Source organism: Solanum dulcamara, chromosome 1 (assembly GCF_947179165.1).
Source record: "Solanum dulcamara chromosome 1, daSolDulc1.2, whole genome shotgun sequence".
Taxonomy (NCBI): domain Eukaryota; kingdom Viridiplantae; phylum Streptophyta; class Magnoliopsida; order Solanales; family Solanaceae; genus Solanum; species Solanum dulcamara.
The window spans coordinates 20,674,157-20,746,245 of record NC_077237.1 but is presented as its reverse complement, the minus strand read 5'-3'; the positions used below and the strand labels follow the sequence as shown (position 1 = coordinate 20,746,245).

At 36.5% G+C, this 72,089-nt stretch overlaps 2 long non-coding RNA genes and 2 pseudogenes across 3 annotated transcripts; 2 read left to right on the top strand and 2 right to left on the bottom strand.

Moving 5' to 3' along the window:
* Positions 1 to 30,146: 30,146 nt before the first annotated feature.
* On the top strand, positions 30,147 to 32,107 carry LOC129903015 (uncharacterized). Of its 2 annotated transcripts, none has more exons than XR_008770184.1 (2): positions 30,147 to 30,275; positions 30,558 to 32,107. It is a non-coding gene; the product is annotated as an uncharacterized LOC129903015 (long non-coding RNA). The 2 variants fall into 2 exon arrangements; XR_008770186.1 differs by having other exon boundaries at positions 30,521 to 32,107.
* A 2,686-nt stretch (positions 32,108 to 34,793) lies between these two features.
* Positions 34,794 to 40,845, bottom strand: LOC129892138 (uncharacterized; annotated as a pseudogene).
* A 7,934-nt stretch (positions 40,846 to 48,779) lies between these two features.
* On the top strand, positions 48,780 to 54,668 carry LOC129903028 (uncharacterized). The gene is made up of 4 exons (XR_008770187.1): positions 48,780 to 48,824; positions 49,719 to 49,780; positions 50,161 to 50,225; positions 54,370 to 54,668. It is a non-coding gene; the product is annotated as an uncharacterized LOC129903028 (long non-coding RNA).
* A 2,725-nt stretch (positions 54,669 to 57,393) lies between these two features.
* On the bottom strand, positions 57,394 to 57,513 carry LOC129904256 (5S ribosomal RNA; annotated as a pseudogene).
* Between the last annotated feature and the right edge of the window lie 14,576 nt (positions 57,514 to 72,089).

Below are 72,089 nucleotides of genomic sequence, written 5' to 3'. Positions count from 1 at the left end.
GACCCTCCATGTTATTTTTGAATTTAAGCATCTATTCTATCATTTAGAGCATTCCTGTAGCGACCCCAAGTCATTTATGACTTATTGGCACTGATTGTTCATTCGCTTGGTCACTCCTATGGGTTTTAGGCTCGTTTCCCTATTTTGGAGTTGTTATAACTTAAAAAATTAACTTTGATCATAACTTTAGGAAAACAACCTCAAAACAAAATTTTGACAGTTCTATCAGCTTTAAAATAGCCAAATTAGGCTAATAGCATGGTCGACATGAGTACTGACGCAATCAGTTCAACTTTAAAACCATTTGGCTCTTTTGCATTCAAAATTTGGCCTATAGTTGACTTTCATCAACATTCTTGGAAAATGCGCTTAGATTAAAATTCTAATAGCGCAGTTAGTTCCAAAATATTGAATTTGGGGTAGAATGACCTTTTGTTCGCTTCCCAAGGCTTCTAATCTAATCCTGAGGCCCATTGTGGAATTTATCTCATAATGGACTTTAGGTGTGGGACCCACTTTCAGGATCTCATATGGAAATTTTGACTACGCCATTGAGTTTAAAATATTGAATTTAGTGGGGTAACATATCTCGTCTACGCGCACGAGATTTCAAATGAATTCCAAGCACCACATTAGAATATTTGAAATTTGGAAATATCATCTTTTTAGTTGAAATCTGGTGTAGGTGACTTTCCTCATCGCGTTTGCGAAGGAGCCATCGCGATCTCAATAAAGAGTTGACTGGGGTTTGACATAGTTGTCTTTCGAATCGCGAGACCTTAACCTTGCGATCGTGATGGTCTATTTGGGAGCTGGTTGCGATAGTGACATGTGTCCCTACGATCGTGAAGAGCAACTATCTGGTCTTTTAAATAAGACCAAAAATACGAATTCAGCCATAACTCTCAACTTTAAACATCGATATTTCCTTCATTACAAACTTAATTTAGCAGATTGAAAGGTCCAAATTCAAGAGATTTTCGTAGGGAATCTAGTGGTGAGCTTGAAAATTCAAGGGAAAGCTTTTTGTGAGGTAAGAATTTGTAATTAGCTATTGATTTAGTTATTTTTGGAGTGTTATTTTGTTGAACTTTGAAGAATTATAACTTGGCCAATTTAACTCCATCTTGAGTGATTCTTGAGGCAACATTATAGGGTATTCTATAAGGATCGTTGTGGTATGTTTTATTTAGATAATGGGGGTGTCATTTGTGAGAAATAGTTGATCAAAGTTGCTGCTTTCTTTCACCTTCTTAGTTCAAATTATGAGAATTTTTTTGCATGCCCGTCTTGTATTATTTTCTAACCCCGGACTATTTATCAAATTGATTTGTGAGTTTGGGGAGATGGTTAGAACCTATTCATGGGGTCAATTCCAAAATTTCAAATACGGGTCCCATATTTCCCATTTTAACCTCTGAAATTGGTCTGTCTCCAAATTCTATAATTTTAGTGTCATAACAACTGTATTAACATTATGATTCCATTATTGATAGTGTAGCAGCATTCGGAGACTGTTGGGAAGGGAAAGGCTCTGATTTTATGAGTTGAAGCGCGTATAATTGGCTTACAGGTAGGCTTCGGTTTTCCCCTCATAAGACAGAGCATGTTTAGGCAATTGTTTATTTATTTTTATGAGTTTGGAGGAGTTTGGGTGTCGGCCATTTTAAATTCCAAGATTTTATGCCCTAGGTGTTATTTTGGGTATTGTTGGACTGTTTAAGCATGGCTCATATGATTTTTGGTTGTTCCTATCCTGTGATGAATATTGTGCATGTGGTTATATGTTTGGAAGCATGTTTGGCCGTAGTCTAGGCTTAGACTAGTGTTGCCTTAGACTTGCACGATTTTGGTGTCGTTGGTCCTTAGAACTTCTCTGACATTGTTTTGGATGGTAGTTCCCTGTAGACTGAAATAGTAGAGTTAAGTCTTATAGGCTGAGCCTTAGCTAGGTAGTAACTCAGCTTTGACGTTACAAAATTAATGCCTTATTTTCCTATCGGACCTGTATCACTCAGTTCTTGATTTTAGAGGTTTTCTCAGTGATTCGAGTTATACTTGGTTTGGGCTAGAGTGGTGCATTAATGACACTCAGTTTAGGGGACTCCCCATGATGCACGGTTGGTAGAAGATTCTAATTCGGTTTAATCCCTTAGCTACACTTACCAGGTTAAAGTCTGTGGTCTAGCTTACTAGTGTTCGGCTCCTTAGCTACAGATACCCGATCAAGGTCCGTGGTCCAACTTACCCGTGTACAGGCTTCCCAGCAACAGATACCCAGTTAAAGTCCGCGATCTAGCTTACTCATGCTCGACCTTTGGCTACAGTTTCCTAGTTAAAGTCCGTGGTCTAGCCTACTTATGTTGACTTATTATCTATAGTTAATCGGTTGCAGTCTTTGGTCTAGCATGCACATGGTTAAATTCCAGATTCCTTGATGAATCTTCAGTTTATTTCTTTATTTACTCTCAGCTGTGGGTTAAGGTGTTAGAGCTTGGGAATGGTTCGGTTCAAGTCTGGAAAATAGTGATATTATTGAAATCCTTTGGTTTTGTTCATTTTCTTTAAGCTATTCTTACATCTGTCGGGCTTATGGGAGTCCATGCAGGTGTTTACTCTTTATTTGGGTATGAGCGTACCCGTCAAGTTTATGGGAGCCCGACGGGGTTATTTAGAATCTTTCTCTTTGTTTACTAGCATGCTCATGTACATACCGACATTTACTTCTCGCCCTATCGTTGGTTGTAATCTTTTACTCGCATTTTAGTTTACTTTTTCTTATCTCGCTAAGTTGACCTATGATGCTTATTTGGTGCCTGTTATTTTGGTACTTATACTATACTCTGCATTTGTTTTTATGATGAAGGTCCAAGTACTACTTACCAACATTGATTCGATCTAGCTGCGGTCTTGATCAGAAGTGAGGGTGAGCACACTGCGTTCTAGTTTCACCTGTCTCCTTCTATACAAATACTTTCCCTTTCTTGGCTTTTTGAGACAACTTTGTTTCCCTGGTCCACTTTTGGGACTTGTATTATTTTATTAGTATCTCTATACATGTGACTTTTAGTTTTAGGAGGGATCCTTTTTGTTTGTATATATATTTAGTTGCTTTCTCCTGTTCATTATATGCTCCTACTATTACTTTACTATTTTGGATTAGATCTCTGGTCTTCTACCTTGACATCTCATTACTTGCAGTTTTGGGGTATGCGTCAGCTTGCCTACTGGTGGATAATAGTAGGCACCATCATCACTTGAGAAATTAGATCGTGACAAGTTGGTAATAAAGCTAGAATTACCGGTCTCACTTATATAGAGCTAATATCTAGTAGAGTCTTACGGATCGGCATGGAGACATCCGTGACTTTTCCTCGGGAGGCTACATGATGTCTTTAGGAATGTATCTCTTTTGTATCACTGTCGTACAATGTGTATCTTATTGGTTTCTATAAATCTCACTTCTTCCACTCTTTCACAAGATAGCTCGCACGCACGCTAGATATAAAGGCCGACCTTGGGGTAGTGCTAGGGCTGCAGCACTAACTCGGGACCGAGAGCAGACTCCAAAGCCGGAGGTGAAGCCACTAGTATCTCTAGTACATCACTAGTCAGTGGGCTCAGGACTAGCCCAACCACCGCCCTAGCCAGCCGCAGCTCCAGACTTACAGGCGATGTTTGCCTAGATTTTGGCTGCTATTTGGGGTATGCGTCAGGCTCCGACTCCAACCGCTCTAGTGTTGCAGGACAAGCCTACACCAAAGGCACCAGTCGATCAATAGCCTTCGGTACCTGTTGCTCAGTCAGATGATTTGGAAGGCATCATGCCATTAGGTAGGAGAAGATACTCAGGAGTTCCTTAGACTATTACCGCCGAGGTTGTCTGGGATTATGGGTGAGGATTCCCAAACGTTTCTACTTACTAATGATGAGCGGCTATTGACATTGAGTTTACTGGAGCCGAGAGAAGCTGACTTTATTACTTATATGGTAGACTATCCCACCCAGCAGTGGTGGCATACATATTTCAAGACTAGGCCAGCTAGGTCTCTATCGGTCATATGGGTTGAGTTTTCAGAGGCCTTGTTGGCCCAATTTATCCCTAGAAGCATCAAAGATTAGCTCCGAGATCAGTTCTCCTGATTGGATTAGGGCTTCATGACCGTATCAGAGTACGAGGCCCAATTCCATAAGCTCTACAAGTATGCCTCCATGATATTACCCAAAGAGGAGAAGAGAGTTTGGTGCTTCATCAGGGGATTGAGGCTCCAGCTAAGGATCGAAACTTAGTCTTTAGTCTCAGTGGGGCGCTCATTTTTGGAGGTAGTAGACCATGTCCACACGCTCAAGCAGCTCTGACTCTAGGCCTAAAGGTATAGAGGCAAGAGAGCTACATAAGAGGATAGCCATGATAGGTGTCGTTTTAGACCTCAGAAGTCCTATGATAGATCTCGCTAGAGATTTCAATCGCATCAGTCTAGTCACCTCTTCCAGGCCTTTCTTCAAACTTTGGAGGGTAATCAGTACCATTATTTTGGTTTTAGTGCCAGTCTGAGTCATGGTTGAGGTAGTTCGTAGAAGGGTTCATCAGGTCGAGCTGGCCAACCTCCAACTTTCAAGCGATATTCTTGGTGGTGCTATGAGTATGGGGAGATAGATCATTGGTCCCGTGAGTGCCCTCACACAGTCTAGCCTTGCTAGATCCACAGGTAGGTAGACCCATGCCAGTACCTGCACCTCTAGTTAGAGGCGAAGGCCAAGGTTAGGACCGCAAAAGTGGTCATCAGGGTGAATAGGTAGGTCCCCGAAGAGGAAGGTCAAGAGGTATAGTGGATACGCAGGGTAGAAGAGCTAGGCCCATTTCTATACAGCTCCTACTAGAGTAGAGGCTGAGGCCTTGGATGATGTGATCACGAGTATGGTTTTATTAAGCCATTAGCCCATATTTGCATTTTTTTATCCAGACTCCATATATTCTTATATATATATTTATTATTCCCCTCAACTGAGTATGAGACTAGAGCCATTAGTTGAGCCATTGTATGTTTCGACCCCGGTAGGTGATTCTTTAGTAGTGAATAAAATATTTAGATCCTGTGTGGTGACTATTCAGGGGCGTGACACTAGATTTGATCTCATTTTGCTATATATGGAAAAATTTGATCTAATTCTGGGCATGGAGTATTTATCCCCTCACCGTGCGGTCTTGGATTTTTATGCCAAGACCGTTACCATAGCCATGCCTGGAATCTTATCGGTGGTGTGGTAGGGCACTTGTAGTGTCACACCAGTTGGGGCAATCTCTTTTGTTCGGTCCTGAAGGTTAGTGGCTAGCGGGTGTTTGGAGTACTTGGATTATGTTAAGAATATGAGTAGGGAAGGCCCTATAGTGGATTCAGTACCTATAATTTGAGACTTTGCAGATGTGTTTCCTACCAATCTTCCTAGCCTGCCTCCTGACCATGATATTAACTTTACTATTAATGTATAACTGGGTACTCATCATATTTCCTTCCTACCATATCATATAGCCCCTACGGAGATCAAGGAGCTCAGTGTTCAGCTTCATAATCTCTTGGATAAGGGATTGATTCGGCATAGTATATCGCCTTTGCATGCCCCAGTCCTGTTCATTAAGAAGAGAATGGTACTATGCAAATGTGCATTGATTATAGGAAGCTGAACAAGGTGACATTGAAGAACCATTACCCCATGCCTAGGATTGATGACCTATTCGACCAGCTCAAGGGTGACATGGTGTTTTGTAAGATCAATTTGAGATCCGGCTACCACCAATTGAGGATTAGGGTAGCGGACTTCCCTAAGACCATATTCAAGACTCGTTATAGCCACTATGAGTTCCTGGTAATATCTTTTGGATTGACTAATGCCCCTTTTGTATTTATGGAATTGATGACTCGGGTGCTTATGCCGTATTTGGACTCATTTGTCATAGTCTTCATGAATGACATTCTGGTATACTCATATAGCTGGGAGGATCATGATCAACATTTGAGAGTAGTTCTCTAGAATTTGAGAGATTAGTGGCTTTATGCTAAGTTCTGAAAGTTCTAGTTTTGGCTTGAGTCCGTAGAATTGTTGGGGAACATGGTGTCCAAGAATGGCATTATGGTAGATTTGGTGAAGATTTAGGCTATTCGGGATTAGGCCAGGCCCACTTCTATGATTGAGATTTGTAGTTTCGTCGGGTTGGTAGGGTACTACAGGCATTTTATTATGGGGTTTTCTACTATAGAAGCGCTTTTGAATTGATTGACTCGTGAAGATGTCCTATTTGTATAGTCGGAGGAGTGTGAGAGGAGATTTTTTAGTCTCAAGGAGTTGCTTACCACCGCTCCTATATTGACTCTTCCACTTGAGGGTAAGGGTTTCACTCTTTGTTGTGATACATCCGATATTGGTTTGGATTGTTTACTAATGTAGCACAGGTGGGTTATTGCTAATGCGCTGAGTTAGCTTAAGTTGCACGAGTGCAACTACCATACTCATGATTTAGAGTTGGCAGTGGTATTTTTGCGCTTAAGATTTGGAGGCACTACTTGTATGGAGTTCGATGCGAGATTTACAATGATCATGGGAGCCTTTAGTACATTATGAGCCAGAGAGATCTTAATTTAAGGTAGGGCCACTGGATTGAGCTCCTTAAGGGCTATGACCTCCCTATTCTTTACCTTCTGGGCAAGGCAAATATAGTAGTGGTCACTTTGAGTCAAAAGGCAGCGAGTATGGGTAGTCTAGCCTTTCTCTCTACTATGGTGCGACCATTAGCTTTGGATATCCAGTCCTTAGCTAATAAGATGATTCGACTTGATATTTCTGATTCTCGGTACGTGTTAGCTTATGTGTAATCACATTTATCTTTGTTATATTGGATTTACAGCCGTCAATTTGAGGATGAGAAGTTAGTTGCACTATAAGGTCGAGTTTTGGAAGGTGACGCCAGTATGTCTACCTTCGATTCAGATGGGGTTTTGAGGTTTGGTGGCCGTCTTTGTGTTTTGAGATTTGGGGATTTGATTTAGTTGATCCTTAGCGAGGCTCATAATTTTAGATATTTTATCCATCTGGGCACCACTAAGACGTATCGCGACTTGAGGCAACACTATTAGTAGAGTGGAATGAGGAGAGATATTATGGATTATGTGTTGTGTTATTTGAGTCATCAGCAGGTTAAACAAGAACATTTGAGGCCTGGTGGCAAGCTTCAGAGATTAACCATTCCCAAATAGAAATGAGAGCGGATCACCATGGATTTTACTGTGGGGTTGCCTCACACTTCCCATGGTCTTGATAGTATTTGTTTCATCGTGGATCGATTGACTAAGTCAGCACACTTCCTTCTCATTCATACTTCCTAAAATGCTGAGAGGTTAACCTATATCTATATTCAGGATGTCGTTTGTCTTCATGGTATGCCAGTTTCTATCAAGAAGACTTTTCAGGAGGATCTGGGTACCCTTGTCGAACTTAGCAAATCTTTCCACCCGCAGACTAATGGTCATCCATAGCGCACAATACAGGTTCTTGAGGACATGCTCCAGGCTTGTGTTATGGATTTTGGGGGTGAAGGAGAATAGTTTTTGCCTTTGGCGGAGTTTACATACAACAATAGCTACCACTCCAGTATATAGATGGCCCCATTTAAAGGCTTATATGGTAGGAGTTATCTCTCTCCAGTTGGTTGGTTTGAGTCTACGGATCCTAGACCACGTGGTACAGACTTGATACAGGAGTCCTTACATCATCGGAGGGTGATTCATGATAGGCTCAGGATAGCTCAGAGTTGACGCCAGAGTTTTGCATATCGTAGGCGTCAGCCATTGAGATTTGCATGGGTGACAGAGTATTCCTCCATATATCTCCCATAAAGGGCGTGATAAGATTTGGGAGTCAGGAAAAGCTTAGCCCTAGGTATATTGGTCCATTTGAGATATTAAGGATAGTTGGCGAGGTTGGATATGAGCTAGCTTTGCCACCGGCCTTTTCAACAAATCATACAATTTTCGATGTTTTGATGATGCGCTGGTATGTTCCAGATGAGTCCCATGTGCTTTAGTATGATGAGGTTAACTTGGATGATTGTTTGAGCTATATTGAGGAGCCAGTTGCTATTTTGGCTAGAGATGTTTGACAGTTGCATTTCAGAGCCATTCTTGTGGTTAAGTTCTATTGGAGACATAGTCCAATCGAGGAGCCTACCTGGGAGACTGAGCATGAGATGTGGGCACAATTCCCCGGCTTATTTGAGCCTTCAGGTACTTCTTGACTCTTACTTTTGCGAATGAAAGTTCTTTTAATAGTGGATGCTGCAATGACCCTCTAGGTTATTTTTAAATTTAAGCATTTATTTCATCATTTAGAGCATTTCTATAGTGACCCCAAGTCATTTATGACTTGTTGGCACTGACTATTGGGTCGCTTGGTCGTTCATTTGGGTTGTACGCTCGTTTCCCTATTTTGGAGTTGTTATAACTTGAAGAGTTAACCTCATTCATAACTTTAATAAAATGACCTCAAAATGAAATTCTGATGGTTCTATCGTCTCATAAATAGACAAATTAGGCTAGTAGCATAGTCAGCACTAGTACCGAGGCAATCAATACGAGTATAGGACCATTTGGCATTTTTGCCTTTTAAATTTGACCTATAGTTGACTTCGATCAACATTCTTTGAAAATGCACTTAGATAAAAATTCTAATAGCATGATTAGTTCTGGAATGTCGATTTTGGTCTAGAACGACCCTTTGTTTGCTTTCTCATGCTTTTGGTCTAATCCTGAGGCCAGTTGTGGAATATGACTGAAAATAGCCCTTGGGGGTAGGAACCACTTACAGTCGCAATGACCTTGTATGGAAATTTTGACTGTGCCATTGAGTCCAGAACATTAAATTTGGTGGGGTCGCATATCTCGTTTGTTTGCACGAGGTTCCAAAGGAATTCCAAGCACCCCTTATAAATATTTGAACTTGAGAAATATCATCTTTTTAGCTGATATCTGGTGCAAGTGGCTTTCCTCATCACTTTCGCGAAGGAGACATTGCGATTGTGATAAAGAGTTGACTGGAGTTTGACCTAATTTGCCTTTGTAATCACGAGACCTTACCCTTGCGATTGCGATGGTCTGTTTGGGAGTTGGTCGCTATTGCAACACATGTCCCCGCGATTACGAAGATCAACTACTTGGTCTTTCGATTAAGACCAGAAATATGAACTTAGCCTTAACTCTCAACTTCAAAAATAGATATTTCCTTCATTATAAGTTCAATTTAGGCGATTCAAAGGTCCAAATTAAAGAGATTTTTGTGGAGAATCTAGTGGTGAGCTCAGAAATACGAGGGGAAAGGTAATAATTCATAATTAGCTATTGATTTAGTTATTTTAGGAGTATTATTTTGTTGAACATTGGAGAATTGAAACTTGACCAATTTAACTCTATTTTTTGTGATTCTTGAGGCTAGATTGTAGTGATTTTCATAAGGATCATCGTGGTATGTTTGGTTTGGGTCGTGTGGATGTCGTTTATGAGAAATAGCTGATCAAAGTTGCTTCTTTCTTTCATCTTCTTAGTTCAGATTATGAGAATTTTCATGCATGCCCATCTTGCGTAGTTTCCCAACCTCGTACTATTTATCAAATTGGTTTGTGAGCTTGGGGAGATATTTAGAACCTATTCTTGGGGTCAATTCCAGAATATTAAATACGGTCTCATATTTCTCATTTTAGACCTCGAAATTGGTTTGTCTCTAAATACAATGATTTTAGTGTCATAAAGACTGTATTAACATTGTGATTTCATTTTTCATAGTGTGGCAGCATTTAGAGGCCACTCGGAAGGGAAAGGCTTTGATTTTGTGAGTTAGAGTGCGCTTGATTGGCTTATAGGTAGGCTACGATTTTCCTCTCATGAGACTGAGCATGTTTAGGCAATTGTTTATTGATTTTTATGAGTTTGGAGGAGTTCGGGTGTCAAGCATGCTAAATTCCTAGATTCCATGCCTTAGGTATTATTTCGGATAATTACTGGACTATTTAAGCATGACTCCTGTGGTTGTTAGTTGTTTCTATCCTCTGATGAATACTGTGCTTGAGGTTATATGTTTGGAAGTATTTTTGGTCTAGGCTTAGAGTAGTGTTGCCTTAGACTTGCATGATTTTGGTGTCGTTGGGCCTTAGAACTTCTTTGACGTCATTTCGAACGATTAGTTCCCAATAGACTGATGTAGCAGAGTTGGGTATGATAGTTTGAGCCTTATCTAGGCAGTAACTCAGCTTGTGACCTTACCTCTATGATGCCCTATTCTCCTATCTGTCCTGTATCGCTCAATTCTTGATTTTGGAGGTTTTCTCGGTGATTTGGCTTATATATGGTGCTTGTTGGAGAAGTTCATTGATGATATTTGATTTGGGGGTACTACCCATGATGCACGGTTGGTCGTAGATTCTAATTTGGTCTGATCCCTTATCTATAATTACCAGGTTAAATTCTAAGGTCCAGCTTAGTGGTGTTCGGCTCTTTAGCTATAGATACCCGATAAAAGTTCGTGGTCCAACTTACCTGTGTTCAGGCTTCTTAGCTATAAATATCCGGTTAAAGTCCGCAGTCTAGCTTAGTCATGCTTGAGATTTGGCTATAATTACACAATTAAAGTCCTTGGTCTAGCCTACTCATGTCGACTCATTAGCTACAGCTACCCAATTGTAGTATGTGATCCAGCTTGCCCGTGGTTAAATTCGTGATTCCCTAATGAATCTTTGGTTTAAGTCTTCATTTACTATCAACTGTGGGTTGAGTTGTTAGAGCTTGGGAATGGTTCGATTCAAGTTCGAGAAATGGTGATATTATTGAAATCCTTTTGTTCTACTCATTTTATTTCAGTTATTCTTGCATCTTTCAGGCTTATATGAGTCCGTGCAGGTGGTTACTCTATATTTGTCCACAAGCGTACCCGTCTGGTTTATGGGAACCCAACAAAATTATTTAGAATCTTTCTCTTTCTTTGCTAGTACCCTCATGTACATACCCATATTTACTTCTTGCCCTATCATTTGTTGTGATCTTTTACTCGCATTTCAGTTTACTTTTGCTTGTCTTGCTTAGTCAGCCTATGATGCCTACTGGTACCTGTTATTTTTGTACTCATACTATACTCTGCATCTGTTTTCATGATGCAGGTCTGAGTACTAGCTACCGTCGTTTATTTGAGCTAGTTGCAGTCTTGATCGGAGGCGACGGTAAGAACACTGCATTCTAGATTCACCCATCTCTTTCTATACAAATACTTTGCCTGTCTTTGTTTTTTGAGACAGCTTTGTTTTCCTGGTCCACTTTTTGGACTTGTATTATTTTATTAGCAGCTCTTTACATGTGACTTTCAAGTTCTGGAGGGATCCTTTTTGTTTGTATATATATTTAGTTTCTTCCATCTGTTCATTGTATGCTCCTATTATTACTTTATTATTTTGGATTAGATCTTTAGTCTTCTATCCTGACATTCTATTACTTGCAATTCTGGGATATGGGTCATCTTGCCTACTGGTGGGTCATAGTAGGCGGTATCATGACCTAAGAAATTGGGTCGTGACACCTGAGGGAAGTGTATTGGTTGAATGACATGAAAAGGAATATTGCAGAGTTTATGGTAAAGTACCCTAATTTTCAACAAGTGAAAGTTGAGCATCAGAAATTGGGAGGTTTAGCTCAAGATGTTGAGATTCCTACTTGGAAGTAGAAAGCCTTGAATATAGGCTTCATTACATGTTCACATTGTACTCATAGGTAACATGATTCTATTTGGGTGTTTTTTGACCGGATGACTAAGTTGGATCATTTTCTTCCTTTTAAGACATCTTATTCAGCTGAGGAATATGCTAGGTTGTATATTCGAGGGTCGGTTAAGGTACATGTTGTTCCATTATCGATTATATCAAACTAAGGTACTCACTTTACATCTAAGTTTTTGAGGTCTTTCCAAAAGGGTCTTGGTACTCAAGTTAAGATTAGCAAAACTTTTCATGCTTAGACTGATGGTCAAATTGAGCGCACCATTTAGAGATTGGAGGACATGTTACGAACTTGTGTCATTGATTTCAAGGGTAATTGGGATGATCATCTTCCATTGATTGAGTTTACTTACATTCCAGTATTCAGATGGCTCTATTTGAGGCATTATATGGTAGGAGGTGTAGGTCTTCTGTTGGTTGGTTTGAAGTTGGTGATGTTTCCTTGATTGCACTCAAGTTGGTGCATCAGGCTATGGAGAAGGTTAGAGCCATTAGAGAAAGATTGAAGACACCCTAGAGTCGACAAAAGTCCTATTCAGATGTGAGGAGAAGGGAGCTTGAATTTTTGGTAAATTATTGGGTTTACTTGAAAATTTCACCCATGAAGGGTGTGATGTCTTTTGGAAAGAAAGGGAAGGTTATTCCCAACTATATGAGTCTATATCAGATTTTGAGGCAGATTGACAAGGTTGCATATGAGTTGGATTTGCCTTCTGAGTTGGCATCGGGGCATCCAATGTTCCATTTGTCTTTGTTGAGGAAGTTTGTTAGTGATTCTAGCTCTATTGTTGTCATGACCCAAGCTATGCCCTAGGTGAGACATATGGATTAGAATCTTGAAAGACCCCAATCAAGTCTCTTAGTATATCATACATGAGAATTCATAAGGTATTTAAAGCAATAAAGCTAAGACATATATCCGAAAATATAGTCTCAACAAAAATAGACTCATCAAAGAGAATAAGTCTCAAAGCTCGAAATGAAAACTTAACATAGACTTCTTGACAACCAACATGACTCTACTAATCTACATTGGGGCATAAGACAAGATCCTAGATAACCCAATATAATTGATGAAAAACTCTTAAGAACATAAGAAAAAGTAATTCATTACGTCCTTGGAACATGAGGACTCACCACAAGTGAAAATGGTAATTCCCTAGCCATGATCGGGAGGATGGCATGATCGTGCAATCCTATATTTTGATACAATCTAGGCAATGTAGGCAAAAGTATACATTGGTACATAGAAGTCACTATGTATGTGAGGATATGCATGAACAATGAAAATAGTACATAACCAATATGAAGAAGGGATGCCTTAAAACATGAGTAAAACCATGAAAACATTTAAACATCATAATCATGTGGTTAATGAATCGAAACATTATCATGAGAACTTTATACCTTTTTCATACACCTTAATGTGGGATAGGACCTTTAACTGATATAAACGACCATAAAACTTATAACATGGAATTCGATGTAACTCCCACATTGAGAAGGAAGATGCTACTTTTCCAAGGTAGACTCTATGAGAACATCATAATGATGATCTATTTGTAGATCCACTAGCTAGCCATATTGGCATCATAAACCAACATGGGTAACATCGCTAGGGACTAAAGGTTGCTACTAGAATTCTCTTGGGTAGCAACTTTAACTACTAGATCGAACCCAACTTTAAAGTCCTCTCGGTACTTAGTCATTATTCCAATGGTAGTCATAAATCATATTCATTAACAACATTAGGAAATACAATAAAAGATATCAATCCTCATCATAAAGTAATTATAAGAGTAGCTCATTAACATGCTTGATTCATAATAATCCATGAGTTGGTGAGAATATCCTTTTATGTCTTTAACATGATTGTGTAAGAATTACCTTTCACACTATAAATACTTGTTTGAAACATCATTCATAACTTTTCATTAGTCATTCATAAGCCTTGATAATCATTCATAAAACATCTATTGAAATCCCTTGAAATTCATGACCAAAATTCAATGAAAAATTAGTTGAAAATAACATATGGCATGGATTATTGAAATTCAACTTGAAATCACGCAATTTAATGAAATTTATGGAGGGTTGGATCAAATGGAGGCCACCATGGTTAATGGTGACAACCATGGGTCATGGTCCCTATTATGGTCCTCACCCTACCCAAGAGACTTGAGGGGTCAAATTCACGAAAGGGATTATGATTTGTGAACCTTTACCCAACTTCCAAATGCACCAGGCCTAGACCACGCTTCCTCTTCACAACTCGTGGTCCTCTTCATGGCTGGTGAAGGGCTCCATAAAGTCCACTTAGTGCCCAAAAAGCTGTATTTTCCATGGTTTCTCTTTTTAAACTCTATTTTCCTCTTTCCAACCTCTAGGCCTTATAATATATCCCTCTTGAGAACATTCATCCTTGAATGAGACTCAAATTAGCATGAATGGGAAAGGAAAGATACATAGTAGCCAACATAAATAAAAATATACTGAAAATGCATAAAATATGGATGATTCAATCTCAAGCTAAAACATCACTTTAAAACTCATTTTATGAACATGAACGTATATGAAAACATGAGAATGACTTAAACACCTGAATTGGATGGAGTGGCTCATGAAGAAACTCAATACCTCATCTAGGAACGGAAGGAAAGAGATGAGGATATCGTGATATCATCTCAACTTTGTCTTCCCATGTAGCACCTTCAACCTCTTGGTTCCTCCATAACACATTAATTGAATCTATTTCCATGTTCCTCAAATTTCTAGCCTATCGGTCTAGGATCTCAATCGGGGCCTCCTCATATGAAAGACTCTTTTACACCAATGATGTATAAAGGCACAATGGAGTTAGTATCACCAACAAACTTCCTCAACATAGACACATAGAACACCGAATGCATCGATACCAACTCAGAAGGCAAATCCAACTCATATGTCACCTTGTCAATCCATCTCAAAATCTAATATAGACCCACATAGCATGGACTAAGCTTCCCTTTATTTCCAAAATGCATCACACCCTTCATGGGTGAGATCTTCAAGTAAACTCAATCATTTACCTAAAATTCAAGCTCTCATCTCCTCACGTCTGAGTAGGACTTTTGTTGACTCTGGGCAGTCTTAAATCTTCCTCTATTCAATCTAACTTTTTCCATAGCCTTATGCACCAATTCGAGTCCTATCAAGGCAAATTAATCAAATATGAACCAACCAATATGAGACCTACACCTCCTACCATATAAGGCCTTAAATGGAGCCATCTGAATACTGGAATTGTAACTATTATTATAGGTGAACTCTATCAACGGCGAATGATAATCATAGTTTCCTTTGAAATATAGGACGCAAGATCTCAACATATCCTCCAAGGTATGAATGATATACTCAGCTTGACCGTCGATCTGCAGGTGAAAAGTCATACTAAGCTTAACTTGAGTACCAAAACCCTTTTGGAAAGATCTCTAAAACTGAGATGTGAACTTAGTACCTTAATTCGAAACAATAGATAGTGAAAACCATGAAGCTTAAAAAATTCTTTGATATACAATCTAGCACAGTCCTCGGACGAATAGGAGATCTTAACAGGAAGAAAATAAGCTAACTTAGACATTCGGTTAATGACCACCCAAATTAAATCATGTTGCATATGGGTATGAGGTAAACATGTAATGAAGTCCATATTCAAGGCTTCCCACTTCTAAGTAGGAATCTCACTATCTTGAGCCAAACCTTTCGATTTTTTATGCTAAACTTTCACTTGTTAACAATTAGGACATTTAGCCACAAACTCCACAATATCCCTCTTCATGTCCTTCCACCAATACACTTCCCTCAAATCACGATACATCTCTCTGGAACCCGGATGAATAAAATACTGTGAGCTATGAGCTTTGGACAATATCATTTTCCTCAAGCCATCAACATCGGGAACACACAATCAACCTTGATATCTCAAAACACCTTCTCTCTCTTAAGACAAAGCCTAAATTGCCTTTTCGGCAATTGCTTTCTTCAACTCAACCAAAGTAGGATTATTTTATTGCTTAGCCTTAAAATCTGCTACAAGAGATGATTCAGACCTAGTTTGAACAAAAACAACACCATCCACAGAATCAACCAATCGAACACCCAAATGGGATAATCTATGAACATAACAAAAATCTATGAAACCATGAACTAAATCTATCTTTTTGTCCTCAATATGGGCAACACTATTCATGGACTAATCTACAAAGAGAGTCTACAACCATATTCACTTTTCTTGGATGGTATAACACACTCATATTATAATCCTTCAACAACTAAAGACATCTCCTTTGGTGAAGATTCAAATCCCTTTGGGTGAACTCATATTGCAAACTCTTATGATCAGTGAATACATCAACGTGGACACTATAAAGGTAGTGTCCCAAATCTTCAAAGCAAAAACCATCGCCACTAACTCTAAGTCATGAGTTGGATAGTTATTTTTCGTGCACTTTGAGTTGCCAAGAAGAATAGGCTATAACCTAACCATTTTGCATCAAGACGTAACCAAGACTAACTCTTGAAACATCACAATACACAACGAACCCATCAAAACCTATTAGTGAAGTCAACACCAGAGCAGAAGTAAGCCTATCTTCCCACTCTTGGAAGCTCTTCTCACATGCCTCGAACCATTGAAATTTCATCTTATTTTGAGTAAAATTATTCAAGGGTGATGCAATGCAAGAGTAACTTTTTACAAACCATCTATAATAATCGGCTAAGCCTAAGAAACTCTAAATATAGAAAGGAGACTTCTTAACCGCTTCGATCTTCTTAGAATCAACCATAATAACTTCGTCAGAGACAATATGGCCAACAAAAAAGAGTGACTTCAATCAAGACTTACACTTTCTGAAGTTAGTGAATAATTAACGGTCCTTGAGGACTTGTAATATAATCCTCAAATGATTGGCATGTTCCTCTTCACTTCAAGAGTAAACAAAAATACCATTAACGAAAACAATAACAAACATATCTAAGTATTGCTTGAACACCTTGCTCATCAAATCCATAAAAGTTGCAAGAGTATTCGTTAGTCCAAAAGACATAACTAAGAATTCAAAGTGACCATATCGATTTCTAAATGCCATTTCAGAATTTCACATTCCCTTGCTCGAAATTGATGATAACCTAATCAAAGATCAATCTTTGAAAATTAGTTTGCTCCTTAAATTTGATCGAACAAGTCATCAATCCTTAGAGTGGGATACTTATTCTTAATTGTGATCTTGTTCAATTATCGATAGTCAATACATATAAGGATAAAACTATCTTTCTTTCTGAAAAAAAAGAATCAGAGAACCCCATGGAGAGATACTAGGTATAATGAAATCCTTATCCAACATATATTTCAACTGATCATTTAACTCTTTCAATTCCGCCGAGGCCTTTCGATATGGTAGAATATAGATAGGTTGGGTATCCGAGAGAAGATCAATACCAAAGTTTATTTTCCTTTTGGGAGGGATACTTGGGAGGTCATCGCGGAAAACATCTAAAAACACATTAATAATAAAAATTGACTCAAGAGTAAGAGCTTCAGAATTTGTATCTCTAATCTAGACTAGATGATAGATACATCCCTTAGAAATCATTTTCTGAGCTTTCGGGCATGAGATGAATTGACCTTTAATCATGGAATTACTACCTTTTGCATTCTAAAACTAGCTCATTAGAAAAATAAAACTTACCTACATGGGTTTACAACATATAGAAGCATAGCATGCATGAAAACAATCCATATGAATAATTATATCAAAATCAGTCATATCAAGATTTACAAGATTAACTAAGGTGATTTTATGGAAAACTAAAACTGAGTAATTTCAATAGACTCTTTTAGCAACAACTGAATCACCAATAAGAGTATTGACCGAAATTGTCTCTAACAAGATCTTGGGACTAACAATAAAATTCATAGCAAGGTAAGGAGTAACAAATGACAGAGTAGAACATGAATCAAACAATGCATAAACATCAAAGTCAAAGACTTTTAACATACCAGTCACTACATCGGAAGAATCCTCTAACTCTTGATGAGTTTGTATGGCATAAATTTTGTTTTCTCACTAACCACCACCTGACAACATATATCTTGAATCTGAGCATAGGGTCTAGCACCACTCCAAGAATCCTTTGCCTGAAAACCTAGATTTCCACACTTATAGCATACATTCGTTCCCACTAAACATTCTTCCTTATGGATCCTTCCACACTTTTTGCATGGAGGGATGACATGACCACTCAGAGCTCCTTGTTGAACCTTAGGGTTATGCGTCATATCCTTATCAAACTTTGGAAATAGAGTGTTTGATGAATTTTGGCTGGAATAATTTTGACAAAATTTAGGACAACAACCATTCCCGAACTTACCATATAAGAAATTAACACCATCGGTTCGAGCCCTTTTAGACTCCTTTCTAGATCTCTCATTTAGTTTCTCCTCCTCTATTTTTTTTATATATGTCACGAGCCTAGATATGTCCATCTCCTTGACAAGCATCGCAGTTCTACATTATCACCACCGAATTGGACATATTCGAAACAAACTTGCTCATGCGAGCCCTTGGATCGGCGACCATAAAAGGAGCATACTTTGATAATTTAGTGAACTCATACTACCTCACACTCATATTACATTGGCGCAAATTAATGAACTCTTGCACGTTGGCTTCTCTTAACTCCAAAGGAAATAAATAACCAAGGAAAGCACCCTTGAATTCCTCCCAATCAATGGGACCATTTTAAGACCCCGGAAGTTAGAAAGTCCCAATACGAGGAATAATGGATGAAATCTCTGAAAAATATAGGAACTGCCATAAATGCTGACCACGAAAGTCCATCAAGGGTCGTGGTGAGCACCATAGACCATGGGGAGCGACCGTAGGGGAGATTCAGAGACTCAGACTGCATGGAAGGGACCACAAGGAGGGACCACGGACCGTGGTGAGCACCATGGACTGTAGTGCCCTCTGTGGTGACCCCTCCTCTATGACCCAGGAAACTTTCCATGGCATGGATCACAAACGACGACCATGGATCGTGGAGCTCTTCATGAACTGTGGTGTGTTTTTATGGTAGTCACTCTACAGGTCTCCTACAGGACTTGCACCAAGACCACGTTTTACTGGCTGTGATTCCCTCTACAGACCATGAAGGTCTCCGTGGAGAAAGTTTAGAGACTTTAACTGCAACCCCAAGATTTCTTTCCCCAATTCATTTATCATTGGACACCATCACGGGCCGTGGTGATCACACGGACCGTGAAGTGTCCTTGTGAAGCTAGTCCGACAAGATTTTAAAGAGGGCATTTTGGTCTTTTCCTGTGTTTTAATATTGAAGTGTGGTCATTTTGGGAACTGAATTGACCCTATCTAAAGATCCTAAACCTTCTAAAGCCATATTTTCTAACACTTAGATTAAAACCCAAAATTTTCTTCCTCTCAAAGTTCTCCCAAGGGTTTCAAGAAAAGCTAGAGTTCCATTCAAGGTTCTTCAAGTCTCCATTATTTTCAGGCTCATTAGGAATTTATTTACGATGGTCTGTGGGTCTCATTCATGGGTTTTTCCACCCATGGAGTCCAAGTGAATTCTAAACTTAATATTTTAATTTCAATTGATGAATGTTTATGGGTTTTCATGTTTTGATTTCAAATGTATAGATTCTTGAATATTTGAAGTTTATTTACCTATATTAGCTCTTATTTACATGAAATTGATGGTTTTATTAAAGATCCTTATATCAAGGCATGAAATGATTTCAAGGTATTTTGGTGGGTTATTTCAAAGATATCATAAGTGATGCATTTCATTACTCTCATGCATGCTATCATCATTTTAAATGATTTGAAGGCTGAAATGAATAGAACCCACCTAGTTCTTTTATGTTCTCAATGAAGTTTAAATGAAAGCTTTGACTCCAAAATGAAAGTTTATGAAAGCAAATGTTTATGATCAAAGGGAGTCTTATGAAATGAAAGAATGATGAAATAATTATGAAATGATGTATTCCACTTTTAAAATGCCAATGCTCACTTGTGTGAATCAAATGAAAGGTTTTAATGAGCTATTCTACTGAATGATGTTTTGATGATACAAAATCTATGTAAATGACTGTGTTCTAATTATATGAACTATTCCATGGAAATGACTTAGCATTGAATAGGGCATTGAGGTGGGATTCGATTAGGGAATCCTTGTAGCAACCCCTTGCCTCATTAATTATGCGTCAACATAGGATCCTTTATAGGCTTAGGCTAGTGGATCCAAAAATATCCCTAAAGTTAAAGTTGAAGAAATGAATGAAGTTGACGAAATTCTATTCGGAAAGTAGTCTCTCTGTGCCAACGTAGGAAGTTATGTTGGATTTCATGTACTAGCTCGCATAGTATAAAATTTCGATTACGGTCATCTTCCCACAAAAAAAAAGAATGTTTCAAATGTTATTCTCATGATTGATTATGCATGCATTACATTATGCTTCATACAACATAAATGTCCAAATATTTCACTAATGTCCATGCATGCCTACATACTTAGTACATTAAAAGTACTAATGCATACTCTATTGCCTACTTGATATCACCATGTAGGGATCGACATCTCTCCACACTCACCTCCACATGGCTAGTTTGATCGTTGAAGGCTACTATCTTGGTGAGTTCCCATGTTTCGGGAATAACACCCCTTTTACCTTTTTAGTTTATTATTTGTAAAGATGTATGGATTCCTTTTGGGTAATTATTTCTATTTACTATTAGGGTAAGTTAGGGGCATGTCTTAGCCCCTATCAAGTCTAAATTAGTAGAGGAGTGATGTAGTTAATTACTCTTATGCTAGGTTGCGTTTCCCTTAGCCCATTATTCCCTTTCATTTCCGCTTATTGTTAAATTTCATTACCTATGAAAAGCTAAATGAATGCTAAGAAGCTTAGATGAAGTACCTCTGGGTGTCTCACTCGTTGTGTCACATCTAACCCTATTCTTAGGTCGTGACAACCATCATCTCTACCTCTTTCATCCTTTCATTGCTCGTACCACACTTGTGCAACTCTTTTAAGTTGATAGGATGCTAAGTCTGCCTTGTCCATCATGCTAATACTTATGACCCCAACAATCTTACAAATACCCTCATTAAATTCTTGTAGATCTCATCCACCTTAGAGACATGGAATTTGTCAGGGTTCATCCTAGTGCATTCACGAACTCGGCTAGCCGTCGTATCCATATTTTGATTCATGGGAGCTAAAACTTTCCTATTATCTTGAGTGGTTACATCTTGGGCAAGAATTTGAAATGCAGCCCAAAACACTGTATGAGAGACTTTCTCTCTCAAAGGGTCATTTGGAGATTGTTTCCCCTCCTCGGCATTTATTCGAATGAGGTTTATTCAAGGAAGCATATTTCTAAAATCGCAAAGAGAAAATATTAAAGGAAAAGGCATTAGAGTGCAACTCTATCGCACAAATGATCATGAAAAAAGTGAAGTTTTTCCTAACATGGAATTTTGACGTCTCCCCATACAATGAAAAAAAGGAGAATCTACTTGCCAAGGTAGACTCTACCCTGCTAGGGGGGGTCATGTACATATGTTATATATGGATCCACTAGCTAGGCCAAAAGGCAACCCTATGGTGGCACATAGTTATAAGACAAGAAACTTCATATAAAGACCCCGTAAGTCGATCCCCACCTCAAGTCATCATTCGGTGCTAAGTCAAATCCCACAAAATATATATCATAGTAATCATACATATCATATAATCATAAACTTGTTCATAAGTTCCATAAATTCACAGAATATCTAATTTTCATATCATACTTGCAATGTGAATAAAATTATTTCAACATTGCAATATCATACTTACATAATTCATGTCATTAGTTTTCCAGGTCACCAATTAAAGATCCTAAGTCACCTCTTATCAAAACTTGCATGAAATTCATATCTTGATCGTAATTGAAATCCGTAATCATAATTCATATATGGATTTAGGTTAAAACTTAAATACATAGTCAATTTGATTAAAAACCATGAAATACTTGACAATTATTGAACTTTGTAATCATAATTCATGTAAGTCACCATCGAAAATAGCTTCATGCATGGATATTCATAATTTAACGTGAAATCATGCAATTAATGTAAAATCATACTTATAACGATCATTAAGATTAATGAATTGATAGCAAATGCATTGAGTCGAAAGACAGTTAGCATGGGTAGTTTAGCTTGCTAGTTAGCATAGGCAGTCTGGCATACTTGGGGATGAGCCGAAAGATAGTTAGCATGGACAGTCTGTCTTGTTTAGGGGAAGTTTGGCTTTCTTGGGGGCTTGCTTGGGGTGTTTGGGGAAGAAGTCTTGCTTGCTTAGATAGAGAGATTTATTCTTTGGATTCTAAGTTCATACAGTATGGCATCCCAACAAAGAGTATGGTGTTAGCTAGTATTGAGGTTAGACCAACTTTTATTGAGGAAATTAAAGCTAAGAAGTTTGAAGATGAAAATTTGATTAAGATCTAAATTAAGGCGGTGTCTAGTAAGACTCAGGATGTCACTCTTGATGCAGGTAGTGTGCACAATTTTAGGGGAAAGATTTGTGTTTCTGAGTTGATGATTTTATCCAGTATGTGTTGGCAGAGTCTCATGGTTCTCGATATTGAATTAATCCGGGTGTAACCAAGATGTATCAGGGATTTGTAGTGCCTTTATTTGTGGTTGGGTAAGAAGAAATACATAGCATAGTACGTGTCTAAGTGGTAGAACTTTCAACAGGTAAAATATGAGCATCAAAGGATGGGCGGTTTACTTCAGAGAATTCCAATTCCTAAATGGAAGTGGAAAAGGATAGCCATGGATTTTTTGGTGGGTCTTTCCAAGACATTGGAGAAGTATGACTCAATCTATGTTAAAGTTAATAGGTTGACGAAATCATCCCACTTTATTCTAGTCAGATTCAGTTATAATGCTCAAAATTTAGCGAAGATGTATGTCAATAAAATAGTAAGGTTGCATGGGGTGCCCCTTTCTATCCTTTCAAACTGAGGGTCAGTAGGAAAGAATGGTTCAAGTATTGGAGGAAATGTTGAGAGCATGTGTGATGGAATTTGGGGCCATTGGGATTAGTTTTTACCCTTGTATGAATTCTCTTATAATAATAGTTATCACTGCAGCATTGATATGGCACTCTTTGAGGCCCTTTATGGAAAGGGATGTAGATCTCCTATAGGGTGGTTTGAGGCCAAAGATGTGAAATCTTTGGGAGTTCACTTGATAAGAGAAACTCATGATAAGGTAAGGGGTATACAGACCAAGTGTTTGGCAGCTAGAGAAGAGAAAAGGAGAATGCAAACCGCAAAGTAAGAGACATGATATTTCAAGTTGGTGAGGAAGTCTTATTGAAGGTGAAACCTTTTAAAGGATTCATGAGGTTTGGCAAAAAAGGTAAGCTTAACCCTTGTTACATCGATCCCTTTGAGATGTTTGATTGTTCCAGTGGCTTATAGATTAGTCTTGCTACCTAGTTTTTCCGGAGTCCATCCAGTGTTCCATTTATATATGTTGAAAAGGTAACATGGGGATGGAGACTACATTATAAAGTACTTGATATTCTTGGACAAGGATCTTCAATATAAAATGGAACCGATTAAAATTCTAATTCATGATGTCTGAAATTTGAGAACTAAGGAGATCAAATAAGTAAAGGTACAAGAAGCATCGTTTGATTGAGGAAGCTACATGGAAAATCGAGAAGGACATGCAGGACAAGCACCCTCACTTTTTGAAGGATTCAGGTACTACTCTATTCTTGACTTAGCCCATTTTTTTGATTGATCACTTGGCGACGAGTGGTGGCTAAATGTTATCTATTGTAATGACCCGATCTGGTCATTATGGGCAGACCAGATAGTGAAATAATAAGGCCAGAAAACTTCTTGGGTAGTAACTCAAATATTCCAACCTAGGCCAGTCTTAGATAAAATTTGATCAAGGTAAGGTCTAAGGAAATTTAGGAATAGATTGGGGTCAATGTCTAAGCTTGGTTTTAATTTTATGATAGATAAGGCATTAAGAAATCGGTAGGGCTTTTTAGAATTGAATTCGGGTGAGTAGAACTCCAGATATTCAACTTGGCGTGAAAGGGTTATTTAAGAACATCAAGGTTTGAGATTGTATTGCGAAATAGGATTTGGGGGGAGAATTTTTGAGTTTCTATCTTTGTGAAAGCCACTGAGGCGAGTTAGCATAGTAGGATGGTGACCGCTATAGTGCTCCAATCACGGAATTAACAGGAAAAAGTACCAAATCATTTTTATTTCTGCAGTTTCATTTTTGGGGAGGAAGAGACGACTTAGGGCTATTTTTCTTCAGTTTTCCACCAAATTCTTTGGTAAAGGTAAGTTGATTACTCCTTTAACTTGTAATTGAATTCTTGGACCTTAGAATCTATAAGGATTACCTTAAGGGAGAGTTTTTGACCTGAAATTAATAGTGGGAAAAAGCCCTGATTGGGTGGGATGATCATGAAATTGGCCAAGGGTTAGTATTTGCATTATAATACGGGTATTTTAAGACATTATTCATTGATTATTGTATTTTATAATTGTTTAAGACATAGAATAAGCCAATACACTTCAAAAAGAGAAAGCTCACGTTCTTTAGAGCATTCATGTTGGATTAAAGGTAGGTAATGGTTGTTGTTTTCTTGTTTATGTTATATGTACTTGTTAACTACTTCATTTGTATTACATGCATAATATATGATTAGGGAAAAGGGAAAAAACATGAATCAAAATGGTAATTGTGATCAAATTGCGTGCAATGAATGTATTACTTGTCTGTACAAGTGTGATTGGTATTCATTATAGTTGTGATTATGTGATTTCTTGTGGTTCAGGTACCCAATGGGTACAATTGGATCGGATACCACACCGATACATTTGGATCCAGTACCACGCCAGTACAATTGGATTGGATACTACACGAGTATGCTAACTATGTTTTGGATTGGGTACCACACCAATACACTAACAGTTTATGTGTGGATTTCATGAAGGAACCAGGTTGATTGTGGTAATTTTGATTAATCATGTTTATTGTGTGAAATGATTCAAGTTAAGGATTGGGAGTCTAAAAAAGGTTTTTCCTTGCTTGATTTTCAAATTTTCTTAGGATTTGGTCTATTCCACACATTAATGTGGTAGTGTTTGTGATGTAATTATGTATAGTCTATTTTATCGGTTATGGTCACCTGTTCATATTTCATATATCTAGAATTAGCTGTGTGATCTTACTAGTACATTATGTTTGTGTATTGATTCGGCACTTGCTCAACCAGAAAAACCTCAATTGTGAGATCTTTATCCATTTTTTCGAACAAAGACTTTCAGACATATAGTTTATTATTTTCTTGATGGGTTGCATCTCTTTATTTCTAGAGTTCGATATAGTTTTGATACAATAACTTTTAGTTTTTAGGGAGTTTATTTCCACAGTATTTATTTTAAATCCATATTGAGTTTATGGGAACTCAACTTTTTAATTGGTTCTTAGCTTGGTGTGGTTGGGTTAGTAAATAGTTCTCCCACCAGAAGATATGGGTGTCACTCAACGTGGGTCAAAGTCATGACACTTGTGCCGCTAGTGTGCTGGCGCACATCACATTGTGCATTCAACACACCCAATGCACAATAAGGGGATGAGGAAAATTGGTTTGCAAGTTTATTGGAAGCCTTGTGCGTACCTCATGTCGCTTTCATTTTTCTCAAAATGGGTTTGCAACGAAGCAACTACTCTTTTTAGAATTTTAAAAGAGAAGAGTCGCCACCTAACGAATTAAAGGCGCGTTAGGGCACCATTCTATTCTATATTAATTTTGAAAGGGTCAATTGCTACTAAAGTTCAGTTAAAGGTTCAAATTACTTCAAAAAGAAGGTGTTAGGCACCTTTCATGGTCCACAAAGATGGGTCCCGATCGAATCTTATAAAATATGTGGGGATTGAAAGAATATAGCAAATAATGGTCTCTTATTTTATTAAATTAAAGGACCAAGATGATAAAGAATATGTAAAGAAACAAATAAAATTAATTAACTAAATATAATAGACAAGCGAGAAGACAGAAGTTGCACAATTAATTAGAGAAGAAAGATCATTTTCATCTAATTAAACTACCCAAATAAATACAGACAAAAATAGTAAGATTTAAAGAACTAAAGATGTGACTAACTTAATTCATGTCCTACTCGAATCAGCATCAGACTTGTTAATCGAAAAACAAAATCCATAAAGTAGGCCCGAATCACCTTTCATCATTTTCGAGGGGCATATCTACCCCTACCCATCCTAAGTTAATTTATTATTAACCTAAGATGCGATCTAAACAAAATATAAAAAAACTAACATCCTAAAAAGTACCTATCATCCCACTTAATGTCCAAGAGGCATTGAACTTACTAATTTGATAGGTTCAAGACTTAAAAGAAAATTTCAAGACTCCTAAATAGACATTTCGTCAAACAAAACAAGTAGGACAGACAATTAGCATATAAAGTCTCAAATTTGCCTCTAAATTAATTAATTAGCATGCTTAAAAATACATACAAATTGTGAAGACCATGATAAATTGTGTGTGCATACACAATCAAACATATAAAGCATAATATTAAACTTAAAGGACATGGAGCTTAATTCTATTATGAGACATGCGAAGGCAATTTTTACTTAATAGATTAATTAGGATAAAAGAAGGCATTATTGTCAATTTCAATTTTATCATGCTAAAATAAAATGTAAAATTCCATGAGCATAATTTCAAAACAGAAAAAAATGGTGACATCATCTTATATATAATATAATATAATAACTTATTAAAATCCTATAAACATGATTTCTAAATAAAATAACATTCCTAAGATATTTCTTACATCTAAATAACATGCTGAAAATATTAAATATATCCTATGAACATAGTTTCTGATAATGTGACATGTTGAAAATATTTATGAAAATTTTATAGGCATAATTTCTATACGATAAACATGCTGAAAATTATGAAATTTTATGAATATGACTTTTTATTCATATGATGTACCAAAATATTGATTTAAGCCTACATACACGATTTCTATACCCAATAGCATACTTTGATCTTAGAAATTACTTAACAATTCCTATAGACATGATTTCTATATAAATAATAGATAATATCACAATTATTAGGCATGATTTAATTGGCAAGGTTAATTTTAACATATAGACATGATTATGAAAATAACATTTTGAAAATATCCAAACATCATGCTAAAAAACTTAATATGACATATGAATACTAAGTATTCAGCATGTTGAGGTTATTACATAGTTCCTATAGACATGACTTCTATGTGAAATGATACGTTGAAGGTTATATTAACAAAGGCCTACAACCAATTCAATATGCTGAAGTAATTTTATATAGCACCAAAAATATGATTTTTTATTAATATGCTTGAAATATACATTAACCCAATAGGCATGATTTCTATAAGATAAGCAACATTCTTAAAATCCTATAACAAGTCTCCTAAATTGGCAAGAAATATATATTGACATACAACTATAGGCATGATAGAAGGGGAGCCTTGAAGTAATTGGTAAAGCTATTGCAATGTGATTAGAAGGTCACAAATTCAAGCATTGAAAACAACCTCTGATAAAAATGTAAGATAAGGTTGTCTACAATAAACCCTTATGATCAGCCCTTTCCCAGACCACACACATAGCGAAAACTTTAGTGCACCGGACTGCCCTATTATACAACTATAGGCATGATAGAATAATGACAAATTATCAATTTGAACTTACGAGCATGATATCTAATATTTAAATATCAAGGAGATGATTTCCGATTCTTAGCAATGTGTATATTTTGGGAAAAGAATTTAACAAGTATGGTTGCATATTCAAATACTTTTGAACACATGGTGATGGTTAATTAACTAGTTTAACATGCTTAGGACAACATCAATAGAAAACTATTTCAACAACAAATCTAACAAGTACAAATAATGAAACATGTAGCACATAAATCCCCTAAGGAGACTAGCTCCTTAGGCAGTCCCCCAAATATTTATTATTATTATATATAACAGTGTCTTACGTATAAATTATTACAAAACCCAAGAATAATTAACTTTAAAATACATAAGCTTGTCAAAAACATTAAAAAATAATATTAAATAGCTCTATAAACATCTCATCCCAGCAATCTTCTTATCTTGAAGATGAAGTTCAAACCCTGCTAAAGACGGAGAAAATACAAACGTCGTGTATGTACGAGACATGTCTTATAGGATTTCGATTTATACACAGGGAATATTATTAGAAACAAATTAATCAGACATCAAACCAGAGAGTCACAGAAAGATAAGAGGACAAATAACAGAGCATCACATAGAAGAAAAATAAGATAGCATCATACAAGAGGGGTAATTAACTGACCTGAGAGCTTCCTTTCCAATAACATGAACTTAAAGTAAATAAACATGCAAGAAGTAATATTACTAGTCGAGATTACTAACCAGTTGAGAAGTTAACTAATTAGCACAATAGACCTTTGAATTAACTGAAGCAGTAAGACGAACAATTTAACTATTGAAAACCAAAATAGAGAGAGCAGTAGTATAAGAGTTCTTTTGCTAGATGATTAATGCCTGAGAGGAAAAGCTCTCTTTATATAGCAGTGTATTCAATCAGTAGAGAAAGTGTAAGAGGTAAAAAATAATTCTCCTAATCTAATATTACCATAAATAAATGAATAAACAATACGGATAATTAAGCACGAGATTTAGTCAACATTTACCCAAGTTAAATTAGTAGGAGAGAACAAGAAAATAAAAATATACCATAAATACTTGTTAAGAATCAGTACATGATATAAAGAGATTTATTTTAGGCAATATTTTATATTATTTAAAAACAGGCAACTAACAGGAGTGGTCACAGAGAAGGAAAATAACCAAGCAAGCCAATCACATACCAATATTTATGTATTAACAAAACAATTTTAGCAAAAATTACTCCTTACCGCAAATTAGGGAGTAAAACAGGTCAAGACAACTAAAATTTCAGACTAATTCAGGAGAATAATCAAATTAGAGGCAACCAAACTTAGAAAAATCGATTAATTATCACATCAAGTCTTAACAAATTGAATCGAGATGATAACGATTTCAACAAAGCCCAAAACTCATAGACATCCATAAAGAAGAAAACAATTATACACATTACTACCATTATTTTTTTCAAATCAAATAGTCAATGAATTTTATGCCATAAGTGAGCTAGCTATACAAACTTCAGAATCAAAATAAAAGAGAGCAAGAAATATATCTAATATTGATGAGTAACACCCGAGCAGCCTAGAATATGAAAAAAAATATCCAAATTAACAGAGATAATCAAGAAGATTCATAGTCATATTATACAAAGAGATTTTATGATTAGCATTTTGAATATCAAAAGGAGTGTGAGTAAGAATCAGTGAGCCAAGAATCTGAAATTGCAAGAGTTCATGTTTGAGACAAAATCCACAACTAAATGACCTTTTCGCACAGGGCGACATGCATAAACAATCAAAGTCAGAAATAAGAAATTATTCTTAACAATAAGAAACAAAGCTGGATGGATCTGTAAAGATCCATCTTTAGTAGGCCGAAATCTCGGATTTTGGTCTTCACCTGATCTGGTGGGAAGGGGAGAAGAGATGGCTTGAGCAGTTGAGTTGAGTGCTCTCCGCTACTGGTTCGTCGGCGGGGAAGGAGTCCCCGGTGTGCCGATGGGCTTGTTCTCGCCAACGCCTGGCGAGGGGATGACAGAAACAGAGCTCGGCGGTGGCTAATTTGTATGTCTCCACGATAAAATTCGTCGGAGAAAGGAGAGACGAAGGATGAGAGATGCGAAGAGAAAAGGGAATGTCTTCATCTCTGTCTCAGAAAAGAGAGGAGACAGAAGCGGCGAGACGGCGCCGAACTCGACGGAGGAAGCCAAGAGGCAGTGAGGGATGTCGCCGGCGAAGGAACTGAGGTATCGTGAGAGAGGGAGAGGCTGAGTGTGGCGAATTCATAAAATAGTTAAATAATTATATAAATAATAATACTAATAAAATTAATAATAATAAAATTAACAATAATAAAATTTTATAAATTATGCACACCAAGATATGTAATTAATGGGATAAAATTAAACATAAAAATAAAAAGTAGATAAGTTTTAAAATACTTACTCAATCAAATAGAGGTCGATCAAAATTGAGTGTCAACACTACACGCCTCCCTGCCAAAGGTCTTGAGGGGAATCTCTATTTAAGTCAATTTTCATCCCAAAATTTCATTTTGATGATATCCTCTGAACCCTAGGATGGTTTTCTATCCTCTACTTATTTTCCATTCCAAAGGTAAGTGTCTTCCATGAAATTCTACGAAATCCAAGTATTTCAATCATTCATTTTTTAGATTATTAAAGAATTTCTATACCATAATCTTAAGGTTTTAAAGAAAAAGTCAATCAAAATTGTAAGAATTACTCAAGTTAGGGTTCTTTCCATACTCATACCAACAACTTCAAGAACTTTTTATGTAGAATATTAAAGTTAGATTTTTTTACACTATGGTTAAAAAGTTATGAACATTTCATGAAAAGGTAGCGATCTGACTGGCTCTCTGGAAGCTTTGTGCAGTTGGTGTGCGACTGCACATCACATTGTGAATTACACACACCCAACGCACAATAAGGGGCAAAGGAGAATTGGTTGGCTGATTAATTGGAAGCCTTGTGTGGACCGCACACCTCTCTGCAAAAAGTCCCAACGGAAAACTCTATCTAAGTCAATTTTCATCTGAAACTTTCATTCTTTCAATATCCTCTGAAGTCCTTTCCTCATCCTCTGTTCCAAAGGTATGTTTCTCCCATGAAATTCTAAGAAATTCCAAGTATACCAATCATTCTTTTACTTATTTTTAGTGAAATCATATAACATATTACCCTAGGATTTTCAAGAAAAACTTAATAAAAAATTCGAAGAATTGAATTCTTGAAACTACTTCTTCAAGCTAGGGTTCTTCCTTGATCTTTTAGAAAAAAATTAAGGTATGTAAGAACTCAATGAGAAATTTCTTACATCCTCATGCCAACAACCTCTAAAACTTGTTATGTATAAGAGTAAAGTTATGATTTTTATACCCATGTTTATATTTTCCTTGTTCTACAAATTGGGTTGATTTTATTGATGCTTAAATTTGAAAAACTAAAAAATCATATGAAAGTTTGAATCTTTTACACCTATTGATATCCTCTCATGAGTTTGAAAGAGTTTTGTATTTAGAATGTTCAATTGGTTGCCCTTTTTTTAAATTTGGGTATGCTTGTCATGTAATTTCCTTGATTCTTATTCATCGCATGTTTTGAGAAAGATTTAGTTATCACGAAAGGATGATTTTTGAGTAAAGACTTATACTTTATCTTCAGATAGACAAAAATTCTTACATTATATGAGCATATGTTCCACCTTCTCTTTTTTTGCACGCCACAACATATAGTGTGTGCATTTTTTTTAGTACCCACCATAGCAAGGACTATCTCCCTTGAGGAATCCTTCAATAGTAGTGCACAAAACGACAACCCTTCCCCTGAAAAATAAGGTTCTCTTCCAACGAACAAAATACATAATTATCTATATTCATTCTGATTCTAGTACTACTAACCTCAAAAATAGCAAAAGTTTGTTGCTTTATGAAGAAACAGGGCCTCAAAAAAAAGGCAAAGAATACGGAGGTGGGTTTTTTGATCTACAAATGGTGATGATTAGGGAACAGAACCGTGCACGCACTCCCTCAACAATATAAAGTAACCCTAGCATTCAAATAGAACACAAATGGCAAATTGCCAACAGAGGAAGAAATTAAAAGTCATCAAAGCAAATGGATGTTGTTGATGAAATGAGTTCTTTTTTTTTGTGACATTTTTGTTGTTTGGCTAAAAGGTCTATGATTTCCGTGCTTAATTTTCCTTAAATTATTAAAAATGGATTGGATCTAGTGGTAATATTTAACTGAATATTATTGGAGTCAAGAATATATCGGAAACAACCTCTCCACCTCTGAGGTAGGGATAAGGTTGCATACATTGTATCCTCCTAGGCTCCACATTTTGAGATTACACTCAGTATGTTGTTATTTTTGTTGTCACTACTTTGGTATTTCATTGTAATAAAAAGCCAAATTTGAAGTCCCTTTTATTCAGACACCAATTTATGCATTCAGTGATTTATTTTGTCAAACACGTTGAGAACGGTTAAAAGTAATTTGCTCATCTGTCCCTCTTTCTATTTTTGAGAGTTTCAATTTTATTAGTAAATAGTAGATAGAAGAAATCAAAAGTGTATCTTTTCAAAACTCTAAATGTTGTCAGAATATTGTTTCCATATTTCAACAATGAAGTCTTTTCAATTCTTGATGGTTATATGCACACTAGTCTATGGATATGTGCAATGCATGTGTATCCTATCTAAATTACCATAAAATATTCTAAATTATTAGTGTGTTGAAAAATATTTTATAATTAAACAGGAATATATGTTCATTTCTTGACAAGAAAAATTAAAATATTATAGTTCTACCCTTTGATATCAACCTATAAGGTAACAAATTAAAATATGATGGCAGATTATATACTCTTCCCCAAATGAAAAGAAAGATAAAAATATTTACTCTTTTATAATGAGGGAAGAAAAGAAAGATAAAAATATTTACTTTTTTATAATGCTATAATTATAAAGTCAAACTAATAGATGTATATTCTAATATGATACATGCGATCTGCAAAACAAATTTTGGAGAAAAGGGAAAGAAAAAAATGAAAAGATTTTGGTAGTAATATCATAGGATTAAAGCATAAATAAAAGTTACATCATTGAATCCTTCCAAATTAAAATTATGTATTATTAAAAATCTTCCGTAGTCATCATGGAATTGCATATTCAGCAATATGAGAATTTACATTCTGATAACTTAATTAGAATAATAATATTAAAATCTCTACTCAATTATCTAAGCTAATTGAAAGAAATAACAGATAAGAAGTTTAGCTAAAGTAGAAAATTTACCGTTTCTGTAAAACGCATGAATGCTCAAATCTGTCGTCATATTTTTGCGAAGGCCTCTCAATCTAAATATGAGCTAAATAAATAGCATTTGGAATTAGTAGGAGTTCAAGAAGTATAAGGGAATAGGAAAGGTTGGAGCAATATATATATAAATATATATATATATATAATTTGTTAAGTTTCTTACCATGATTCAATCACTGCATCCATTTAATATTTAATAAAGCAAAGAAATAAAAAACAGTTTCATATGGCCATCCGGAAAGGCTCTCCCACATTTTATCTCTTTAATTATTTTATATAATTTTAGTTTTATTATTTTAATTAATTTATCTTTGCAATTGTGCACAAAACACACTTGCATGAAGGGTAAAACAGTCATTCAAATAGATATTTTATAACACTTTTATTTAGTGTAGGGGCAAGGGGAAGTAGGTGGTTCTTGAAATCGTTTACCTGCTCCATTTCTTGCTGCTGGTAAGTCCAGAACATCTCCAATTGCTTTTCATGCCGCTTAAGGAGACACTTGTCCTAAAATATGAATATCCTTAACGAAAATCTTGGCTCCGCCGCTGTACCTACCAGACTAACCCAACGATTGCTTACAGTTGTTTTCCATGGTGTTTTGGACGAGGGGTAATATGTTAGTCTATCCTTGTTAGAAGTGTCGATTAAAGTGGCCATTATGGGATCAGAAAGTCAAGTCCTAGTGACCAAATAGAAAAAGGCAAACACCAACTTTCCCAAAGATAAAAATAAAATTTCCAAGCAGACTGGTTGGAATCCAGCTTGTTGAGCCATAATATATGTCGTCTTTTGATGTTGGTGACAACTTAGAGGTTCTTTTCCAGGATAGTGGCATGAGAGCTACTGGTTCAGGTGTAAGGTCTCACAGGTATCCCAAAAAACTGTCTGAAAGTTCAATATGATAACATCTAGGATTGTGATGGTCCCAAAACGCTTGAGGTACCTTAAACACTACACTATAACATAAGTTTATATGTTATAACTTATGATCTACTCATACATATTGACTTGTCAGTTCTCCGCTTCACCCTGTTTTCTCAGCACCTTTGCTTGATTTATAAGAAGAGATTTCTTTCTACAGCGGTGCAAGCTCTGATAAACTAGGCATGAGATGCACAAGATGCCTCAAAGATCGACCCCGGCTTTTGTAGGATTATTCTGGCTATTCTTTTAAAGTACGAGCTGCAGTTGATGCTTTGTGGTTTGATGGGTGGTGGGAAGGTGTTGTTGCTGGATTTGAAGTCTATGGAAGTGGTCATGTTCAGATTTACTTTCCTCTTAAGAAAATACAGTCCCAAGAAAACTAAAAAGTTAAAATAAAAATAGAAAACAAGGAATAAGTGGAGAATTCTTGCTTGTTGCTTGATGCATAGCAACTTCACCTAAGGATAACCGAACAACCAATGAATGAAAAATTGGAATCTCTAATTATTTTCAATTATTACCTGAATTCAGATATCTAAACTCAACATTGTCATACATTGGCTTTCTAACTCAACTGTGGAAAAAGTTTTAAATAGTAGGCCTAGCTTTTGCTAATTTGTTGTCCAGAATTTTGAATGATCAATGTTGGACATATCCTGATGCCCCAAGGTGTTTTTTTCTTTCAATAATAAGCGAGAAGATATTATTGAAGATACAAAGGAAGAACGTGAGGACTTCAAGAGATTTGGTAGATGAAATATGGGTTGAGGTTAAGGGAAAAAAAGATATAAATTCATTCATAAGCTTTAGTTTAACTTATGTATCTAAGTGCAACACCAAAGAACGGGGGAACTGCGAAAATTAGACGACTGCAAAGCTTATGAAATTTATGGTACTAGGCCTTAATATCTTAAGCAAGGTCAACATTACATCTCTAAAGAGACCATGTACCATCAATTCCATAAGCTTGGGAACCATCTAATTTTCGCAGTTCTCCAATCTTTGATACTACACTTAGTAACATAAGATAAACTCGGGCTTATGAACGACTTTATGTCTTTCTTTCCCTTAACATCAACTCATTTTTCACCTACACAATCTCTTGACGCTCCCACATTCTTCCTTTGAATCTCCAATAATATGTTCACTATTATTATTGAGAGAAACAAATACCTTGGGACATTAGGCCATAACCAACATCGATCATTAAAAATTCTGGACAACAAATTATACAGAAGCTAGCCTACTATTTAAAACTTTTTTCTCAAATATATGACAATGCTGAGCTTAGGCATATGATTTCAAGCAGAATTGGAAATAATTAGAGACTCTACTTTTACATCCATTGGTTGTTGAGTTATCCTTATGCAAAGTTTCTATACATAAACCGATAAGCATGAATTCTCCTTTTATTCCTTGTTTACTATTTCCATTTTAGCTTTTTAGTGTTTTGACATTGTTATTTCTTAGTAGGGAAGTAAACCTGAAGATGAACGCTTCCATAGAAATCACATCCAGCGAACAATACCTTACCACCACCCGTCAGACCACTAAGCATCAACTACAGCTCCTACTTCAAAAGAATAGTGAGAATAAACCCCCAGAGGCTGAGGCCAAACTGTGAGGCATCCTGTGCATCTCATGCCCAGTTTATCAGAGCCTGCAACTCTATAGAAATTAATCCATTCCTATAAATCAAGCAATGGTAGTGAGGAAACAGGATGAATCAAGAACAAACAAGTCAATATATGTAAGTAGATCATAAGGTATAGTATATAAACATAAGTTATAGTGCAGTGGTTAAGGTACCTTGAGATTTTGAGGACCATCGCAACCCTGGATGTCATCACATTGAACTCTCAGTTGTTTTTTTTGATACTTGGAAGACCTTACACCTGAACCAGCAACCTCTCATGCCATTATTGTGGTAAAGAACCTCTAATTTGTCACCAACTTCAAAAGACAACATATATTGAGGCTCAACAAAGCTTACTTCCAACCGGTCCTATGCTTAGAAATTTTATTTTTAATTTCAGATAAGTTAGTCGTTTGTATTTTGCTATTTGGTTACCAGGAATTGACTTTCTGATACAATAATAGCCACCTTCACCGATAGTTCTACTCCCACTAGGCCCTTGCAATGAAGAATTTTCTCGGATTATATTTTCAGAGAACTCATCAAATATGTGACCAGTCATTAAAGCACTTCTTCTCTTTTCGCTTCTTGGGGTAGCTACAAGAGAAGGAAATTCAAATTTAATATAATGTAAAGTAAATTTAAGTTGAGATAAATATAATTTATAACATTCTTTCCACAAAGATCCAATTGTGTACAACTAAACAAGGATGTCTAAGGATTGTAATTCCATAAGCCGACAAGCTACTATGGGGTAGATCATATATTAGGTGTAATCTTAATCTTTATAACTACATAAGTTTTAAAAGTTCTAAATGTGCCTATAACCATCAACAAGAACAAAGAATTCAGTGATGAAATATGCAACAATATTATAACATTTACTAAGTACATCAAACCAAAGACTAGTATAAATGATCCAGAGCTATAATTTGAGGACTTAATTCAAAAAAGTTCAGCCGCATGGCCTACAATTCTTTAATGACAATCTACTCTAAAATAGGCTAGTAATTGGGATCTACATGAATATCAATAAAGAACACAAAACAAAGGAAGTTGAAAATGCATCAATATTAATAAGGATACCAAATATGGATGATATTAAGGATCACATATAAATGCATAAGGGAAAATGAAAAGGGGAAGAAAGATATAAAAAGAAGATCCAAACTGCATACTACAAATTCAACACAATAGATTCTTGCAACATTGAGACATCAAATAAAATAAAAGATAAAGGAGTAAGAAGCAAGGGGTAGACTCGTAATGATCAACTAGGTCTATTAAAGATTCGACCCTATTTAGAAATTCAACAAATTACAACCAAATAGAAGCAAGATCACAATGAGACATTTTTGACCTCATTATTATTACATTTTTGATAAGGATGACTTCATTATTTATTGAATGGTATATAAAAATCCTATTGCAACAAAAACAACAACATACCCAATGTAATCCCACGCCTCTCTTAACTCTACCTCGTTGAGATAGAGAGTCTGCTTTTAATATACCCTCAGCTCCCTTGCCCCCACTACCTAGCTTAAGGGCCAATTTACCTTTTCTTTCTCCAAGAAAGTATTTCCCTCTAGGATTATTTCCTTGCATTTAACCCCATCTCCATTCAGGATAGAAGTTGAAAAGAGGTGGGACTGCATCTTTGCACGTTAGAGCAAGGATGCCTCAATATTTATATTAAACCCACACAGAAGACTTACAAATGTTATCAAGACTAACAAAGGAGAATAGCATAAATATTATATTTTATTCATCGGGTAACTCACCTATCAATGAGCAAAAACTGATTAAATAAAAGGCCAAAAACAGTAAATAACCTTACCCTTTTCTGTCAAAGAGCTAAAATTTAATATATCAGGAAAAGAAAAGCTTACATTCTAGTGTTCTATTACATAAAGAAAATGATGACATGGATATAGAGCAAACTTTTACCTCAATATTTCTTTTTAAATCATTATATGCAAACTCTTACAAGATATGACTCTCTCTCTCTCTTCTTTTACCTTTCTAATAGCTCGATCTATCTGCAAATGCTATTAAAATCGACAATAGAAACATATGCAAATGAAATCCTCCTAAGTTTTGTTGAGGACTTGGTCGAACAAACAAAAATGGATGTAACTAAGAACATTAGACAGAAAGAAGAGATTTTTCCAACGATTAGCTCCTGATGACCATATAAATAATTATAAACCAACATCAAACCATAACCCCAAATGAAACACGAACATAATTTTGCTTAATCCAATGATAAACTAACCTTGATTCAAGAAAACTCTCAATACATATCAGTTACGAAGAACAAATCTTTTTTCAAGAATTACCAACCAAGGACAAATAAAGCCCAAACCCCCGTGAAAAAACAAAATGAGATTTGCTTCTTTTCAAAGATTAACCATGTATAAGAACAAAAATTGTTCCAACTAAAATACTTGTAATAATTATACCACTTCTACTAGGTGTCGCCTTTTTAGTGCTAGCTGAACGTAAAGTAATGGATTTTGTGCAACGTCGGGATTTCACCCCTACACACGAAATTCCACTCTCTTCTATCTCACTTAAATGAATTGGTTTCGAGAGCATTCCGCCAGTTTTTGGTGGCTTTTACTTTCTTACAATATTGAACCAACGTTGAGAAGAAATCAAGTGATCACATTTACAACAAATAGCTTAAGGTGAAGCAAAAAAGTACCTGGGTTTTTAGGAAAACAAGCTAAGCACGTGATTAGTACCAACTCACCTCAAAAATAGCAACTTTTGTTGCTTTATCGAAAATAGAGATTGAGAAAAAAGCCAAAGATGCTGAGTTGGGTTTTTAGATCTACATGAGGTGACAGTTAGGGAAAACGTTAGATTAAAGGGTTAAAGAAAAATATTATGACACATTTACCAAGTATATCAACCACAAGGTTAGTGTAATTAATCTCGAGATATATTTGGAGGATTTAATCAAAAATGTTCAGCTGCTTGGCCTAAATATCTTTAAAGAAAATATACTCTAAAATCTGCTAGTAACTAATTGGGTTCTCCATGAACATGTGTCAATTAAAATCAAAGCATACAGAGGAAGTTGAAAAATGCATCAAAATTAACAATATTACGAAACATGAATGATATTAAGGATCACATGCAGATCCATAAGGGGGAAATGAAAAAGGGGAAGAAAAAGATAAAAAGAATATCCAAAATGCATACTGCACATTCAACACAATAGATCTTTGTATCATCGAGACATAAAATAAAAATAAAAGAGCAAGGTTAATAGTTCAAGTGAAATTCCAAAATGGTGTAACAAGCAAAGGGCAGACTAGCTCGTACTGATTAATTAGGTCTATTAAAGATTCAAATGCAATAGATCACAGTCGAACAACAACAAGATGATTATCAGGCATTTTATTACCTCATTATTATTACCTCCTTGATAAGCATGAATTCATTATTCGTTGAGTGCTACATTAAACACCCCATTGCAACAACAACAACATACCCATTTTAATTCCACACCGCCTTTAACTCTACCTCGTAGAGATAGAGAGAATATTTTTGATTGACCCTCTACTCCCTTGCCCCCACCATACAACTTAAGTTCCATTAGTTGAGTCAGAATCCAATCTCAAAACTCCTGCGGACAAAATCATTGATGTAGAAGTACTATCTATTCTCTTGTGGCAGGATTTCATAGCAAAAAGTTGGGTGTATCAAAATCTAGAATATTATCACAAACCGTGATAATAGAAAAGCCATTGCAAAAACATTTGATTGTTCTATACTCTAGTTTATAATTTGAGGTGAATCAAGTTTTTATACGTCCTCAACCAGTTGAACCGACAAAAAAGGACTAGAAAGGATTGAAAAAAATATAAAATCCTTGTGTCACTTCTGGCAAATAAGAAATTTTAGGAATTTTTGTCATTCTTGGCATATTTGAGATGCTTCATCTTAAATTAATTAAGACAAATAGATCAATGTTATTCAAAATTTGTAACATATTCGAAAAAAGAAGAGACCGCACATGTAACCTCTAGAGTATATCATCAAGTATTTCCTCTGGGAAGTGAACTACCATGACTTAGATAGGAAAATAAAGAGTGATCATAATACTCTTTTGCTCTTGAATCTTTCCTTTTTTATTTTTACAACAACTCAAACAATTCATTAATTTTACTTCTACAAATTTATGAGAGAGAACAAATTTGGAATGTCACAATCTCTAACTTTGATCTTTTGACAGCCTGATCTGAGGTCTATCTTATAGAAGAAACTGGCACCCTAATGATTGAATAAATCATCATGGGATACTTATACTTGATTGTGACTTTGTTCAACTAATGAAAATTAATGCACATTCTGAGAGAACCATCTATCGTACACATGAAGAGAACTGAAGCATCCTATAAAGAGATACTGGATCAGATGAAACCTTTATCTTGAAGGTCCTTTAACTGATCTTTCAATTCCTTAAGCTCAGCTAGATCCATTTTGTAAAGAGGGATAGAGATAGGCTAGGCATCTAGAATTAGGTCTATGCAAAAGTCAAATTTTCTTTCGGGAGGGACTCTAAGAAGATCTTTGAGAAACACTTCTAGAAACTCATGTACGACTCGAATAGATTGAAGAGTTGGGATTTCAGCAATAGAATCCTTAAGTAGAACTAGATAATAGATACAACCCTTGAAAATCATCTTTTTGAACTTAAAGTAAGAATCAAACCTACATATAGGATTTGAGGTACTACCCTTCCTTTCAATGAATGGCTCATTTTGGAATTGAAATTTAACGACTTTGGTTCTATAGTCGACTAAATTATAATAAGAGTATAATCAGTCCATACCAAGAAATATCAACTGAGGTAATTTTCTAAAAAACTGAGATCGAGCAATTTTTATATTCCCGCTTAGCTAAGACTGGGAAAGGTTCTAACAAGATTTTTGGACTGACGTTAAAATTCATAGTAATTTAAGAAGTCACGAAGGAAAATTTTCTTCTTAGATCTAATAATGCATAAAGATCAAGATGGAAGGCTCGTAAAATAGCAGTGACCACATCAGGGGAATCTTCCTAGTCCTTTGAGTCTAAAGAGCACAAAATCTGCCTTGACATTGTTCGTCCCCAATACTATATGAGGTACCATACTAAAAGTGTTGAAGCACTAGGATGAGTCTACTGGCGATCATCCTTAGACTTACTTTGGGCAGATGGGAAATTCCTCAATTTGTGACCAGTCTTACTACATCCAAAGCAACTACCAATACCCGCCATACACTCCCGCGGGTGGTTCTTACAACACTTCTGACAAGTAGGAAAAATGCACCCACTAAAAACATTACAATAAGACTTAGAGTATATAAAGAACTGTAGTAGAAGCAGAATATGGGGCGAGGCCTCAATATTTCTGTCGAAACGGAGAATGACTACTACCTACTAACCTCTGAGGAGATTAGTTCACATTATCAGTCTGAGCCCTCTTGTTATCCGGAGCACTCTCCTTGAGATTTTCCTCCTCTATCTTTTGAGCATGATTCATTAAATAGGAGATATCCATCTCCTTGATCAACATGAAAGTTCTACACTTATTCACCACCATCTCAGAAACACTAGAGACAAATTTACGCATGTGAGCCTTAGAGTCAGCCATCATAGTTGGGGTATACTTTGAATGTTCGGTGAACTTCAAAGACCACTCCTTCACATTCATGTTCCCTTATTTGAAATTGATGAACTCTTGAACATTTTCTTCCCACAACCCAAGCGGAAAGAACCTATCTAGAAAAGCACCCTCCAACTTATCCCTATCAATGGGGCTGCATCATCAACCCTTTCATCTTTCCATTGCTTGTACCATATCTTAGCCACTCCTTTCTAATGATAAGTGGCTAAATAAGAACTCTCAAATGGTGTGAATCCCATGATCTTAGTAATATTCTTGATACCCTCAATGAACTCTTGTAGATCCTCATCCACTTTCAAACAATGAAATTTTGAAGGGTTCATCTGAGTAAAGTTCTAGACTTCATGCTCTTCATTTTGATTCCTTCTAACATAGGTTCTTCTTTGAGGCATTATGTTGCAAACATGTAGAGCGTGAGTTAGAAGGAAACAATATAGAGTTGTACCCTATCGAATGAATGAGAGTACGTAACAAGAAGATTATTTCCTAAAATATTTCATGGCCTCCTATTGATAGATGTGGTGCACTTTACATTCATAAATAAGACTCTACTAAACTCTTCTTTCAAACACCCTAAGAAACTTGAACCGGATGCTCTGATACCAATTTTTTCATGACCTGAGTCTACCCCTAGACACAACATAGTGCTTAGAGATGAAAATTCTCCAAGCTAACTTCATGGCATGGCATGCCACTAAGATTCACAAATCAACATAAGAGATAATTGAAAGTGCAGAAGACATCATGGAATAGTCTAATAAAAGTCTAACATATTGAAAGACAATATCTGAGGACACATGTAGAATCTAACTATTTGAAAGAAACAACAGTAGAAGTAATATAAGACCATCTTTGAAAAATGAGGACTCACAAAAGTGGCTCAAGTGTTGATCAGATATTTATAATACCCGCGGGCGTGATGTAGAACATCAAAACCTATATTATAAAATAATATAGAAAGAAAGTATGTGGTTAGTACAATCATGTGAGCTACAACATAGAGTATGGTGGGAGGTACCATTAACAGAAATATAACCATATGAGCTGCAAAAAGGAGTATGGTGTATTGCCACACCAAAAAGGCCCTATATATTTGCCAAGGTATAAATACATGAGTAAATATGGATCCACAAAGCTAATGTTTAATCAGGACAAATCATATGGTGGTACGTAGTTTTGGAAAGTAGGGATTCTACCAAAGGACCATGGATTCTTACTAGAATCTTCATCCTTAAGTCCACTCGATGCTAAGTACTACTCCCATGGAAATCATGCATAAACTAAAATAGTAATAATATGAAAATACTGTAATTCGGATAAACTAATAATACTGAGTTTCTCCTGAATAATGATTTCAAAACTGATAATAACTGAAGATACTTTATCTAAAAGCATCATAAATCATGATAAATGATATATACTAAAAGAAACTTTATCTAAAAGCACCTAAAATCATGCAATTTTGATAATTTGAGACATGCACTTCAAATTACATAATTCTAGATCATGAAAATACTTGTATGCTATGGGTTCTTGAAATTATCATTGAAAACATGTAATTATAAATGAAATCATTCAATTAGAGATTATAATTGAAGAGTGACTGAAAATCAACAACAAACCTAGGTTTGGAGAATCATAGAACTTAAGAATTAAAGTTTTCTTTGGGATTAAATGGGTGAAAGAAAAATCCATTAATGAAATCCCACATACCTGAAATGAACAATCTAAGATTGAATCCTTCAATGAGACTTGAAGCTTGAAACCCTAGTTCTTGCCTTGAGAGGAAGCTTGAGAGAGAATAAACTTAATTTGTGTGAGTTATAAGAGAATGAGAGACTTAGGCTGATAGAAATCCCTTAATCCCACTTTGAATAACTCAAAATGAAATATTATATGAATTAAATGAATGGGAAAAGACTAAAAAAACCCTGATTAAAATCTGCCAGAGGTCTTTTACAGATGACCTCTATGGATCATGAAACTGTATGCTGACCGTGAAAGGGTCCGTAGAAATCAGAGAAGAATTATCTGAATTTCTGAAGTTCACCTCTACGGACCCTTCTAAAGTTTGTAGAAATTAGTACGCCTCATACAAGTATCCGTAAAAGGAAAAGTTTCCCTAGTTATGAAGTCTCTTTGTACGAACTGATCTACGGACCATAAAATATTCTACGACCCGTACTGATTTTCTGTGAAAGTTGGGGAAATTCTGAGTTTCTTTAGGATTTCAAGACTTTGGTTCACGAGGGTTTTTAACAGCCTGCAAAACCTTTTAAGACCCATGAAACTTATTCTTCCTATTCAAGTCCCAAATCCAACTTTCTAAAGTCTGGTCTACGACCAAGTTAATTTATCATAAAGGATTTTATGACACGTACTTATGCTCGTAAAACTCAAATGCAATTCTCTTGATTCTATAGTCTTATCTACGAGACCCATCTATAATCCGTAGATGGTCTCCGTAAAAGTGAAGTTTTTCTTTTTTTTTTGTAGATTTACATTTCTAAACTCTCAAGGTTTGATCAATACTTTGGAACTTTTGGGGTATGACATACATGACCCATTATTTCATGGATAATTTCATTCAAAATTGTGATGGAGGACATAGCTTACACTCATAGTTTTTTTGACAATAGGGAATGTATTTATTTATTCTTAACAGAAAAAATTAAGAAAACCTAGGGGTTAGAACTCTATTCATATAATAGAGAATAAATTAAAAGTTAAAACATTAAATAGCAGTCCACATGTCTTAGATAGATAGTAGGAAGTATAGCCTGAGACAGACTAACAAATATTTATTGATCGGATAATAATCCTAGCATGATGAATGCCATTCACCCTTAATCTCCTTATCTTTGTTTAATATTATGAATCTTATAATTTATTGCTACCACTAGGCCACACTCTTGGTTGTTAATCTCGTTATTTTTTTTACTTGATTATAGTGAGGAAACCCTAATATGTATGACTATGTGTCTATTTCCTGGTGAAGAGAGTACAGAAGAGCCTCTCAACAAGGGCAGGAAAAAAATACCTTATGAAGGCTTCTTTTAAGGTGGTTTGCTTTTCTTGGCTGGTAGGAAGAAATAATTGTCTCACACAGGACATACTTTAAATAAGAGGATATCAACTGTGTTCTTAATGCGTTTTGTGTGGAGCTACATGGGGAAATAACAGTCATGTATTCATTCATTATCCTATTACTTGGAAATTATTGCAATTTTTCTTGAGCATAGTAGGAATTTGATAGTCAATGCCAAGAAGTGTTGATTTACTAAATTGTTGAAATTAGAATGATCAGGAAGTAGGTCAAAAAAATTGGTGAAAACTTGTCCCTACATGTATATTGTAAGACCCCAAAAGTTGGAAAGTTAGAAAATAGAGGTTCAAAGAAATCTTCTCATAAAAACCCAGCTTTTGGCACTAGGTGGCTTTCCATGAAGACCTCCATGAGTCATGGCGCTCTTCACATGCTATGGAGAGCACCCGTGAAGGCCACTGGTGATAAGGAAAGGCTGGAGGCGGGACCATAGATGGTTCACAGCCCATGGTGATGACCACGAGTTGTGGTGTGGTCCGTGAAGCCCAGCTCTTCAGAGCCCATCCTGAAGGTGCCTACAACGGAAGGCACCATGATCTATGGTGAGAACTATGTGCCATGGTTCCCTCTTTGGAGATCACCCCACATAATCCCCAAAATTTCAAGAACTCAATTCCTAGACCACGATCACAACCATGGGCCGTGGTGAGGTTCAGGGATCATGGTGGGTCCCCCATACAGGTGTAGTTTCAATTTTAAGTTGGGGGTATTTTGGTCTTTCCTATGTTTGAATTAATAAATGTGGTTGGTTTTTGGAGTTTATTTTAACCTATTAGCTATCCAAAGCTTCCTAACTCTCTCATTCTCACCCTAACATCCTAAATCAAAATCTTATCTCTAAAAGTTTGCTCTCCAAGTCTCCTTCTTCCTCAAGCAAATTCTAAGGATTTCTTCAAGGTCAAGAATTGGTCAAGCATTGATTTTCTTCAATTTAGGGCTTCTGAAGGTCAAGGTATGTGGGATTTCATCCTTGGGCTCTTTCGCCCATGGAATCCCAAAGTTTTCTTCTCAAATCTATTATGATTTCTTCTTCTAAAAGCTTTAGTTCCATCATTTGCATTGGGTCTTCTTAATTATGATATATTTTAGTGGTATTAACCTAATTATGCATAATTTATATTACATTGCATGATTTCAAGATGAATTTCAATGACTTATGTTATATACTAGTTTCAAGTATGTTTTATGAGTTGTGATTATTATTTTCAAGCATGATTTATGAGTTATGATCATGATGTTCTGATTATTTCAATAAAATATTTATGAATGATAAGTCAATGATGCTACAATCAAAGTTATTGTACAATAATGATAATTCTTGCACAATCACGTTAAAAGAGGTGACAAGGACAATTCTCACCAATTAATGGGTTTTATAAGAATCAAGCAAGTTAATAGATGAGCTATTCTTATATTATTTTATAGATATGAATTGATATCTATTATTATCTTTTCTAATGATGTTAATGATTATGTTTTCATAAAAATTTCATTGGGATAATGACTTAGCACTGAGAGGACTTTAAGGTGGGGTTCGGTCTGGTAGCCATCGTAGCTACCTAAGGAAATCATAGTAGCAACCTTTAGTACTAAACTATGTTGCCTGTGTAGGTTTAGCGTAGTTAGGGACAAAAGGTTGCTACTAAAATTCCCTTGGGTAGATACTCTGGCCATCGGACCAAACTCCACCTTAAAGTTCTCTCGGTGCTTAGTCATTATCCAAGAAAAAGTCATAAATCATAGTCATTAACATCATTAGAAAAGAAAATAAAAGATATCAATCCTCATCATAAAATAATAATAAGAGTATCTCATTAACATGTTTGATTCCTAAGAATCCATGAGTTGGTGAGAATGTCCTTTCACCTCTTTAACATGAGTGTGTGAGAATTACCTTTCACACTATGATATTTTCTTGAAACATCATTTATAACCTTTTATGAGTCATTCATAATCCTTGATAATCATTCATAAAACATTCATTGAAATCCCTTAAAATTCATAATCACAATTCCTTAAAAACATACTTGAAAATAACCTATGGCATCGATCAATGAAAATCAACTTAAAATCATGCATTTGATGTGAATTATGCATAATTTGATCAATAATCATAAGAGAAAACATAAATAGGAAGACACAATGCAATTCCATGGAAAATTAGGGCTTAGAAAAGAATTCATAAAAGACATTTGAAGAAAACCTTGATACTTTATGGATGAAAGGATCCATGGATTAATTCCCACATACATTAGAATTTAGAAGCCCTAAATTTCACTTGAATTGGAGACTTGATCTTGAAACCCTTGAATTTGCTTTGAGAAAGAAGATAAACCTTGTGAGAGAGGATTTGTAATTTAGGTGTTAGGGAGGGAATGAGAAAGTTTGGAGGTTTTAGGGTAGATAATAGAATAGGATTTAACCCAAAACCATCCAAAGACATTAATTAAATAATAGGGAAAAGAACATAACAATCCTTAAACTTAACTGAATTGGGAATTTGCATGGGAGGGCATCATGGCCTGTGAAGCTCACTATGTATCATGGTCTAAAGGTTGGACTGGGTTACAAGGGGTTGACTTCACGGTGGTCATCACAGCCCGTGAAGATCACTACGGGTCATGGACCTTGCCATGGTCCTCAAAGGAACTTGGGGTCCTAGCAGTTTGGGTTCACAGATGGTATCACGGTCCGTGGTGAGAACCATGATACGTAGAGCACTATATGGACCTTGTATACCGATTTACTATTCATTAGTGTATCTTTAAGGTTTCTCTCCATGGAACATTAAGAGCACCACAGCCCGTGAAGGACCACCTGGTTCCAAAAGCTGCAATTTCCTATGATTTCCATCTAAAACCTCATTTTTTGACTTTTCAACTTCTGAGCTCTTACAATATCTCTCCCTTGGAAACATTTGTCCCCGAATGGAAATCAAACTAGAAATAATGGATTAATAAAGACACATAAAAGACCAACATGAATTCATGACATATCGAAAAAAATGCCTAAAACATGGAATAGTAAATCTCAAGTTAAAACAAGACTTTAAAGCTCAATTCATGAACATGAATAGATATGAAAATATGAGAGTGACTGAAAGATATGAATTGCACGGATTTGATCATATAGGAACTCAATACCTCAACTAGAACTGGAAGGAAAGAGATGAGGACATTGTGACTTCATATAATCTAAGTCTTCCCATGGAGCACCTTTGACCTTTTGGTTCTTCCATAAACTTTAATGGAAGCTATTTTCTTGTTCCTCAATCTTCTATCTTGCCAATCTAGAATATCAACTGGAACCTCCTTATATGACCGACTCTCTTTCACACCAATGTTATCCAAAGGCATAATTGTAAGACCCCAAAACTTGGAAAATGGAGTTTAAAGGATTTCTGCAGAAAATCACAACTTTTTTGCATTAGATGCCCTTTAGTCCTAGTTCACGAGGTGTGAACTTGACCATGAGCTATAATGGGCTTCATAATGGAGCCTTGGAAACTTAGAGAAATAAGGGATAGGAATACGAGAGGGACTACGACTCATGGTGAGTACCATAGACTATAGACCTTTCTATGGAGTGGAACCCTAAGCAATAGTGAGGACCACGTCAAGGTCCACGGTCTTGGATCCCTATACGCACCATGGTTCCCTATGTGATGGAAACCTCCCCTAAGTCAAATTTCACCCTCAGGATCATGACCACCACTACAGACTATAGTGAGCTTCACGGGCCATGGTTGCCCTTCAGTACAAGCACCCAATTTAGTTAAGTTAGGGGTGTTTAGGTATTTTCACTATTGATTCATTAATGAATATGGATGGTTTTAGGGGTTTATTCTATTCTATTAACTACCCTAAGCCCTCCTAACTCTCTCATTCTTACTTTAGAACCAAAATGCCAAAATCTTCTCTCTACATCTCTCTCTCAAGGGTCTTCTTCTTCCTCAAGCATATTCCAACATAAATCATGGTCAAGACTACAATTTATTGCAATTTAGGGCTTCTAAAGTCTAAGGTATGTGAGATTTCATCCATAGGGTCCTTTCACCCATGGAGTCCCAAAGTTTTTTCAAATTCTCTTTTATGAATTCTTCTTCTACAACCCTAGTTTCCATTGAATTGCATTGTCTATTCTTAATTATAATGTATTATATGGTTATTGATTGAACTACATATAAATTTTATTATATTGTATGATTTTAAGTTGAATTTCAATAACCCATGCCATATGATATTTTCAAGTATGCTTTAATGAATTATGATCATGAATTTCAAGGAATTTCAATGGATGTTTTATGAATAATTATCAAGGCTTATGAATGACTCATGAATGGTTATGAATGATGTTGTAATTGTGTTTCAAGCAAGTATTTATAGTGTGACAGGTAATTCTCACACAATCATGTTAAAGAGGTGAAATGACATTCTCATCAACTCATGGATTCTTATGAGCCAAGTATGTTAATGAAATACTCTTATGATTAATTTATGATGAAGATTGATATATTTTGTTGTATTTTCTAATGAAGTTAATGACTATGATTTATGTATTTCATTGGGATAATGACTAAGAACCGAGAGGACTTTATGGTGGGGTTCAGTCGGGTAGTCAAAGTAGCTACCCAATGGAATCCTAGTAGCAACCTTTAGTCCCTAAATATGTTGATCGCATATGTTTATAATATAGTATGACCTAGCTAGTGGATCCACAGATAGGTTAAGCTTCTAATTTTTGAGTCTACCTTGGCAAAGTAGCCTCTCCCTTCTTGTTTCTAGGAGTTATATCTGATTCCATGTTATAGCTCGCATGGTCTTATATATTGGGTAAAGGTCCTTTCCCACACCAATGTATATGGAAAAGGCATAAAGTTCTAATGATGATATTTTGATGCATTGATCACATGATTATGATGTTTAAATGTTTTCAAGGTTTTACTTATGTTTTAAGATGTTGGTCATGCATTCCATGTTCATGTGTACTATTTTCATTGTTCATGTATACTCCTCACGACTTAGTGTATTTCATGTACTAACATATACTTTTGCCTACATTGTATCATAATATAAGATCCGCTGATCACATTCATCCTCCCGTTCATGGCTAAAGCTCTTTACCATTTTAACTTGTGGTGAGTCCTTATGTTCCGAGGACGTGTTGGTTTACTTTACCTTATGTTCTTATGATTTTTCATCATTTATATTGGGTGAGCTAGGAGATTGTCTTATGCCCCTATCTATATTAGTAGAGGTATGTTGGATGTCTATTTTCATTGTTCATGTATACTCCTCACATACTTAGTTCATTTCATGTACTGACATATACTTTTGCCTACATTGTATCATAATGTAGGATCCGTTGATAACGTTCATCCTCCCATTCGTGGCTAGAGCTTATTACCATTTTAACTTGTGGTGAGTCCTTATGTTCTGAGGATGTGTTGGTTTACTTTACCTTATGTTCTTATAATTTTTCATCATTTATATTGGGTGAGCTAGGAGATTGTCTTATGCCCCTATCTAGATTAGTAGAGGCATGTCTATATTTTCCTTGCATTTTCCCTCGTTCCAACCTTTCAACTTTTGGGGTCTCACAGTTATCAGTAGTTGCATGATCAAGTATTTCAGTTTATTAAGTTTAGTATCAATTTCCATGTTATTTACTTGACCATTGCATTAGCATATTTTACAGATTTAGTATATTTAGATATCATGATATTTATGCATATTTCTCATACTCAGTATATTCAAAGTGTTGACTACAAGCTTTATTCCCATATTATTTTATAATATAGGATCTGACGCTCTACATCACGCCTGTGGATACTACAAATATTTGATCAACACTTGAGCCACTTTTGTGAGTCGTATTTCTTTGAAGATGTTCTTATGTTTCTTTTCATTTACAGATTTTGGAGTTATCTAGGGGTTTATCCTGCAACTCATTTATGTATTAGAGGCTTTCAAATAAATAGTTAGATTCTGCATATGTATCCTCAGATAATTTTTTTTGATATGCTAGTCATGACCCAAGCTAGATCCTAGATGTGACACGACATCCAGAATCTCGAGATATCCTAGAGAATCCTCTTTGCATATATAGCATGACATAACATACAATGAAATCAAGAGTAGGTGTAAATGCAGAACATAGTCTCAAACATAGAAATCTGAATAACAGGGAAATCCAGAACATAAGCATTCAAATGAATAAAAACATACTCGTCTAGTCTGACAATGCTTCTACTAATATAGATGGGGAATCGAAAATACCTAGCTCACCCAAAACCTAAGAAAGTACATAAATCTAAAAATGAATAAATGGCATAACGGGTTTGCCCTCAAAGCATGAGGACTCACCAAAATAAGCAACTATGAGGGGAATTGAAAGACCCCCAAAGTTGGAAAGTCGAAAAATGAGGTCCAAGAATAAGTTTCTCAAAAAATTCTCAAATTTTGCCTCAGGTGATCTCCATGGGCTTGAAGCACAATACGAGCCGTAGTGGCCACCGTGAGGAAAGTTCTAAAACTTAGGTATGTAGGATCTGGGTTCACGATTGGGACCACGGATCGTGGTGAGCACCACGAGCCATGGTACCCTTCATGGTGGACACCCTCTAAACCCTCAGAATCCTAGTCCAAGTCACTCGTCGGATGACCACCATGGGCTATGTTGGCCATAACATACCGTGGTGAGTCTCATGGTGGGTCACTTTTCATGTAACCTTGTCTATAAAATTAAGGCCATGACCAAACCCCACCACCATGGGCCATGGTGATGTTCACGGATCGTGGTGATCCCCAGTCCAGGTGTAAATCTAGTTTTAAGTTGGGGGTATTTTTTTCATTCTCTATGTTTTCATTAATGAATGTAATGAATGTGGACGGTTTAAGGGACTGTATTCTAACCTATTAACTACATATTCTCTCCTAAACCTCTCATTCTCACCCTAACATTCCTAATCAAAATTTCTATCTAAAAGGGTGCTCTCCAAATCTTCTTCTTCCTTAAGTGACTTCTAAGGGTTTCCTTTAAGATCTAGCTTCAATTCTCTTCAATCTAGAGCTTCTAAGGATTAGGGTATGTGAGAAATCATCACTGGTGTTACACCCCAAACTTTTAAACTCAGAATGTCTCATAAGTTCCTTAGACATTATCATGTGAGCCGGATATGCTACGACACTATCAAATGACTCTAAGGAAGGGAGAATGTTATACCCCATAGTAGAGAAGGTCAAAAATAGAGTCATAAGAATCCGGAAGGAATTGGAGGCCAAGTGATGAGTTGTAGGACTCGACTTACCTATGTAAGCTATTAACTTAGAAGTCTTACGTACTTCAGCTACTTGAGGACATACCAAGCTTATGTAGCATGGATTACATAGGCTCTTAAAATAGGAAGAGATTATGAACCCACGAGGAAGGGGAAAAGACGACACGTGGCCGCCAATAGAGGAGTGACACGTGGCAGCACCTCAAGTAAGCAGGTGAATCACCTGCTTGGGGTCAAGTAGGTGACCCACCTGCTTGGGGGGATGTGGACCCCACGCCTTGTGGCAGCCCCTTATTGGCAGCATGTATGTGTTAGCCCAATAGGGGCCGAACACGTGTCACCTTTAGGGGCCGAACACGTGTCACCCTTAGGGGATGACATGTTTCACCCCCTAGGAAACATATATCTATATGCAAAGTGACTCTTAGTCAAATTTTTCTGTCCAAAACAGCAGCCAAAGAGAAGGAAAAAAATGTGAGAGAAGAAGAAGAGAAAGGCAACCATGTTTTGGAGAAATTAAGGTAAGTTTCCAATTTTTCCTCCGTGAATTAATTATCTATGGTGTTACTCAAAAACGTGGAGGTTTATACATGTATATTACGATGTCTATGGAACCATAACTTCATCTCTACACTTGGAACAAACAAGAGGAAGTTGAAAGGAAAACTCTAAGAACAAGAGGAGGGAGCTACGGGTTTGGCCCTTTGGAGGTGAGCCTCCGACTTTCGTTTTGTGAATTGATTATTTTAGGTGTCCCACGGTTATATAATAGTGTTTTATAACCAAAAATTCCAATTTGGGTCAGCGGAGAAGGGACATAAACAGCCCGCTCAATCTCTGCACGTTTGGAGAAGTTCCGAGTTGCAATTTGGCAGTTTTGGCCAATTTTGGGTAAGGTAAGGTTTCTTCTTTTAATTTGGAGTTTATGATATTTTTAAGAAGTGTAATATATGTTGTTTAAGTGGCTGTAAATGCGAAAACATCATATATATGCTTGACGTTTGAAATAAACTAAGTTGGAGTAGTTATAGTTGAATTGTTGTTGAAGTAAAGGGTTGTGCTTGTGGTGTACTACTGCAGGTGTGTGGAGGTGTGTTACAGGGCCTAAATATATTCTAAAAAGGGTTTGGTTTCTTCTAGTTTCAGCCACACGACCCCTTGTTTCGTATAATTAAAGGTGTTACAAAATAAAGGCTAAACACCCTATTATGATATCGTAATTTTGAGCGAGTCGTTTGGAGCTTATGTTGTATATTGTTGGTGTGAATTGCTTAAAAATATGCTGCAGGTTGTTGTTGTTGGTTGGATGTAGTGTTTAGGGATCTAATTGGAAATTTGGATAGGGCACGTTATAGGGGAGGTGCTGCCCAATTTTCGTTAACGCCTTAACTAATTAAAGAACTAGTTGAGGAGACGAACAAGGAAATAGGTTCCATGAATACTAAGGTACAACCTAAGATGTTGGAAAGTTAAGAGTGGTTGATATTCATATTACTTTCATGTTGAATAGGTTCAAAGGATGACGAGGTGAACGGGATAAAAAGTAACTCATAAGAGGTATGTAAAGCTTTTTCTTGGCATGTTTTTGTATAAGTACGTAAAGCTATCTTTCTATCCATTTGGCAAGTCTTAGACTTAAGTGAATTGTATGTGGAATGTGGGGATAATTCCATTCCAGGACTCCAGGTACGCCTCATAATCCCTAACTGCAGTTAGGTGTTGACACCCCTACAAGAATTGAGCATTGCCTGTTAAGGCTTTTACGTGCTAAAGAGTAGTGTATGGGAAACTATCTTTCCTTTCTCTTGATATGTACTTGGTATGAAAATGGGATTATGATGCCATAGTTGTTCACCGATACCCAGGATGAGCCGGGTACGATATATATATATAATGACCACCTGAAGAAAAGTACAGACTATATAGAGTTTACTCTCTTTCTTTTCTGGCATGTCTTAGTTGTAAGTTAATTATGATGTGAGCTCCGGAGGAACTCCTTTCTTAACATCTCCTATTTATTTTTGAATATCAAACTCTGATAGTAGTTGAACAATTTCCCTGGAAATTTCTATATGTTAAAGAGGTACCAAATGTCAAGGCTCCAAGTCTTAAAGACTATACGAGACTAATTGTTTTTGATTCCATAAATGATTTGGCCCTATGTTAATACATGTCTAGGGTCCCTGAGATTACTTTTTAGGAAGCTCATAATGGCATTTAGAGGACACTCGAGATGACTACACCGTTACTTGGGTCCTCAAACAAAAGCTTAACTTTCTTATTTTGTCGAGTCTCTGATAATGATTTAAATTTCATATAGTTACTCACTACTCTACTCATGTATACTGTAACCCTTCTTTCACCGAATCCCAGGCAGCGTACGTTATCATGCACAATTCACTGCATTGTCCACCGAGCCCCTCACTAGAGGGCCAGGTACATATATATATATATATATGATGTGTTGTAATAAGGTGGTGATGGCATAGGGCCTATGATGGTTTCACATATGTATTCACCAGATCCCTAGTAAGGATGGCTATATGGTATAATTTGAACATGCATGCTTTTGTAATTCACACAGTTCAGGTACAAATTTCTAATTTGATATTTTCCCCCTATTCCTCTATCTCATATATGCTTCTAGTTGTATTATGTTATGTTTTACATACTCAGTACATATATCGTACTGACCGCCTTTCTTCGGGGGGCTGTGTTTCATGCTCGCAGGTACAGATGCAGGTTTTGGGAGTCCGTCAGCTTAGGATTCCGCACAACTCAGTTGGAATAGGATCCATTGTATTGAAGCCTAGTTTTTGATACTGACCACTGATGTATAAAATTGTGTTATCTATTCAGGGGTACGGCGGGGGCCCTATCCCGCCACATGTTGTCGTTAATATTTTTAGAGGTATGCAGACATATATATATGGATTGTGTATATCACTTTGATTCAGCTGGGTCTACATGATGTATAATATATGTTATTATGTTATGGCAGCCTTGTCGGCTTGCATTCCCTTTCATGAGGTGATATAAATGAAAGAGACTACAGGTTTATAAAAATGTTATCGCCCAATAGGGCTCTGATGCATGGCGTTGTATTGTTTGTAGTCTGATTTGACTACACTTGATTTATATGCACTACATGTCTATAGTTCGACTTGACCACAACTGATTGATATGTATACGATGGTCTAGGTCAGACCCCATTCTTGGCCTACAAGGTTGGGTCATGACAGAAGTGGTATCAGAGCAGTTCGTCCTTGGATTGTGTACAGACCGTGTCTAGTAGAATCTTATGTATCGATGTGTTGTGCGCCACATCTATAAACAGGAGGCTACAGGACATTTAGGATGTTACCTTTCTTTTACGTCTGAGATAGTGATATAGATCCGAGTCATAGGACAATTCCTTATACTAACCTTAGATCTTAATAGAAGAACGACACCAATAGAAGGAAGTAATTGATGATATGGGAAGTTACGAAGCACGCAGGTAAGTAAAGTAAAGGCCCAAAAGATATCTGTTGGGTAAGGTATTGACATATGATTGAAATATAAAGTTGAAACCTGAAAGGAAAGCAGAAAAAAGTGCAACAGATGCAGTTTGAAGTTGGACATATGAGGTAAGTCCATTACTTTCATACTATTGTTAACATTGAAAGCCCTGTGTGGCTACGATATGAGATGATATTGAAAGCCCTGTGTGGCTGTGATATAATATGAATATATATATATATATATATATATATATATATATATATATATATATATGTGTGTGTGTTGGCCATATGAGGCATTGTTGGTATTTTCTACGTGCAGGTCTGGGGATAAGTAAGAAATATAGAGGAAATTTTGCCAAAATTTTCCTAGAACAAGAAAAAGGAATGGAACATATAGTCTTAAGATGCCTTGGAAGTTGATACCAAGTACCCCCATTATGGTTAACTAAAGCTGTAAGAGGTACCCTTTAGGTCGTCAATAAGAGATACCCTTTTCACTCGGGGAAGTTTATTATGGAGAAACAAAAGTCTATCTGAGTAGTATAGTTCAGACCACAGTATCTCCAGCCGTAATTGTGCTGTAGGAAAAAAAAGAGAAGCTCAGGATGAAAGGTAAGATGTCCAGTAATTAAGATTCACTCATTTTGAAAATACCATGTCCCCGACTCCTATTGTAAATTAGATGAGTTGTTCATAACTCGAGGATAAAATCGGAAGGAGACCAGGTAAGTCAAGTATTAAAAGAAGTACTGTGATGTTTAAGAGATTTTGGTTTCTTCCAACAATGGTCAGGAAATCGTTTATGATAATAGTTTATAGTTCTCCACCGACTAATTGGGGAAAGAACTTCTAAACAGAAGCACCTCAAAGAGATGTCAGGAACTAAATATGAGTATGAATTAAACGTGTAGTATAGCAGTACAGGGACAAAGTGAAACCGCTAATAAGATGCACTTGGTAGATGCTAACTAAGTTAAAAGCCTGCGTAGAGTATGCAGTAAGAGCATGGAGCTTAAGATATAAAGGAATGACGCGTGTACACAACGTCGCCCAAAAATAGTGGAACCCTTAAAAGACAAAGACGACAGACTTAGGGAATAAATGGTGCAACTTATGTTCATCCCAAGAAACAAAGGATATAGGTTGGGACAAAGCCACTACTTCAAGAAAACCTGGAATAGTTATCGTTGGGATACTATTACTGCCTAATTGAAATTGGAACGACTACAAGTACTAATTAATTTTTGACAAAGATAAGTAGAATGTGGCCTCAGATGAGTAGTCCCATTTCTCAAGTACAGAGTAATAAATGAGGTGTCACACTATGTATGAAAAGGTTCTCATCCTTTCATAATTTAGCCAAGATTCTATACGCGGATAACCAGGTTGTAAAATATACAGGAAGACGGGGACCTGATGCAGTACCAAGTAGATTGGAGAAAGAGATTGGACGAAATTAAAACTGGACATAGAGACATAGATCAAGGTACAAGCAGATGAAAGTACGAGTACCCTCTAAGGGGGGGGGGGGAAGTTAATGAGAAAATGGCAAAAGTAGGATGAGGCAATTGATATGGAAATATATTTGAGATAGACAACTAAACTTTAATAAAATATCTGGTCGAACCAAGTTAGAAAGGTCCGGAAGCCACCAATAATTGGATGGAAGCTAGAATGCTACATAAGGCAGCGCTAAGAAGTTTATGACGAGACCTTGAGCAATATAACACTAGAAAGAGGCTGCGTATAAAAACAGAAGAGTGTAACCATGAAAAGATATCGAATAACTCAAGAGACATTATGAAGGATAATGACAGCATGCTAGACCAAAAGCCAAAATATTGGCTATAGAGTTAGTCGCAAATGACGTTGCTATAGATAAATAACCAAAGAAAAAGGAATAGAAAGCCTCCTATGGTAGAAAATGAGAAGAACACAGAGTGAATAGGGGAAAAGAAAGAAGTGTGACAAGGGGGGACGAGTGGGACAACGCTAAGATATCTCTTAGGTTAAGTTGAAAACCTTCTCATATCCTTGTAAAGGTAAAGAATGACACAAATATGTGTCAAGAGGATTACAAGCGGGGGTAAGGAAAATTTTGAAATGGTTTTAATAAGACAAACAGGACTAGCTGGTTGCAAGATAACAGAGGAAAGGACAAGGCAAAACATAAAGACTCGCGAGACGACTCTTAGATTTTATATTGGGCTAAGTTGATTACCCCGCACATTATTGCAAGGATTACCATGAAACGCGACATGAGGACTTCCCAAGGAGGTCACCCATCCCAGTATTTCTCTCACCCCAGCACGTTTAACTTCGAAATTCTAATGGAACTTAATATGTTAGTGCTGGTATGATCACGCGAGATAGAAGAATCTGAACTAGTGACGGGGGAATGATATGAGATTATGTACCCAGAGTATTATAAGATACATTAAGGCAATTGTAACAAGGGCTTAAGGAAAACTAGTAGGATTAATTTATTACTAACTGATGGCACACTTGAATGCCACAGTTGTTCGACATAGTACCAGTTAATGATAGGCAAACGACCGAATGGATATATGGTCCAATGGGCGAGGGAATTTTGACACTACTTGGCAGCCAACTCTAAGGATTGAAAAGAAAAACCCAAAAGTTAAGGGTACCAGTTGATGTAATTTACGGAAGCCAGGAAGTAATACCCGAGGTCGAAAATTCCACAATATGACCAGGGCTACAAGACTCACTTTGCACTCTGTCAATAGATGACTTTGGAGGGAATGTTACCTAGGGATTAACGATATTAGCCCACGCTCCTTCAATCAAAGGCTACCTACTCAGCCGAGAAGGTGTAAAATTATAGGGTAAAAGAGTGGTAGGACCTTACAGAGTCCCCATAGCTATTATCCCAGAAGAACGAGCCCAAGTTACAGTTAACTACCGAGGATCAATCCGCGAAGAAACTGGGAAGACAGATAAGTCTTTTTACACTACTTTACCCTCAAATCTGATGAACAGGTTAAAGCTTACCATTTAAATGCTAGAAGATATGTCATGAGCTGGTGTTGTTAACTTCGAAGATAGCTGGGATGATTGTCTATCACTTATCAAGTTACGTACAATAATAATTACTACTCCAGTATCCCAATGGCCCCGTATAAGACTGGTAAAGCAAGACGTGTACGTCCCCTATTGGATGGGTCGATGTTAGAAAGACTAAGCTAAAAAGGCCCTGACATGATTAAGCAAACTATCGAGTAACAGCCTAGAGTCGGTAGAAATAATATACAGATAATCGACATCGACATATAGAGTTCAAATTGATGATTGGATGTTCATAACAGGGTCACCTAGAAAAGGAAACTTAACCCAAAATATATTGGATCTTTTCAAGTTGCTCATAAGGTGGGAAAAGTTGCCGGTAAGTTGAGCTTACCACCTAATTGGAAAACTATATGCCCAGTGTATTAGATAAGGATGTTTTGCAAAGGTACTGGTGAGCCACCCGAAGTATGTTCCATTGATGATGTCCAGGAAATGGAACCTGCGAGGAACAACCTATCGCCATCCTAGATCGGTAAACTAGAAGATTGTAGACTAAAGACGTGCCTTCCGGCAAGATACTGTGGCAAAACAAAAACCAGAAAAAGGATGACCAGGAAAGCTGAAGAGAACATGAAACACAAGTATTCGCACCTATTCCCGATGTCTACAGGTAACCCCAACTCCTGAAACTCATATATTAAGTACTTGGATAGAAGTATGGGTGATGGAAACAGTAAAGAATCTCCCTACGATTTGTCTAAGGTGATAAGGGAAGTTTTGTTTAACATTTGGGGACGAATGTTCTAAAGGGGGGAAGGATTTACACCCCAAACTTTTAAACTCAGAATGTCTCATAAGTTCCTTAGACATTATCATGTGAGCCGGATATGCTACGACACTATCAAATGACTCTAAGGAAGGGAGAATGTTATACCCCATAGTAGAGAAGGTCAAAAATAGAGTCATAAGAATCCGGAAGGAATTGGAGGCCAAGTGATGAGTTGTAGGACTCGACTTACCTATGTAAGCTATTAACTTAGAAGTCTTACGTACTTCAGCTACTTGAGGACATACCAAGCTTATGTAGCATGGATTACATAGGCTCTTAAAATAGGAAGAGATTATGAACCCACGAGGAAGGGGAAAAGACGACACGTGGCCGCCAATAGAGGAGTGACACGTGGCAGCACCTCAAGTAAGCAGGTGAATCACCTGCTTGGGGTCAAGTAGGTGACCTACCTGCCTGGGGGGAGGTGGACCCCATGCCATGTGGCAGCCCCTTATTGGCAGCATGTATGTGTTAGCCCAATAGGGGCCGAACACGTGTCACCTTTAGGGGCCGAACACGTGTCACCCTTAGGGGATGACATGTTTCACCCCCTAGGAAACATATATCTATATGCAAAGTGACTCTTAGTCACATTTTTCTGTCCAAAACAGCAGCCAAAGAGAAGGAAAAAAATGTGAGAGAAGAAGAAGAGAAAGGCAACCATGTTTTGGAGAAATTAAGGTAAGTTTCGAATTTTTCCTCCGTGAATTAATTATCTACGGTGTTACTCAACAACGTGGAGGTTTATACATGTATATTACGATATCTACGGAACCATAACTTCAGCTCTACACTTGGAACAAACAAGAGGAATTTGAAAGAAAAACTCTAAGAACAAGAGGAGGGAGCTACGGGTTTGGCCCTTTGGAGGTGAGCCTCCGACTTTCGTTTTGTGAATTGATTATTTTAGGTGTCCCACGGTTATATAATAGTGTTTTATAACCAAAAATTCCAATTTGGGTCAGCGGAGAAGGGACATAAACAGCCCGCTCAATCTCTGCACGTTTGGAGAAGTTCCGAGTTGCAATTTGGCAGTTTTGGCCAATTTTGGGTAAGGTAAGGTTTCTTCTTTTAATTTGGAGTTTATGATATTTTTAAGAAGTGTAATATATGTTGTTTAAGTGGCTGTAAATGCGAAAACATCATATATATGCTTGACGTTTGAAATAAACTAAGTTGGAGTAGTTATAGTTGAATTGTCGTTGAAGTAAAGGGTTGTGCTTGTGGTGTACTACTGCAGGTGTGTGGAGGTGTGTTACAGGGCCTAAATGTATTATAAAAAGTGTGTGCGTTCTTATGGTTTCATCCAAACTACCCCTCATTTCGTATAATTAAAGGTGTTACAAAATAAAGGCTAGACACCCTATTATGATATCGTAATTTTGAGCGAGTCGTTTGGAGCTTTTGTTATATATTGTTGGTGTGAATTGCTTAAAAATATGCTGCAGGTTATTGTTGTTGGTTGGCTGTAGTGTTTAGGTATCTAATTGGATTTGAATAAGGCACGTTATAGGGGAGGTGCTTCCCAATTTTCGTTAACGCCTTAACTAATTAAAGAACTAGTTGAGGAGACGAACAAGGAAATAGGTTCCATGAATACGAAGGTGCAACCTAAGATGTTGGAAAGTTAAGAGTGGTTGATATTCGTATTAATTTCATGTTGAATAGGTTCAAAGGATGACGAGGCGAACGGGATAAAGAGTAACTCATAAGAGGTATGTAAAGCTTTCTCTTGGCATGTTTTGGTATAAGTACGTAAAGCTATCTTTCTATCCATTTGGAAAGTCTTAGACTTAAGTGAATTGTATGTGGAATGTGGGGATAATTCCATTCCAGGACTCCAGGTATGCCTCATAATCCCTAACTACAGTTAGGTGTTGACACCTCTACAAGAATTGAGCATTGCCTGTTAAGGCTTCTACGTGCTAAAGAGTAGTGTATAGGAAACTATCTTTCCTTTCTCTTGATATGTACTTGGTATGAAAATGGTATTATGATGCCATAGTTGTTCACCGAGCCCTAGGATGGGCCGGGTACGAGATATGTATATAGGGACGACCTGAAGGAAAGTACAGACTATATAAAGTTTACTCTCTTTCTTTTCTGGCATGTCTTAGTTGTAAGTTAAATTTGATGTGAGCTTCGGAGAACTCCATTCTTAACATCTCCTATTTACTTTTGAATATCAAACTCTGATAGTAGTTGAACTATTTCCCTAGAAACTTCTATATGTTAAAGAGGTACCAAATGTACAGGCTCCAAGTCTTAAAGACTATACGAGACTAAATGTTTTTGATTCCATAAATGATTTGGCCCTATGTTAATACATGTCTAGGGTCCCCGAGATTACTTTTGAGGCAGCCCATAATGGCATTTAGAGGACACTCGAGATGACTACACCGTTACTCGGGTCCTCAATCAAAAGCTTAACTTTCTTATTTTGTCGAGTCTCTGATAATGATTTAAATTGCATATAGTTACTCACTACTCTAATCATGTATACTGTAACCCTTCTTTCACCGAGTCCCGGGCCGGGTACGTTATCGTGCACAATTCACTACATTATCCACTAAGCCCTTTACTAGAGGGCCGGGTACGTATATATATATATATATGATGATGTGTTGTAATAAGGTGGTGATGGCATGGGGCCTATGATGGTTTCACAGATGTATTCACTGGATCCCTGGTAGGGCCGGCTATATGGTATAATTTGAACATACGTGCTTTTGTAATTCACAGAGTTCAGGTACAGATTTCTAATTTGATATTTTTTCCACTATTCCTCTATCTCATATATGCTTCTAGTTGTATTATGTTATGTTTTACATACTCAGTACATATATCGTACTGACCTCCTTTTTTCGAGGGATTGCATTTCATGCCCGCAGGTATAGATGCAAGTTTTGGGAGTCTGTCAACTTAGGATTCCGCACAGCTCAGTTGGAAGGGGCTCTATTGTATTGGAGCCTAGTTTTTGATACCTACCACTGATGTATAAAATTGTGTTATCTATTCAGGGGTACGGTGGGGGACATGTCCTGCCACATGTTGCCGTTAATATTTTTAGAGGTCTACAGACATGTATATGTGGGTTGTGTATATCAGTTTGATTCAGCTAGGTCTACATGTTGTATGATATATGTTATTATATTATGGCAGCCTTGTCGGCTTGTGTGCCATTTCATGAGGTGATATAAATGAAAGAGTCTACAAGTTTATAAAAATGTTATCGCCCAATAGGGCTCTGATGCATAGTGTTGTGTTCTTTGTAGTCTGATTTGACTACACTTGATTTGACCACAACTGATAGATATGTATACGAGGGTCCAAGTCAGACCCCAATCGTGGCCTACGGGGTTGGGTCATGACAATTGGGTACCTTTTACTCGTGGAATCCCAATATTTTCCCCATTTTCTTTAGAATTTGTATTCAAAAAACCCTATTTCTGTGATTATTGATTAAACCATGCATTTAATTGATATTATTTTCATGAATTGAGTATGGGCTTATATAAAGTATATAATCATGCATGTTTTCAATCTAATTTCATGATTTCCAAGTAACTTGTTCATGTATTCAAGATTCTACCCTAATTTCAAGTATAAGCTATGATCATAAACTTCAAGTATGCAATTATGTTTTATGAATTAGAGTGACTCAAGACCCTAATGATGTTTTATGAAAAGGATTCGCAAACTTGATTTCGTTCCGAAATGCTCGAATTTTATATTTTGAAGATCAATAAAATAAGAGGTTTTGTCGATGCAAGGACTACACCCACATTACATGAATGACATGATAATGAGCTATTTTAATGAACAAGTTTATGAAGTATGATTATGAAAGACTTATGATTTATGACAAACATGATTTATGATTTTGATATGATATGTATTTCATGGTATTTTGACTTAGCACTGAGAAGACTTTGAGGTGGGGGCTCGACATAAGTCTTAGTAGTAACATCTAGTCCCTTAAACTACATTTCCATTGTAGGTTTGCCAGTATGTCTTAGCTAGTGGATCCACATACAACACATGATGATGATAATGCTGGTCGGAGTCTACCTTGGCAAGTAACCCCCCCTTTTCGATGTGGGGATCATCGAGTTGCAAGTAATAACTTGCATGGTCTTAATATTGGTTATGGTTATCTCTTATATATATATGGTTCTTATGATGACAAGGTTTTTGATGCATTGACCAATGAATTTAATGTTTTAATGTTTTCATGAATTCATTCAGGTTTTAAAGATATTGGTCTTGCATCCCATGATTCATATTGAATATATTCTTTTTTATTGTTTATGTGTCTTCTCTCATATTTAGTGCATTTCATGTACTGACACATACTGTTTCCTGTATTGTATCATAATTTAGGATCCGACGAACACATTCATCCTTCTCCCACTTGTGTCTATAGTTTATACCTTGTACTATTGGTGAGTCCTCACAGTTCGAGGATATGACATTATTTTATTTTGATAGTTGACTTCTTCATTACTCTTATATTGTCATGGGTAATCTAGGAACTTGTCTTATGCCCCCATATAGTTAGTAGAGACATGTTAGGTATTCATGAAGTCTATGTTGTCTCTTTTGCTCATTTTGAGACTTATGCTCCTTTTATTGAGACTATGCTTCTGTATCTTTGATTTACCTTTTATTGATATATAAAACTTATGAATGCTAATGAATAATATGTAAGAGACTTTGTTGGGGTCCTTTGGGACTTTAATCATCATGTCACGGCCAAGCCCTAGTTCAAGTCGGGATAAACTTTGTATTAGAGCACAAGGTTTAAAGTGTCCTAGGTAGTCTAACATGCCGCATCGAGTAGAGTCTTGATCATTAATGTAAAATTTCCACACCTATGAATAGAAGTGTTGTTCAAGTGTGGTACAATCAATGGAAGATCGAAGGGGTTGAAAAGGGTTCCATAGGTTGGGAGAATTTTAAAGTTGCATTTTGCCACTTCTTCCCACTTGAGGGAGGCAAAGGTGTTGGAATTTATCAATCTCAAGCAAGGAATCATGAGTGTGAGGAAATATGCCCTCAAGTTCACAAGGTTTTCCAAGTATGCTCCTTCTTTAGTGATTGACTCTTGCGCCCGAATGATTATGTTTATTTTGGGTATGTCGGACTTAGTGATGAAAGAGTGCCAAACCGCTATGCTCATCAAGGAGATGGATATTTCTAGGCTCATGACTTATGCAGAATAAATTAAAGGGGGAAAACTTAAGGAGAGGAAGGAGAGGGAGTCCAAAAGGGCTTGATTTGAAGGTGGGTTTTCTCAATCAAAAATCTGGGGGTGGTAATGGCTGTTTCCAACAAGGCCAAAGGCTTCAAGGACAAGGTTCTTCATAAGCTCCAAGTCAAAGATTTTATAAAGATTGGGCCTGCAATCCTAAAGGCCCAAGGTGGTAGTGCTAGAGGACCTACTCTTCCTAAGTGTACCAAGTGTAGAAGAAACCATGGAGGTAAATATTTGTTTGGAATGGGTGCATGCTTTGGATGAGGTAAAATGGGGCAAAAAATCTCCGAATGCCCTAACAAAGGGAGACAAGGGAATCCTTAAGGTTAAACTACTCAAGGTGGACAAGCTCCACAAGGTGGCTGTCCACGCCAAAATAGGTTCTATTACCTCCAAGCTAGGCAAGAAGTGGAAGAGTCTCCGGATGTGGTCACGGGTATGTTAAAAGTCTTCGACTTTGATGTATATGCATTGTTAGATCCGGGTTCTACTCTATCATTTGTACTCCTTATCTTGCTATGAGATGCATTTTTAGTCTCAAATTTTGTTAGAACCTTTTTTCAGTCTATACTCCTATTGGTAACTCCATTGTGGCTACAAGAGTCTATATAAATTGTCTAGTTTTAATATTTCATATTATGGTCGTGACAGGAGTTCAAACTAATCAAAGAATGGGTAGGAGCGTCGTGACCTATATTATGAAATAATATAGGCAAAAGTATGCGTTAGTACATGGGATTTACTAAGTATGTGAGAAATATTCATAACATGCATAAGGTCAATGTATGACCTTATACATGAGCATAAACATGAGATGCATGACCAAAGATTGCTTGAAAAACATGAATTGAATCATAAAAATCATGAGATAAGGTCAATGTATCATAAAAAGACATCATTAAAAGCTTGTAAGAAAACATATTAATTTTTGTTGGATATAGACCGTAACGGACAATAAGACCATTTGAGCTATATCATGAAATCCGATGTAACTCCTATCAAAAGGAGAGGCTACTTGCCAAGGTACGATCCATTTCGGATCGACCGAATTGGTATAAGAAATCTATTGATCAATTCCGATTCTAGAGGCTACTTGCCAAGGTAGACTTTGTATAATTATCATCATGAGCAGTTTGTTGATCCACTAGCTAAGTTATTTATGAAAACCTATGGGGGCACGTAGTTTGGGACTAGAGGTTGCTACTAGAGACTCTCTTACCAAAAATCCACCTCAGGCCCTCTCGATGCTAAGCCAAATCACAACGGAATAGATAAAATAAATTATTAACATAACATTAGGAAAGGGAATAAACATCTACCAATCCACATCATTAAATCGTATAAGAGTAGCTCCTTTCAACTAATGATTCATAACATAATTCATGTAGACAGTTACCTTCTAAGAATCTAAATCATGATTTTATTCATATTGTGAGAAAATATTTCCGAATTCATTTATACATATGTGAACATATCCTTGAAGCATAATTCATCATATTCATAAACATGCATAATTCTTTAATCAATTTTATGATCAAAATTCATAGTTGATAGAAAAAAATCAAAGGCATAATGCATGGGTCCACAGGAAATCAATTGAAAATCATGTATCTTTGTAAATTCATGCATAATAAAGTACAATAACATCAATTGAATCAAATTAAAAAGAACTCATGAGAATTGATATAAAACCCTACTTGAATTGGATGAAATTGAACTTGAAGAAATGAAATCTTTTGGGACCCAATGGATGGAACGAAATCCATTGGTGAATTCCCACATACTTGGATATTCAAAGCCCAAAAATTAAGCTCTAGCAATGGAGACTTAGACTTGACTTGAAACCCTAGCCTTGACTTGGAGAAAAACCCATGGGAGAGAATCGTGGGAGCCTTAGATATTTTTAGGAGATAAGGAAAGAATAGGGAGTGTTTTAAGAGATTAGGTAGTTATAGGTCATCCAATTTAACCAAAAATGACATAGTTTAGGAGTTAACATGGTAGGAAGTGTCTAAAATAATTTAATAAAATCTGTCAAAACCATCCTATAGACGGGACGTACAATCCGTAGAACATTCCACGTGTCGTCAAACCAATCCATAAAGCCATGTCCAAAATCAAAGGCTTCTGGAATTTGCATCTCAACCCTACGATCCCTTCTTTACTAGTTGTAGAGAGTCCTATGGGTCGTAGAATAGTCTCATAGAAGTCCCGCACCAAGATAGAAACCACTAAAATCATGCCTCAACCCTAGGACCCTCTCCTATGAATCGTAGAAAGCTCAACGGGTCATAGTACCCAGTTATCCTATACAAATCTTAAAATCCCAAAAACTCGAGTCTCTAAAGCTCACTTTACGGGTCATCCTATGCCCGTAAAACTTCCTATGGTCCGTAAGATCCTGTCATAGAGTTGTATAATACTTAGCCAATTTTCCCAACCTCAGGCCATTTCCTACGGCCCCTTTCTACGAACCATGGGATCTTATACAGTCATAGAAGACACTCATCCTTATCACCGAATAATAAGGAAATTTCCAAGATCGAGTACCCTTCGTACGAGACCTTTTTATGGTTGGTAGGAATTCCTACGACTCATAGGTTGTCTCGTGGGAACTAGCACCAACACTATTTTTGCAATTTTCATTTCCATTTCAACTTTCCAATTTCTGGGGTCATAAAATATCTCTCTTTTTGGAAATGCATCCTCCAATGAGACTCAAGCTAGCATGAATAGAGTAGGGAAAGAGATATAACAATCCAACAAGAATATAAAACACATCAAAATATATAAAAATAAAGGAGTAATCAACCCCAAGGTAAAACATGACTTGAAAAACAATTTCATGAACATGCATACATATGGAAACATGAGAATGACTAAAACGCACGAGTCTAAAAGAGTTTACATGAGGAAACTATATACCTTAATCTAAAATGGAGGGAAAAATATGAGGTTAATGAGACATCATATCGGCTTCCCGTGTAGCACCCTCAACTAGTTGGTTCCTCTAAAGGAATTTGACGAAAGCAACTTCCTTTTTCCTCAACTTCTGGACTCAAAGATCTAAAATCTCAACCGGAACCTCTTCATAAGATAGACTCTCTTTCAGACCAATATTGTCCACTAGCATAATAGAAGTAGGATCACTATTACACTTCTTCAATAATGAGACATGAAACACCGGATGTACTGATACAAATTTCGAAGGCAAATCCAACTCATAAGATACCTTGCCATAGCACCTAAAAATCTAATATGGGCCTACATAATAGGGACTAAGCTTCCCTTTCATACCAAAAAAACATCACACCTATTAGAGGTAAGATTTTCAAGTAAACCCAATCATCAACATTAAACTCAAGCTCTCTTCTCCTCACATCCAAATATGAATTTTGTCAGCATTGGGCAGTCTTCAACGTCTCCCTAATGAGTCGAACGTTCTCCATAGCTTCACAAAACCAACTTGTCCCCTATCAAAGAGACCTCACCTGCCTCAAACCACTCAATATGAGACCTTCACCTCCTACCATATAAATAGAGCCATTTAAATACTCAAATGATAATTGTTGTTATAGGAAAACTCAATAAATGGAAAATAGTCATCCCAATTACCTTTGAAGTTGATCACATAAGCCCTCAACATATCCTCCAAATTCTGAATAGTCCGTTCGGCTTGATCATTGGTCTGAGGGTGAAAAGCTGTACTAAGCTTAACTTGTGTAACAAAACCCTTTCGAAACAACCTCCTAAACTGAGATATATACTTTGTACCTCAGTTTGAAATAATAGATAAAGGAACACCATGCAACTTGATAAACTCCTGAATGTAAAGTCTAGCGTAATCCTAGATTGAATAAAAAGTCTTAACAAGAAGAGAATGCGCTAATTTAGTCATTGAGTCCATAACAACCAGATAGAATCATGTTTCCAACAAGTACGCCGTAAACCCTTAATGAAGTCCGTATTCAAGTCCTCCCACTTCTAAGTAAGAATCTGAATGTCTTGAGCTAATCCTCCTGGTTTTTGGTGCTCAACATTCACTCGTTGACAATTAGTACACAAGCAAAAAATTCTGCAATATCCTTCTTCATGTCATTCTACCAATATACCTCCCTCAAGTCACGATACATCTTAGTGGATCTCGGATGAATAGAATATCGGGAACTATGAGCTGTGGACAATATCATCTCCCTCGAGTCATCAATATTGGGAACACATAGATGAAATTGGTAATGACGCACTCTATTTCCCCTTTGGGAGAAAGACTAAATGGATTTTTCGTAAGCTATTTACTTCAACTCAACCAAGGTTGAATCATTATCTTGCTTTGCCTTCACATCAAAGACAAGGGATGATTCTGCACCATTTTGCACAACCACACTACCATCCTCATAATCAATCAAATGAACACCCAAATGGGCTAGTCTATACATAACACGAACTAACTTTTTCTTCTCACCCTCAATATAGGCAAAACTATCCCAGACAACCTACTAAGAGCATCGAAAACAACATTTGCTTTCCCTTGAGGGTATCATTATCCTTCAACAACTCAAGCTATCTTCTTTGTCGAAGGTTCAAATACTCTTTCTTAAACTTATATTGAAAACTCTTATGGTTGGTGAATACATCATCATGAACACCGTGGATATAGTGTCTCCAAATTTGCAAAGCAAACACAACCCAATAACTCCAAGTCATTTATCGGGTAATTCTTTTAATGCACTTTATGTTTGCTAGAATAATAGGCTATCACTTTACTATTTTGCATCAAGACACAACCAAGACCAGTTCTTAAGGAATCACAATACACAACAAACCCATGGGATCATTTTTGTAAAGTAAAAATTGGGATTGAAGTAAGTCGATTCTTCAACTCTCAGAAACTCTTCTCACATGCTTTGAACCATTGGAATTTCACCTTTTTTGAGTCAACGTATTCAAAAGTGAAGCAATAGAAGAAAATCCTTCCACAAACCATCTATAATAAATGGTTAAACCTAAGAAACTCCAAATATTTAAAGTAGAAAGGGGTCTTAGCCAATTCTTCACTGCCTCAATTTTCTTAGGATCAACGTGAATACCATCACTGGACACAATATGCCTAAGGAAAGCTACCGACCTCAAGTAAAACTCACATTTGATAAACTTGGTAAATGATTAACGATCCTTAAGAACTTCTAAGACAGTTCTCAAATGATTGACATGCTCATCCTAACTCCGAGAATAAATCAATATATCATCAATTAACATGATGATGAATGTGTCCAAATATTTCTTCAATACCCTGTTCATCATATTCATAAAATTTGCTGAGCATTTGTTAGCCTAAAAGACATAACCAAAAATTCTAAGGACCACACAAAGTTCTGAACGCCGTCTTCAAAATGTCACATTCGCTCACTCAAAGTTGATGATAACTTGATCGAAGATCAATTTTTGAGAAATAGCTTGCACCTTCAAATTAAGTGAACAAGTCATCAGTCCCTTGGATGAGATACTTATTTTTAATTGTGACCTTGTTCAACTGTCAGTAATCGATATATATGCAAAGATAACCATCCTTCTTTCTTACAAAGAGAACTAGGACACCCCATAGAGAGATACTCGGTCTAAAGAAGCCTTTATCTAACAAGTCCTGTAAATGATCTTCAACTCCTTAAGTTTTGCCATAGCCATTCTATAAGGAGAAAAATAGAGATAGGGTGGGTATCGGGAAGAAGATCAATATCAAAGTCTATTTTCCTTTAAAGAGGAATACCTAGAAGATCATTGAGAAAAACTTTTGAAAACTTATTCACCACAAAAAACTGACTCAAAAGTAAGGGCTTTGGAATTCATATACCAAACCCATAAAAGATTGACCCTTAAACACGGAATTACTACCATTTATTCTAAGACAAGCTTATTTGGAAATTGAAATATAACCACTCGGGTTCTATAATCAATAGAGGCATAATATGCATGATGCCAATCTATACCAAGAATAATATCAAAATCAGTCATATCAAACTCTACTAGATCAATCGAGGTAATTTTATGAGAATTTTAGTCGGACAATTTCTATAGACTTGTTTAGCCAAAATTGAATCATCAACATGGTATAGACTGAGAAAGGGCTCTAATGAGACTTCAAGACTAACATCAAAATTCATAGCAAGATAAGGAGTAATAAAAGAAAGATTTTATCTCGAATCTAACAAAGTAAAAATATCAAACTAAAAGACTCGTAACATACTAGTCATCACATCTACAGAATCCTCCAACTCCTGACGAGTCTGAGGAGAATAAAATATATTATGGCACTGACCAGCTCCAAAACCTAATGAAGTATCTTGCTGAACCAGATGATTGAAAGTAGTAGTCTGAGTATGAGGTCGACCTCCACCACCTCAACCAACACCTAAAGAACAATCTCTCACTCTATGACCCCTCTTGCCATAACTATAACAAGCATCACAACCCCCAAACAAAATCCTCAATGACTCTTCCCATACTTATTATATGAGGGGATAGTATGACCACTTGTAGCACTCCCTTGAAACATAGGGTTAGACACCCTATCCTTGTTGAACTTTGAAGCAGGAGTACTAGAAGAATTATGGATGGATGTAGAAGGTATTGTTGGACATAGTAAAAGATGTTATGTTATATTTAACTCTTATAAATATGAATCCCTTAGCCCCTATATCCCTTATATTTCCTCTTTATTTGTTTATCATTACTAATGAAATGCTTAATGAATGCTAAGAGGCTTGGGTGAGGTACCTCTGGGTGTCTCATTCACCATGTCACGTCTAGGCCCTAGACTTAGGTCGTGAAAAGAACTTTCTATGGTCCATAGGACCCTTTCATAAAGTGGTTTGATACTTAGCTAATTTTTTCAATCTCAAGGCCTCTCTTACTACTATCTTCTATGGACATAGATCTTATAGGGTTCGTAGAAACCATTCATCCTTCTCACCCAATACTTAGGAAATTTCCAAGCTCCAGTACCCTTCCTACAAAACCTTTCTATGTTCCAAAAGACTTTCTACGACCCGTAGGTAATCTTGTGGAACTAGCACCAAATACTATTTCTACACCTTTCCTTACTGTTTAAACTTTCAAACTTTTGGGATCTTATAGTTATCTTTTATTAAACTTTTCCATGATTTCTTCCATACTTGCAGTTATCTATTATATTAATTTGTGTATATTAGTGTCATGCTATGGCATGAAGTTAGCTTGGGGACTTTTGCATTTCTAATCAATATGTCGTATCTAGGGGTAGAGTCGGGTCATGACAAAAGTATTCGAGCATCCGGTTCAAGTGACTTAGGTTGTTTAAAAGCTGAATTAAATAGAGTTTTGTTCATGGGTATGAAGTGTGTCACATCTATGAATAGGAGTCTATGAAATGTTTTAGGAAATAATTTTCTTCTTCTATTTTCTTGGTTGTGCGATAGAGTGAAACGATATATAGTTTTCTTCTAACTCACGCTCTACATGTTTGCAATATCATGCCCTAGGGAAGAACCTACATTAGAAGGAATCAGAATGAAGAGAAAGAAGCACCACCAGCTCAAGAAGACCCATTGGCTAAACATGTCTCTTATGCCAAGTGTAAGGCTGCTTTCTATGTGCTATCCCAACCTATGATTGCTCAGTCCAATTATGAGGTCATAGCCCCAGTTAACCAAAATACTAACACGACTACTATTAGAGTTTGAGACTTAACTTGGATGAACCCTCTGGAATTTCATAGATTGAAGGTTGATGAGGATCCACAAGAATTCATTGAGGGTATCAAGAAGATTAAATAGATCATGAGTATCACACCGAT